Source organism: Rattus norvegicus, chromosome 11 (genome assembly GCF_036323735.1).
Source record: "Rattus norvegicus strain BN/NHsdMcwi chromosome 11, GRCr8, whole genome shotgun sequence".
NCBI lineage: Eukaryota > Metazoa > Chordata > Mammalia > Rodentia > Muridae > Rattus > Rattus norvegicus.
This window is the reverse complement of record NC_086029.1, coordinates 17,490,475-17,562,563: the sequence shown is the minus strand read 5'-3', so window position 1 is coordinate 17,562,563 and position 72,089 is coordinate 17,490,475. Positions and strand designations below refer to the sequence as shown.

Here is a 72,089-nt window from a genome sequence, read left to right as displayed (position 1 = left end):
CACTCCTACAAATCCTGCCTACATCATTTGGAGTATGTGTATGTCCAAGGCTCACACTGTATTTTAATTTTCTTGGATTCCTTTCTGCATGTGGAAGATTTGCCTATATTTTTTATCTTCCTCATAAGGTAGATATTTTTTCTTTTGCTATACTTACAATTCTTCAAATACTGTGCAATAGCCGTATTATTGTGTCTGAAATACTTTCACGTATTACTCTTGCATTAAGATACTAAAAATAACTTATAAATAAATACGTTAAAAAATAACTCTGCAAAGAGATGTGCAAAAGTTATGCAACATATTTTAATTAATCATAATAAAGTTGTAAAGACACTTCCTTACACTGGTTTCGGTTTGGACTTCAGGATCATAATCTTCATGAGGGACAGGTGCATCACTTGGCCAGTGTGAAGAAATGAGTTACTCGTAGGTGGCTAAAAGCATATAAAACAAAACTATTCTCTATCTATCTAAAGACTGTGGGACGCTGAGGATTTTGTACTCTGAAAAGATACCTTTATTTCAGCTGAGCTTACTCCGTCCAATATACTGACTAGCGAGCTAGCAGGATGAATAGGGGCTTGTTGTCTTCAGTGGTATTTTGTTGGCTTTACTCATAGTTGAATGTGTATAAATCCACAACCGGTGGCTCCAAATATCCAGGATTCCATTTAATAGAATTATTATATAGTACTTATCTTAATTTCAAAAAGCAAAGAATAGGATTTGTGCAGGAATCTGAAAGAGGACGATTTGTTTAATAAAGCAAATAATAAAAATAGTCAGTCCTGTTTACATCTCATACACATTTGCATGAAAATGTGTGATGGAACACTGGTGAGTTCATGTTTGGCCGCAGAAATGAATTGCTCTCAAGTTTCTTTCAGTTATATTTAAGTGAACAAAACACATGGACCATCCCTGAACTGTGTGGTAGATTGTACAAACATTTTTTAATTGTATTAGGGAAATTAGCATCCAAATTTTTTAATTAGTCTCCACGCTATGTAGGTGAGCCAATTGTATTATATAAGGTTGGACTGATCTAACTTAGTTAATTTTCAATCAACTTTCAGAAAAATAAAGTTACAAATTAAAACAGTTTGCCAACTTACATCATTTGGTATAATCTTCATAAGTTCATAATGCAAAATAACTTCCAGAACTAAGGACTTCATTGCTCAGGCAGTGTGAGCAAAGAAAGAACAGTAACATAACAGAGACCTTAACTTCCAGAAGAGTACAACGCTAAAGCCGTACATCTTAAACACTTTTATTTTCTAATTAGGAAGATAATAAATAAACAATTGGAAATAGATCTACCTGAAGACCTGTAGGATGATGTCATCGTGTAGGTGAAGGCAGGTACAAGATAGAACGAGGCCTGTCATTGGACAAGAAGGCAGGATGGGCAGGAGAAAAGTTTTAGGAGGAGGAGGAGACTGGAGTGGGGAAGGGAGATGGAGCAGAGAGAACATGGAGGCGGATGTTAAGATTCTTCTCTGCACATTTACAGGTTATTATAAATGTTCTTCAGGGATGGATGTGTACAGGGCTTTGTGTGTCTACGTGGGCAATTATATCTTATCAATTGGATCCGAGGTTATTATGCTGTGTGTTCTTTCATGTGGCGATTTAATTGAATTCAAGACAGTGTGTGGTGGCTGGAGTCATGCGTATGTCTGACATGGTGGCGACCCGCCCTGGGAACCGGATGGGCAGAGAGACTGTCGCCAGGCTCAGAGAGAAGCCATCAGCAGTGTGATATGGGATGGAGCAGAGTGGGTGAGCCGCTTCGCTGAGATGAAGATAGCTACCAGATATCTTGGGGCACTACGGTGCTGGACATAGTGTGTTATAAAAGACAACATTTTTTATAATTTTACAGCAACGAAGACCCAGTTATACCACTCTTGGGCATATACCCAAAAGATGCCCCCCATATCACAGGGGTACATGTTCCACTAGGTTCATAGCATCGTTATTTGTGATAGCCAGAAGCTGGAAACAACCCAGATGTCCCACAACAGAAGAATGGATACAGGAAGCGTGGTTCATTTAAACAGTGGAATACTACTCAGCTACTAAAAACAAGGACATCATGAGTTTTTCAGGCAAATGGATGGAACTAGAAAACACCATCGTAAGTGAGGTAACTCAAACCCAAAAGGAACTACATAGTATATACTCAGTAATAAGCAGATATTAGCCCAAAAAAGTACAGAATACCCAAGATACAATCCTCAGAACTGAAGAGGGTTAACAAGATTGAAGGGCTCAAGTAAGGATGTCTCAATTCCACTTGGGAGGGATAAGAAAGCAATCATGGGGAGAGAGGGCAGCAGAGGGAGGAAGGGACCTAGATGGAAGAGGGGACAGGGAGGGGCAAAGGGGAACATAGTCTGGTATTGGGCAGAAGGGGGAGGGGCAAGAGTGAAGCCCTGAGGGCCAGCAGAAAGAATGAAAACAGGCAATCTCTGAAGGTAGACGGTAGGGGTACCTTCTAGACTGTACCAGAGACCTGGGAGGTGAGAGATGCTTAGGACTCAAAGGGAGTGACTGTAGATGAAATGCCCAACAGTGGGGAGAGGGAACTTGTAGAGTCCACCTACAGTGAAGGGAATAGAACATCAAGTGGAGAGATGACATTGCCAACCCACAGTCAAAAACTCTGACGCAGAATTGTTCCTGTCTAGATGAACTGCAGGGATGAAAATGGAGAAGGGACTGAGGGACTGGAGGTTCAATGACTTGCCCAAGTTGGTATCCAGCTCATGGTGAAGCTCCAAGGTCTGACACTGTTGCAGATGTTGTGGTATGCTTGCAGAAGGGAGCCTGGCATGGTTGCCCTCCAAGAGGCCCAATGGGCAGTTAAAAGAGTCAGATGCAGATACTTACACCCACCCAAAAGACAGAGGCTGGGGACCCTGTGGTTGAATTGGGGAGCAGCTGGAGGAAACTGAGGAGGAGGGAGGCCCCGAAGGAAAATCAGCAGTCTCAAATGAACTGGACCCCCAGGATCACTCTGACACTGGGCCACCAACCAGGCACATATGCTAGCTGATATGAGGCCCCTGACACATATACAGCAGAGGACTATGGGGTCTGGCCTCATACCTAACCTTCAAGGGACTTGAGAACCCAGGGAGGGTGGCGGTCTGGTGGGGTAGGGGTGGGGCTGTGTGGGGACATCCTTTTGGAGAAGGAGGAAGGAATGGGACGAGGAACAGTCAGGGGTGGACCGGGAAGGGGACAAGAAAAGATGGAGTTTATTATATGTTAACCAATTACTGCTGAGCATTGGACTTTTCCTGGAGTATGTGGCTGATATTATCCAGTGTCACTCTCTTTGTTACAATGTATTTTCCTTTCCCAGCAGTTTTCAATTGCAAAAAGCTTCTTGGGTAAGAGTTGGAACTTTGGTCCTTTCTGTGATTTCATCCAGTTTGAGTTTGCATACATCTTTTGTATGTCATCACAGTCCCGATGATTTCACATGTGTATCGACCATGTGTCTGAAGGACGGTCTCTCTTTGGTTCAGTCACTATATCTGGCACTTTCAATATTTTTGCTTCCATTTTTTTCTTAGATCCTTGACCCTTGAGGAGTATGATTTGATATACATTTCCTAAAGACCTGCAAACAGATATTCCACAATATCCAGCTGTACCAACTTTGAATGTATATTGAGAAGTGGGGAAGATAGAGCATCCGTTTAATCCCAACATTTAGGAGACAGAGGCAGGCAGATCTCTGTGAGTTTGAAGCTATTCAGGTCAACATGGAGACTGTTCTATTATCCAGAAATTGGAAATAACCTGTATGTCCACAACTTGATGGGTAAATAATGAATATGTGATACATTTACATTGGGGAATATTATTCAATTGTTAAGAAAATGAAATAATCAAATTTTCAGATAAGTTGATGGAACTAGAAATAATTACCTTGAACTGGTGTCTCACACCCAGAAAGACATTTAATAGTTTCTCTTATATGTGGGTGGTAGCTTTTATGATTTATAGATACTTTTATTTCAATAAGAATATCCAGCCATAAAGCTGCAGTCTATAAAAGTGGTCTACCTGAAAGATGCTTTGGTATAATAGTGGTACAAATGTATGAGAGAAACGAAATAATTTTTATTGGATGTAAGACCTGTTCTATGAGATAGAACCCACACCTGACACTCATAAATAATCTGAAAGTAGATAGACTATGGGTGCTGGGAAAAGAAAAAACTACTATCAGTCGGCAAAATAACCATAACCATAAAATGATTCCTAATGATTTCTTGCTATACCCATGTATTAATATCTCCCTCAGCCATTATCAAAAGCTTCCTCTTGCCTTAGATGGTAGTCAAAACACACTAATGCACAATGGGAAACCTCATTTCACTCACTTTTAAATAGTATTTTTAAGTGTGGCCTAATATATTTATTTTGCATAAAGCTATATATTTATGTATCTTGCCAATTCCTATTTGATTTTCAGTCTTTGAGATATATATATATATATATATATATATATATGTATATATATATATGACTGTAAATCTTGTTTTTTTTCTTTTTAGATTTACACTTGAAATGCTTTAATAATAACCTGATTGTTGTTATGACAGACATTGTTTTAAAATGTGATGTTACATAATTTTTTTAATATTTGTAATATAAAAAGGGCATGGTAGAAGCTATACAGTTGAAACATTTAATAAAAGATGAAATGGTAATAAAGGAAGCTTCAAAATATAATGCTAGCAGGTCACTGCACATAGGAGTTGATCCTGATGGAACCTGTCCTCACTGGCACCTTTGTTCACAATGCTGATTAGCTGTCATAGATGGCAACTTGGAAGAACTCACATTATCATAAAACTCTCACAAACACACTCAAGTCTAAAGCCCGCCACAGCTATTTCCACAGCCAGATTATTTGAAAATAATATCTCCAGTTTAACGCTCTTTGGCACTGTGTATTTTGTACGAATCAAGTGCCTTAAATAGGAAAAGTGTGTCATTTTATTTTCAATATCCACATAGATGATTAAGTCCAGAGTTCTTTATGTAGTCCTATGTTTGAATATTTTCTGCCAGTCTTCAGAATCAAGTAAGAAATCGATTTAGAGTCTCACAGAGTTATCAAGTTCAAATTCACTGATAATTTTACAGTGGAGAACAACTCAGTGGATGGATTTGGAATAATGTGCATATTTAAAATTTGCAGTCATGTTCACACATGGAAATAATAGACTACATACAATTTTTTTAATAAGTAAGGTCTCTTCATGAGTAGACAATGATACTGATTGTGTTAGTAAGATTATGCAGGCATCAGCAGGACCTGGTAATTTTTAGGCAAAAATAGATAGATTATAATTCCAGTAAGAGGATTTTGTTATGATAAAAAATGGTTATTTAGTTTTTAAGCAGGCACATAGACAACATATTGGCTTGTGAGTGTCCATTTAGCACTCAACTGTAGTAAAGTTTTTGTTCATGTAAATTAAAAATAATATTTTAATGAACAAGAAAATAAGATGTAAACATGAATAAAAATCTCCTGTGATAAAATGTGTAAGAAAAAGATTTTGTAACCAACTAAAAAAGACAAGACAATGTCTTCTCTAATCTGAGGAAGACTATAAATTAAATATGAGGAAACTGTAGTAGTGCTTGTCTCACACTGCTTCTATGAAGTGACAAAATTCGCTTGGGAGCCAATAAGGACTAACAGAAGCAGCAGAAAACGGGGAATAGGTATTAGACAATTTATTAGACACGGTAATTATAACTAAAAGATTATAATAGTGTGACATTTATTTCAAAAATCATAATTTATATAAATAAATTTTCTGCTGCAATTAGCATGAAGGACTTATTTTAACTGTGCCTCACGTTTTGTGCATTTAGAAAAGTTCAATTTTCCTGTGACTACAGAGTTCCACAATTGCCACAGACATCTGAGTATTCTTTTAAAAACATCAGTAAATATGTAAACACAGATTTGAAATTGACACACATTACTAACGTGTTATTGTTTGAATTCTAACTCTTTTGTGAAAAATTGTAAAAATTAGTCCCTCATGCTGTGCACATGAAGATCAGTAAGTGGGATGATCAAGTAATCTGGTGGCCAAGCCTAGACAGTGTGACTATTAATCTGGTGGCCAAGCCGAGACAGTGTGACTATTAGGGAGGGTTTGAGGCCATTGGCAACCTTCCTTGTTACACTTGTTCTCTTACCTTACCTTACCTTACCTTACCTAGGTTTACACACACCCGTGGAAAAAAAATGATTCGAGAATGAGCTGAATAATCATGATTAAATTACAATTCACGTGCAAAATAATAACGATCTGGGACAAATGGACATATTTTAACTGTGTTTGTCAGACAAAATATGATACAAATCCAATAAGCTCTCAATTGAGTTAAATATAATAAATTTGAAGGAGTAGGAAGAAGAAGAGGAGGAGGAGGAAGAGGAAGAAGGGAGGACTCACTTGTTAAGGGACAGTTCCTGCCTTTGTCTTGTCCACATCATTTGGCTTCTGTCTGCTTGCCACTCCAACTCCAAGGGATCCTATTTTTTGGCCTCCGGGAGTTCTTCAGTAGAATTTAGACGATTAGTAGGAGGGAAGTTGTTTCCAAAGAATCACAAAGTTGTTTCCCTCCTTAGATGTGTTGACCCTATTCCATATAACTCTGTAGTCAGCCTTACCTAATGAACATTTCATGACTATAATACTCAACTATCTATAGCGGCCTCGATCACTGCCCAAGGCGCCAGAGTTCAATGCAGATCTGGAAATAATATGATTGCATGTTTATTACGTCTTCTCTCTTTTCAATATCTACCTAATAAACAATAGCTAAAATGTAATCAGGTTTGTGGTACATTTGTTGTTTGTAACAAGATAGTTTCAAGCAGTACATTTAGCTAGTTCTACTCGGCAATGCTGACCTATTCAACATCCTCCATGACTTTGTTTAAGTGTGGCACGACTCAGAGCTGAGAGGCGGCAGTGAGTTATGATTAATAGCAGGAACTCTTGAGGCTCAGCTGCTGATATTCAAATCCATTTTCCTACCCATATGAACTTAGACAACTTACTTAACATTTACCTCACCTCAATTTCCTTATCTGCAAAATGACTATGATGTGAATTATTTTATCACCTCCCCATACTAATATTTATAAGGTGACTTTTATGTTACAAATATTTTATTTATGAAACTACATTAAAGGGTAACATTATCTAAGCTCAGTGTTTAATGTGTGTTTTATGATAACTGTATACTGAAATGTTTTAGTAGGTTTTTCAGTTAATGAAAGTACACAGAAAACATGATACCGAGTTGTGACTGTTAAAATTTTAAATTATTTTCATATTAAGTTCTACCTAGTTGTGCAAATCTAGGCATATTTTTACATTAACATCAAAGGTAATTGTGGCTCTCTCTGGACAAATTACATACATTATGATGTTCAGATTATGATTGTAAATTGTTTTCTGCCCAAGAACAAGATTTAATTGAAATTTAGAAATGAAACAGAATGTCTTCATCACGAAGTGAGGAATAGACAGTGCGGCTTTCCAATGCAAGTCATGCAATTTGCTTACTGTACAATGGCAGTTTATTCCTTCTGCTTCTAAAATCTAACTTCACCATGTAGAAAATGAGTATAACAAAGTGCATAATTAGCAGAATTTTGATAGAATATTGCACGCTATTTTATGTAAATCAGGTGGATTTTGGCATATAGTAAGTATCCAAAAAGTGCAGCTTTTATCCTGTTCTTTCAGAAAAAGAGCTATTTTTAATGTGTAAACATTTGATGTTAGTTTTTTTCTGTTCATGGCATGGTGTAATGATATATTTGGCTCAGGTGTGTGATTCTGAAGGGCTGACTCAATGGCTTCATAACCTGATTCTTACTTAAAAAAAATAAGGTATAAAAATGCACAAAGAACATATATATTGCACTATAATTCAGAATTGTTTGGGCCCTTTTCTTTTTCCTTAATGGAAGTCAATGTCTTTAAAGAGATGATAGAAGGTCATGCTACAAAGTGAACGCAGTCAGGGACATTGGAAACTTGAACCCAGGACAACAGTTAACAGGGGCTTGGCAAATACTCTGCAGGGTTTGACAAAGTACACTACATTGTAGCATGTAACATTTGCCAAAGTTTTCCTTGTAAGTGGATTTATTGATTATTTTTATTTTTACAACATGTATGACCCTAATAGAGATGGATTTGACATTAATTATACTGTAAATTGCTTGAATCAATCAAGTCCTTATAGTTAATGAAAAAGTATAAGGAGAAAAATGTGTATTTTATTAATGTCTCTTAGGTGATATCCTGTAATTGTTTCTCATAAGATATTCCTAGAGTAAAAAATAAGAGCTAAAACACATTTAAGTATAGTCTTTATTTATGATAAAGATTACACAGCTAAACAAGTTGGTTCGAGGATTAGGCAACTTAGCAATATATACAATTTAGCATTTAACCCATGAGGTTCTAGACAGCTGGTAGGGCCGTTGAAAGGAAGGAAACCGCATGATGGAACTGCCGACTCAAGCTTGTGATGTCTGGAAACTCAGGAACAAGAGGGAAAGGCTTCCATGTTATAGGGAGTCATTCTCAGACGACAGAGCCTTCCTTCCACTCCGTGGGCAGAGGTAGGAAGGGTAGAATGACACCCAGTGTTCACTGTGCTTGGGGAGAGTCTTCTTCCTCGTGAGAAATAAGTTCAACAGCTGTGAGGAGCTGTCCGAGGAGCTGTCCTCACAGAGATGTGAGGAGCTGTCCGAGGAGCTGTCCTCACATATGTGAGGAGCTGTCCTCACAAACTCCATTACAAGATGGCACCGGCATCCGGCAGAACGCACCCAGTAAAAAGGGCAATACGCAGGCGCCTGGTAACTTCCCTACTCAAAGGGACACGTACGTTTTGGTACGTCATCTGGCATAATTGGCAGCGACCAGTCAGAGAGTGACACGTCCTAGGCGAGGATAGTTTCCTATATAAGGGACGGTTATTCCTCACTCGGCGTCTCCACACTGTAAGCTTATGCTCTCCCTCTCAAGACGCATTAAAGCTTTTCTGCAGTAGGATCCTGTGTGTGCCGCGTCGTTCCTGCTGGCGAGACGTAGCGCGGGACAAACAGCATCATTGCAAAGGCTCAGCCATTCCGTGAAATGGAGATCAATTTCATTGCTCATTCTGTTGACGAATCAAACCGAGAAGTTTAACAAACTAAGTGAAGTCGCGTGGGATATCATTTCCATGTTAATGTGACAAATTACCTTACAAAAGAAACTCAAAGAAAGGTTACTACAGTCTTAAAATCTGAAGGACTAAGGGAAGAAGCATGGCTGTAGTGGCATAAAGTGAAGTAGAGGTCACAATGGTCTGTGTAGACAGGACACTGGGCAGAGCTGTATGGCCTCAGTGCCTAGTTCCCTCTCCAACCTCAAGTCACTCTCTCCTCAAAGTAAAGACTGAATCTCAGTCATGTGAACCTAGCAGGATGCTGCTTCTGCAAATCACAAGACAACACAAGGATTGTAAATAGTTCCAGGAAAAAAATTCATGATGTTCATACTTCTCAACCAATCCTCTCTCATTCTGTAAATACACAATTTTTATGTAATTCCCAAATATTGAGATATATGCATATGTACAATATTAATGAAGTTATATTTCCTTATTGAAACTATTTAGACACACAAGTATGCCTCCATGCAGACACACAGTGCACATCCACATGGTATATTGTGTCTTTACTGCACTTTAAAAATACAAATCAGATTGCACATAATGCTTTTGTTCTTGCTTCTTTTGTTTTGGTGGTATAATGAACTTGTTCTTTGGGGATGAATTTGATAGAAAGTCTTTCATTTTCAGTTTGTTGTGCTTGCTTTACGTTCCAGCACAAATCTACTTGCAGAGCTGATGGTCAGCTCTCTGCCAAGAATTCTGGGTTAGACACTCCCAATTCTGACAAAGGTCCCAGTTGTATATATATCCTTAGAGTTTGTTCATCATCGTGATTGAAAACCTGGACAGAGCAACACACCAAGAGATAATTTTTAAAAAACATTATTTTGTTCAGTCTGTGTTGTGAACTAGAACAACTGCAGTCTGTCCAAGGGCACAGGTATAGATAGAAATAGTAAACAGGTGCATTCTGTGTTTTGTCTCATTGAGGATTTTGTAAAGGGAAAAGCCTAAAGTATATAAAAAAGTATGTAACCCAGACAACATAATATCAAAGGAGACTTTTGAATTATGTTAACAAGATATGAGAATAGATGCTCCCAGCTCAGAACACAAAAATATTAAATAAAATATGAACTTAAGACACGAAGTTGTTTTAAATTAATAAGCTGGAAGGAAAGAAAGGAAAACAACTGGAAGCCAAAAGCAAGGCAGTGGTCCTAGGGGATCAAGGAAGCCTGCTTAGCATTAAACCAGGCAGGGTCTTCCCAATCCTCCTGGCTTGTTGCCTGATGTTAGCAGGTCAAGCCCATACATGGGATCTAAGCCAATTCTTGAGTCTACAAGTGGCCAAAGATTAGCTCTCAATGTGACCTTACTCTTCCCAAATAACCACATACTCTTCTAACTCCTCACTCAACAAAATAAGCAGGATTCCATAAATCCTTTAGTTAGTAAAGATGGGAAATAGCAGAAAGGAATATGCTACTTAATATCTTAAGCTGGTTCTCTTGGCTTTAGTTGGAGTCTAAAAAACATGAAGTTTTCTACATTAATAATTATCCTGTGTACTTCATAAATACCATGTCAGGTATGGAGTACATGAAATAGATTCACAGAGTTTTTCCTATGGCAGAATTTTAGGGAAAAAAATCAGTGATAGACAATTATTATGTAAAATAATAAATTAAATTACAAAAATATTCAATGCATACAGTCTTTTTAAAAAATTGGCTTGAGTGTAAATAACTGGCTTTGTTTAATAGAAATGCTGTGAGTATATTGTCCCACATTATACAGTTAATTAAAAAATATCTCAAGGAAATTTGGAAATAATACATTTATTCATATTGCTTGCATGGGTTGAAACTTTTAACTAGAATCAAAGCCTATGTGATTTCATTAGTTTGGGGGATAGTAATGTATTGAGCACTGTGACTCTCGAATAATAAAGCAGTTCACTCTGGTTTGCATTTTGAGGTGATGATTTATGCATGTCCTTGTGCTAGATGGTGCTAAGCATTGCTCCTTCATTAGTGGTTCCCACAGAAAGTTATGTTTATATTCAAAAATTCTGCCCTAGGATGAATCATATTGTGTGAGAAATAATTACAGGGCAAAAGTGGAGAGCTCCTGCTTAAAATGCATTAGAAATTGTCTTCTTGGTGTGCCTCTCTGCTTCCACAGTGTGATTCTGTCTAATCATCCCTGGGGATCTTCTGGTCTCTCTGCCTACTAAGCAGATAATATTTTTAACATCAAAAATATTTATTTTCAACTTGATAGTTGTCTTGAGTCAGACTATGTAAGTAGCATATTTCCTAACAAAATTATTTACCTTTTCAAGGTTTCCTAAGTCTGACTTGATAATCTGTGGAAATGACTTGGGACCAAAACTACCCCATAGCCTGTAAACATGGTTGGAAATCGTAGAGCTAATTTTTAGGGTCTCACCAATGTCGACATTATGACCTCAATAGATAATTTTTCACAGGCACTTTGTAATCCTCAATATAATAATTGCAACAGCAAAATTACAATTTTTAAGGTAAATTGATAAGGTCAGGATATCAGATGTGTATAAAGCACAATTATACTTTTATAAGTAAGTAATTTATAGCTAATTTACAACTTACCTATCTATAAGTTGAATGCACATCATAGTTCTCTTGGGTTTACTTGCTTAATTTATGATAACTTCTCTTTCACGTTCCAATAAAATTTAAAGATGCTGTGTTGGTGTTTTACTGCTGTGAAAAGACACCATGACCATGGCAAGTCTTATAAAGGACAACATTTAACTAGGGGTGGTTTACAGGTTCAGACGATCAGTCCAGTATCATAAGGGCAACATCCAAGCAGGCATGGTGCAGGAGGAGCTGAGAGTTCTACATCTTTATCTGAAGGCTGCTAACAGAATACTGCTTCCAGACTGCTTCCTGGCTGCTTCCAGTGTGAGGGTCATATAGCCCATACTCACAGTGCCACACTTACTCCAACAGGGCTACAACTCCAAATAGTACCAGTCCCTGGGCCAAGCATATTCAAACCATTACAGACGTCACTGTTTTTCTCTTACTCTATCAGTTAATATTTTGGAAGTTTATTCATTTTAATACTTTGGCACTAGACAGAGGACCTGGAAGAAATCTTAAAAATGAAAGGCAAATAGTTTGCTTAACTTATGTTTTCAAAAAGAATAGTGTTCGCAATAAGCTGATTGTGAACACAGGAAATATTTGAAATACTGTGGGTGCTCCACAGTGTTGTCTTTTTATGTATAAGAGGATGGTTATGTGTGAAAGATTAGGTTAGTAATTAGACTTGCTAAGTAGAATTATTAAGACACATTCAGAAGTCACCATGCAGCATATATACAACTAAAACCTTATAACATAAGGACAAAGAGGGATATTGTATATTTCTTCAATAAATACACAATTTCTGTTTTATTAATTGATTTATTTACTTTACACTGTGATCATAGCTTCCCCTCCTTTCTCTCCTCCCAGTCCCTCCTTCTCACCTCACTTTGGTCCATACCATCCTCTGTCCAGCTTATTTCTTGAGTCCATTTGCTTAGAAAATCTTTTTCCAGCCCTTTACTCTGAAGTAGTATCTACCTTTGTTGCTGGGGTTTATTTCTTGTATGCAGCAGTATGGTGGATCCTGTTTTCATATCCACTGTTAGCCTCTCTCTATTTATTGGAGAATTAAGTCTATTGATGTTGAGAGATATTAATGAACAATGATCATTAAATTAATTCCTGCAATTTAGATGTTGGTCATGTTGGTGTGTGTGTGTGTGTGTGTGTGTGTGTGTGTGTGTGTGTGTATGTGTGTGTGTGTGTGTGTGTGTGTGTGTGTGTGTGTGTGTGTGTGTGTGTGGTGTTTCCCTTCTGGTTTTGGTGGTATGGAATTTTTTGTTTTCTGTGTTTTCTTGGGTGTAGTTGACTTCCATGGGTTGAAATTTTTCTTAGAGTATCTTTTTTGGAGTTGGATTTGTGGATAAAGTGCTTTTTAAAATTTGACTTTGTCATACATAGAATATCTCATTTTTCCATGTATGGTGATTGAACAATTTTCTGGGTATAATAGTTAGGGCTGGCATCTATGGTTTCTCAGAGACTGCAAGACAGCTGCCCAGTCCATCCTGGCTTACTGAGAAGTCAGCTGTGTCTCTGAGAAATCTGACTTTGTATGCTTCTTGTCCCTTTCCTCCTGAAGCTCTTAATATTCTCTCTGTGTTCTGTATGTTTAGATTTTTGATTTTTATGTGGCAGAAGAATTTTCTTTCTGGTCCAATCAATTTGGTGTTCTATAAACTTCTTGTGTTTTTCTTTTATAGGCATCTATTTCTTTTAGGTTGGGGAAATTTTCTTCTTTGAGTTTGTTGGAAATATTTTCTGGACCTTTGAACTGGTAATCTTCTCCTTCTACTACTGCTATTATTCTTCAGTTTGACCTTTTCATAGGGTACCAGATTTCCTGGATGTTTTCAGAAAACTTTTTAGATTTAGCATTGCCTTTAGTCAATGTATCAATTTCTTCTAACTTATCTTCTGTGCCTGAGACTGTCTCTTCCATCACTTGTATTCTGTTGGTGATGCACGTGCCTGAAGTTCCTGTTCTCTTTCCTAGGGTTTTCATCTCCAGAATTCTTCCAGCTGATGTTTTCCTTTATTGCTTCTAGTTCCATTTTCAAGTCTTAATAAGTTGCATTCATTCTCTTCACCTGTTTAATTAACTTCCCTGTATTTCTTTAAAGGATTTCTTTATTTCCTCTTTAAGGGCCTCTACTCAACCATCTCCTTGAAATTGGATTTAAGGTTGTGTGTGTGTGTGTGTGTGTGTGTGTGTGTGTGTGTGTGTGTGTTTCAGCTAACACATACTTTTTTAATTCAGAGAAACATCACTTTTCAAATACAAATAACACTCTACAGCAATAGCTCAGGGTTCAGGTCCAAGGCCCACTTGTGACTCACAAGTCTCTGGAACTCCAGTTCTGGGACTTGAGACTTTAATGAGAGGAACATGGTATATGTTTGAGTGAGTCACCTAATCTACAATGTAAATATTCTGCTGGTGCCTAAGTTGTTGGCTTGTTAAGATTATCCATCAGAAAAATTTCAGTGGCAAAACTGTAGAAGTAAACACACAGGTTAGAGTCCATGATTCAAAAAGATCCCAGGTGTTCAGAAGGAAGGATCATTACTTGGACAACTATTGAGGAAAAAGACTTTTTAAACGTCAGCTACATTGTTGCTGCCAAGTTGCTAAAAATCATTTATTAAGTGTTCTGAGGAGCTTGGGATTCGGGTATCAAACCGGAAGGGATTCCACAGATAGCATAAGGGCCTGTCCTCTATGAGCATGGAAATTTTTATCTTATAACCAAGTTAATATTGATATTAACTCTTATACTCTTTCCCAAGAACGAAGAGTAAACACACTGTGTGCTGTTACATTATGCTTAGGTTCCCAAAGCATTAATAGCATGCAGTCAGAATGAGGTTTCAAAGGATTTTGGAGGACTGCTTCTGCCTTTGTTGTGTATGTTGCAATTACACACATAATGGTTCTTAGATGTAGATGGTAGAGCCTTTCTTGACTTAAGCAGAGAGTAAGATTTCAGTGTGAGTAGATCAAACAATTTCAGTTAGGATATGGGTAAAATATCAGCCTAATTTATGTCACAGAATAGGAGCCAGGTTTTAACACTAGATTTTGGGATATATGTCTTCTGTAAACACTATAGCATGCTCCTAGAGAAACATTGAATGTGTTCCACAGCCACAACTGACTGTTGTCACTCATTCTCAACTGGATTTATCTTGTCAATAACCCCCTTTCTGTTTTACCTTAACAGCAAGCCTCTAGAGTGTCTCTTACATAAAACCTGGGTTATGCACCTGGATTTTATTGGTGCACAAGAAAACTGGAAAGCAATTACATCGCATTGACACTTTCAAAAGATGAGATCACTGCTGCACCTCTCTGAACATATTTAAAGTAGAATGGATGCTGCTTCTGAGTCAGACGCTGCTGGGGGAGGTTATTCTTACCATGTGAAACATTCACAAAGCTAAAAGACATTCAGGCCATTACATCAATATGCAAACTTTATTCATGTTTCAGAATCCATTCCGAGAGGAATTCTAAATAGAGATTGAATGGTTTTAGATTAATTTATGGTGTTCTTTCCTCAGCCGGAAGATAAAGTAACTGTTCTCCGTAAGTTGATCTACTCTGTCAATTCAGGACATTTTTCTACAAATGCATTCAATGAGAAATATTAGAAGTGATTGATAAAGATATTTTATGATGAAAACAGACCACGGAGGGTAGGGATATGATTTCTTTGGGTACTTTTGAGAGAGCCAGTGATCTACCTTCTAATTTTGTCCTTTAGAATCTTCAAATTTTTGCTGACCACAGAAAATTAGCTATGAGAAACAATTACTGAAGGTCCTCCAAGTGGTGAAGACCACACCAAAGATGTAAACTAACAATTTAGGTGGGGACTATAGTTTGTAACTTTTTAAAATTTAGCCAAGTTTTGTTGTTGTTTGTTTTTTTGTTTTGTTTTCAGAATCCTAGTGTGTGTAAAACTGAGTAATCACAATGTATCAAAAAATGGGGTGGGCAAGGCGCAGTGGGGGCTGCGCTTTGTGTGCAGCAGTGAGCTGTGGTCTGCTGGGTGCAGGATGCCGAGGGCGGCGGCATGGAGGTGCTGAGCAGGGTAGGCGAACCAGGCTTCACTGATCAGTAGTACATCATCAGCAGAGGCTCCACAAGGGCAAGCTAGAGTACCTGGTCGAGTGGCACAGCCGGTCCTCCAAACACAACTCTGGGAGCCAGAGGAGGACATCTTGGACCCGAGGCTGCTCCTGGCCTTCCAGAAGAAGGAACAGGAGAAAGTGATACATAGTAGGAAGAGAGAAGAGAGACCCATGGGCAGGCCAAGGAAGCACACAGTCCTGTCCTCCTGCAACTGGAGCTCCAAGCTCAAGGAACCAGATACACTCTCCAAACCCAAATCCTCTTCCTCCACATCGTCCTCCTCTTCCTCAGCTGAAGAAGATGACAGTGACCTGGACTCCAAGAGGGCCCCGGGGCCATGAAACCCACCCAGTGCTTCAGAAAAAAAGCCCAGATCCTGGTAGCCAAGTCAGAACTGAGGGATCCCATTCGAAAAAAGCAGGGGCGCAAGGCTCTACCCCGGGAACAGAAGACAGTTCGGAGACCTGTAAGCCTGGTCAAGGTGCTAAAGACCACGAGGAAGGATCTGGGGACCTCAGCCACCAAGTTACCCCCTCTGCTCAGTGCTCCTGTAGCATGCCTGGCTGCTCTGAAAGCCCACACCAAAGAGGCCTGTGGTGGTGCCAGCACTATGGACAGTCTGATGAAAGGAACGGCCGGGAGCCACAACTGAGGTGGCATCAGCTGGCAGAGCTGTATCATACTCTACATGAACCGTATGAGCCAGTTAGGCTCAGGCTGCCAGCCGACTGGCACTCAAGGCCTAGGCTACCAACAAGTGCAGCCTCGGGAAAGACTTGAAAGTGTGTTCGCAGAAAGGGGAGCTAAGAGTAAGCCCCGCAGGAAGCAAGGTACCAAAGGCCCGTGGCAGTGGAGCTGCAGAGCAGCAGAGAGGGAAAAATTCAGCGAGTCCAGGTTCCCAGCTGGCACCCACTCAGGAGTTGAGCCTTCAGGTCCTTGACTTACAGAGCATCAAGAACTGTGTGTCTGGTATGGGCCTGCTCGCTCACCATGCCACAGCCACCCAGGCTATTTCTTCTACCAACCAGGCACAGGGAAAGGTCCTGGAAGCGGCCCCATAGGAGTTAACATGACCAACACCCCATAGACACCAACAAAGGGGAAAAACTGACTTGCAAGACAACAGCTCTGCCCGCCCTTTCGGTCAAGAGGGACACCTGTAAAAGCATTGCTGTCTCTGGTCTGCAGGAGGGCCACATAGTCCTGGGAGAAGGCCAAAAGCCACCTGCACTGTGGAATATGAGCACAAGAGAAAATAGTTCTGACTCAGACCCCGACTCATCATCCTTGTTTCCTAGTGCTGGGCAGAGCCTGTCAGTAGCTATCCAGACCAACAAGGACTGGAAACCCACCCGCAGTCTCACTGAGAACATCTTTGTCATGGATGTCACAGACAACCTCATCACTGTCACCGTGAAGGAGTCTCCCATCAGTGTGGGCTTCTTCAACGTGAGGCATTACTGAGACCATTGACCAAGTCAGACTTGCCTTCCAGTCTCTGGTTTTGTTTTGATGCCTGACAAGGGGGCTGGGGGGCGGGGAGGGCAGCTCTACTCTGTCCTGAGACTTAGGGCTGGAAGATGGCTTCCTGGTGATTCTACTTCTCTGGACCTCCACTGCAATCTGTCCTGTCATCTCAGGAAAGTCTGGCGTCCACTGACTTGAAAGCTGCCTGCTTGGACAAAGCATCCTTTCTTGGAGTCCCTCCTTGACCTAGTGAGATCTTCCCCCTCCCTGACCAAATCCCCAGCCCAATGAGGAGAGGGGTGGGGCTGGCAGGACCTTCCCCCAAGTCCACCAGTGGCAGGGCCTTTCTGGTGAGGGAGGTGCTCTGTGATTTGCAAGTAAGGCTCTGGCTTCATTTTTTTTTAAAAGGCTAACTAGTTGTGGAGTTGGGCTCAAGGACCTTGCAGAACTCTTCAGTCTCTACCCCTGGTGTGGTGTCCTCTCTAGCTGCAGTTGTAGTCCCAAAGCTCAGATAGGGTTTGGAGTTCCTGCACTAAAATGTACCTGGGTGCTACTGAACTTGGGAACAGAAGGAGTCATGTTATTTTTCCCTCCTTCCTGCAAGCAGGCCTGAGCCCCAGTTAGAAGTAAACCTGTTCCCCCCTGGATCCAGACCCATCTCCCTGATTTGGCCCACTAAATTGCATTCTAGTTCTGTGGTCTGACACTCCTGGGCTTGGGGAAGGAGTAGGGTTAGAAATCCAGAGCAGGCTGAAATAGGAGCTGGGAATCCTCAGAAAGCAATTTTCCCCACTACTAGGAGTTTTATTAGTAGGGCCCCATAAGTCACCATGGTAGCTCCAGTGTGGGAATACAGGTGTTCCATGGGACCTTTCTAGACTGGACATCTCTAGACTACTGTGTAAGCATATCCTGTAGTCAATCCTGGTGCAGAGACCGGTCCGGTGAGTGAACCATTCTTGGGTCCCGTTTTCCCTGACAGTCCTCTCACATGTTTGGGAGCTTGTGTTTCCTTCCTCTGTCGCTGAGAAGCAATATCCCTATGCCATCTGTGTGGTGGGGTAGTTTGGCAGCCCACCTGGCATAGGGCCCTAATTCCTTCCTTGTCTTCTGAGATCCTCTCTAGATGACTTCTCCCCTGTTCCCCATCCCAGGTAGCTGTCTTGAATCTACCTTGTCAGATTGCTGGCCAATGTCAGGATTTTTCTGTCCTGGAATCTCACTATGGGGCATGACAATCTGGTCAGTGGGTCTGTGATGCCAAAAAGTGGGGGTGGTATGAAACCCTTGTTTCTACTTCTGCCATTGACTGATCAGCCAGTGGGTGTGGGCTCTTCACTCCAGCTACCTTGAAGGGAAGCATTTCCCCTTTTAAAACCTGCTAAGCAGTGACCTGAGGTGTCTGGGACCTGCCACGCTTTCAGGGTGCACCCCACCCCTGCCCCCAATAGCTTACTCTGCACACCAAGTAAGATGGTCTTTGTGTAACCAAGCTGACCTCAGCATTGTGCGTTTTGGGGAAGACCCATATCCATAGCTCCCAATAGATGCCTTGATGTGCCAGGGGCCCATGTTACTGTCAGCAGGAGCTACCACTGGGAATTCAAGGGCAGGAAGTGAGTAGCAAGGGGCAAAGAGTTCCCTACTGGGCCATTAGCTTCCTTCCCTGTCCTCAGCCAGGGTCCTTTGCTGCCTCATCCAAGGTTTGCAGCTTCCATGCCAGACACTGCCTTATGGGCACCTTCATGTGTATTGGGGGTCCCATGAGATATTGGAGAAGTGATGGTGTTTATGCCTTTTTATTTTTACCGGTTACATAAGTCCCAAACTTGAAATCTATAAATCCTTTCCTCTCAGCCACTTTGCCTTCTCGTGTGTTTTTCCTGGTGCTGTGACCCCATCGGTCAAAGCATATATGTGTAGGACAACAGCAGGAAAGCCCCCTGGAGTGCCACCATTCGCTCTGAGTCAAGTTCTTGTGTTTACCAATAGTAAAGTACTTGGTTTAAAAATATGAAAGAACAGAAGTGGAAAAGGGGGACTGGAAACAAGAGAATAGGTGAGTTTTAGAAGTGTGAATATAAAACAAGAGACAAATAGTCTACATTTTCAATCAGAGAGACTCCATTTTATTAGGAAGCCCATTTCCTTACCACATTTCCTATTGAAACACAGAAATCAATTCCAGCTCTGTGAATCTACTTGTGGGTCACTATTAACATCCTACTGGTGGACGTTCCTTTCTGTTTTCCAGCCTGGTATCTTAATCATTTTTGACCACTTTCTTCCTGGAGACTTTCTTCCTATTTATAACGGCCTGACGTCTCATCCATCTCCCATGTGCTGCACACATTTTACGCACTAGATTATTTTTCAACTCCATCATTTGCTTAGTCGGTAGTCACTTTAAGTTTCTCCTCCCTGTTGTATCTTACCTACATTTCATCTGTGGGGTAGTTGATGCATTTGACCACGTACAGTAATATACACTGTGAATTCCCGAAGTCATGTACCTGATGGCTAAGTACTAACATTGTTTGTGTGCACGTACATGCTCTATTACAGCTATGACTGGTATACTATGCAAATAACCTCCTTAGCGTTTGTTACATCTGGGTTAATGTTTGGTTCAAGGAGAGATATTTTTCAAACAGCTGGTTAAATGAACATACACTTATTTTGATTATGAGATTGAGTGATAAAGATTAAATATGTACTAATTACAAGTTTACTCTCTTGTGACAGAAAAGAATGTAAGAGAGTACACTCCTGGGCATATTTTAAAGTTTTAACCTTTTTATTCTGACTATTCTTAAGTACATGAAGTATAGAAAGGCACATCCATTTATAACACATGTTATGTGGTTCCTGTAATACTTACACTGAATACATATTTACAGAATAGTTATGAACAGTAGGACCAAGTGTTTCTGGCTAAATGCACCAACTATTTTCTTCCAGGAAATCTTAGGCACTCAATAAACTTCACTGAACAAAATATAAGGAACTTCTAACAAATATATTACTCATAAGTTGTAGATAGGTAACTAAAGATGGTTAACAGAAATTCCTAATTTTAAACATACCTTTGCCAGGAAAAAATATGCAGAGGAAAAACAAGTGTAGTTACTGAAACCACAGAGTCCTGGCTCTGAGAAGAGAACTTTTCTATGAGATGCCATTGAGAGTGTTGGCACATATGCAAATAAATACATGCACCTCTTCCCAACACACAGTCTGTCATACAATAACAATTATAATTTTTCAATCTTCTATGCTAAATAGTAGAATATTTATGAAGAATAACTGTGTATAGCACAGATAGGTAGTTAAAATATAATATAAGGTGTCACTTTATGTCCAAGTTCCCTGCCGAAGCAACCAGCAGAGGAAGTCCTGAGGATATTGACAGAGACCACACCTGCAAGTCAAAAAATCCATAAAAATGCTGATGAGTATAATGAATATACCATATAAAAGGGGATTGATTGGATCAGTGTACATGCTACATGCCAAGGAGTTCTACAATGTCTGTCTGCATTCAGGAAAGGCTGTGACTCCAGTTGCTGCTTGGTCCCCAAGCCAGGAAACCTCAGCTGCCCCAGTAGAGCACTGAAGGTGTGGAGGACTTCTGAAGAACTAACTGTTTTGGTTCACTTTGGATCCCAAAGAAGCTGAGTTCCAGTGCTAGCAGAGATTGGTGGCAGCAGCAATAACAGAGTGGATGTACTCACTGGCAAGAGTGAAGTTGGGCAAGCCAGAAGCATACCTTCTCCCTAGTACCACATCATAGAAGACACTGCTCATTCTAAAGGAGGGTCTGCTTCAGGCAATACACAGCCAGGGGCACATCTCTTAGCCGATTCTAGATGTCATCAGGTTGATAAACAAGACAAACCAGTACCTTAATAATAATCTACGAAATTAAACTCCTTTTCAAATACTAAGTGGGAGTAAGGTTACTTGAAGACTGTGTATTAAAAACATACTAGGAAACCAGTCATAAGCAGAGGAGCACGGCCTTGTTTGTGGTGGGAATCAATGATGCCATGTTTACCTGAAGGCCTCACAATCATTCTCCCATGTCAGTGTTTTTAAGATGCAAGATTGTTGTTACTATTTTCATGAGTTTAAATTAAACTCACAGAGATCGTCACTAACCTGAGATTGCACAGCCTAGAAGTGGTGATGTAAATTGGCTGGGTTCTTTTTAACTGAAGACTCCCAGCACTGCTGCACAGAATAACCAGATTTTATATTAAATAAGAAATCAGTGGGGATGTGAAACATGTGATTTAAAAGCAACAAAATATTGTTCATTTATCAGGTTTTCTCTGAAGTTGCTGAGTTGCTGGTTAAAAATTCAAACCTAGTAAGAATTCTAAGATATTGTTAGTAGAAATATAAATTTGTAAAACAATTTTCAAACACAAATAGGCTGATTCTCTCAACCTGTAACACAATATTTCCATATGATTTAGCTATCTTACTCACACATATTTAGCCAAATGATCTCTAAAACATATGTCCATGCAGATATATAAGCAAATGTCTACAAAACTTCAGTTATTCTATCTGAGTTTATAAACAAGGAACATGATCTCTAATATATTAGAGAATAAACAACCTATTCTACTGGAATTATATTCAATGGGGTGGACTTTATCCACAAAAATATTAAGTTCTTAAACCACGTAAGAGGTCAATAGTAAATTCACGTTGTTATGCAAAAGATTTTTGTTACACAAAAATGCCAATCACACATCAAATATGTATCAGTGAAATGAAGACAAGAAAGCATTATGCAGATGGAAACAGAGTAGTGTTTTCCAGGAGTTCAAGAGCAAGGAGCACAAAGGAATAATTGGATTAGTAGGGGGAGTATTTACAGGGGCAAAACTGATTTATTAATATTTTAATGTCAAATACACATCATCATGTCCACCAAAATAATGAATCTTAAACTACACAAGTTGAAACAAAAGTAATTGCTTAGAATTCTCAGTAGAGAATTTAGAATTTAATAAAGATGGTAAAACTGCAGTTCCAAATAATGTTGGTGATGTAAAGTGGCTATAGAAGGATCTCTTAGAGAAGGTCTCTAAGGGTCAGGGAGGTAGTTATCCTCAAATTCACATATATATAAAGCTCTCACCTCTCATTAAAGGAACTTATCTTTGCAACAGAGCCCATTAGAGAAAACTACAACTGGTTTAAAATGTAACCACAGAACTGCAGAGAAAAACTGATTGTGGGTTACCCAGCTCAAAAAAATATCACTACAAAACTCCTGCCTCAGAGGCTTCAGGAACATTCCCGAAAAGGGGGTAGAAGGATTGCTAGAGCTAAAGAACCAGGAGATTGTCTGTAAGATTGTGTCTCCTAGAAAGGACAGGTAAACTTCAACAGTATGGCTACCTAAAGAAGACCCAAACAAGTTAAAACACAAACAGACCTGATAATGTGGAACAGAAGTACCTTACATGGACCAATCCATAGTCCAAATGGTCAGTCTTGAAACCATAAACATCTAAAAAACACTGAATGGACTCAAGATGCTTGTATTGTGTGTGTGTGTGTGTGTGTGTGTGTGTGTGTGTGTGTGTGTGTATTTGAGGGGAGCAAGAGAAGGAGGAGTTAGAAGGAAAGAAGATAGGAAAATGGTGTTATCATATTTTAGCTTAAAAATAATAAAAATAAATAATAAAAAATAAAGAAGAAATACTTCCAAATTTTATATAAAATGAGGTCAGTGGGCTTTCTATAGGGTCGCCATCCTCACCTTCTTCCAGCCTTTCCCTAATTCAACCATAGGATCCCAGACTTTAGTCCATTGGTATCTGCTTTTGTTTTAGTCAGGTGCTGGTGGGCCTCTCAGAGGGCAGCCATGCTAGGCTCTTTTCTGTAAGCTCACCACAGCATCAGTAATAGTATCAGTCCTTGAAACCTCCCCTTGAGATAGATCCCAACTTGGGCCTGTCACTGGAGCTCCTTTTCCTCAGGCTCTTCTCCATGATTGTCCCTGCAGTTCTTTTAGACAGGAACAATTCTAGGTCAGAGTTTTTAACTGTGGGATAGCAACCCCATCTCTTCCCTTGATGCCCTGTCTTTCTACTGAAAGCATATTCCATGAGTTCCCTCTGCCCATGGTTGGGAATTTTATCTAAGTTCCCTCCCTTTGATTCCTGAGACTCTCTCACCTCCCAGGTCTCAGATACATTTTAAACCCCTCCCTCTCCCTGAGATTGCATATTTCCATTCATTCTACTGGCCCTCAGGGCTTTTCTCTTGTCTCTTCACCCATACCTGATCATGCTCTCCTTTTCCCCTCCCTATCTCCTACCCCACTCAGGTCCCTTCCTCCTCCACCCTGTGATTGCTTTCTTCTCCCTCCCAAGTGGGATTGAAGCATTGCCATTTTGGCCCTTCTGCTTGTTAAGCTTGAGTTCAGTGTATTGTATCCTAGATGTTTTGTACATTTTTGGCTAATATCCACTTATTAGTCAGTACATACCATGCATGTCCTTTTGGATCTGAGTTACCTCCCTCAGGATGACATTTTCTAGTTCCATCCATTTGCCTACAAAATTCATGATGGTCTCATTCTTAATAGCTGAATTGTATTTCATTGTGTAAATGAGACACATTTTCTGTATCCATTCTTTTGTTATGGGACACCTGGGCTGTTTCCAGCTTCTGGCTAACACAGATAAGGCCACTATGAACATAATGGAGCACATGACCCTGTGGTATGGTGGGGCATCTTTTGGGTACATGCCCAAGAATGGTTGTTATTGCTGGGTCTTCAGATAGATCTATTTCCAATCTTCAGAGGAATCTCGAGATTGATTTCCAGAGTGGTTGTATCAGTATGCAATCTGACCAGCAATAGAGGAGTGTTCTTTTTCCTGCTGATCCTTGCCAACATGTATTATCACCTGAGGTTTTGATCTTAGCCATTCTGATTGCTGTAAGGTTGCTGTAATCTCAGGATCATTGTGATTTTCATTTGTCTGATCACTAAGGACTTTGAACATCTCTGAAAGTGCTTCTCAACCATTCAAGATTCCTCTGTTGTGAATTCTCTGTTTAGCTTTATACCCCATTTTTTATTGATTGGGTTGTTTGGTTTTTTAGAGGCTTCTTTACACTGAGCCACCAACCAGGCACAATAGAGGAACTGGTCTGAGACCCCCAATTTCAGCATTTGACTGTCTGGTCTGGCCTCAGGGGGAGAAGATGTGCCACCCTTGAAAGACTTGAGGCCCCGGGAAACAGGGAGACCTAGTGGCAGAGGGGGTGGGGGGTATCCTTTTGGAGACATGGAATGAGGAACTGTGGGAGGACAGACAGAGGGGGGGCTAATGACTGGACTATAAAAAAAGAAATATCATAAAAACGCTATTCAAGTAAATAAAATATATTAATATGCATGCATTATATTAGCATGTCTGACATTCCACAGGTCTTTTTATAAGCTTTAGTTCATTAAACAGAAGACCATATTTCTTTAATAAAAAAGTCTTTTGTTTCTTGAAAGACCAGGTAGAATAGATATAATTATAAAAATAAAATGAGGCCAATGCAGTAATCAAGTTCATAAAAAAGTGAAAATGGAAGGGAAAATGACACATTCCAGTTGAGTCAGACAGACTGCTCAGCTGGGTCCTAGGTGATGCTGATGAATATGCAGTATTGTTGATGGTTTTATGGCTTCTGAGCATTACACATAGAAATGAGGAAACCTGGACATTTTATACATGTACATTTACATATACTCAGAGAAATAATGTATATTATACATATATAATGCAATGACTTATTAAAATGACTGGACTACCTTTTTCTATAACAGCAATGAAAACCAAACTTCAAAACAGTTTTTCAATAGAAGCCTGTCAGTGAGTCACAGCATATTTGCAGTGTGTGAACACATGGTTTTGTTTGTGCTATTAATTTTCTTATTTTATATATATATATATATATATATATATATATCATAAAAGAAAATATAGATTGCATAGTAGAATCTATTCTGCCTACATATTAATTTTGATATTATAGATATACACATACACTTGCATTCATAATAATTTTGGCATGTTCGATGCATTAAAAATACACATAGTATGAATATACATGATAGTATTAATTACCGCATAAAACAGTAAAGGGTTCCATGGGCTTGTTATATTCATCTTTCCAAAGATTACTGTGCTTCCACACCTCAAAAAGAAAGCTAGACTCTACCATTAGTAAGCAGTATTACGGTCTTAGCAATTGCACACTTTTTAAGAAACTGTAATTTTGTGAACGGAGAAACAAATTGTATATCTAACATTAAATATTTACTAGCAGATAAACAGCCTTCTGTTTCATTAGTAGTGCAAGGAAAAAACACTCCATTAAACAAACCTATTGGCCACTTTGCTCCTGCCACCTACCCTTAATCCACAGTATTGTGAGCATCTATCTGTGTGACACAGAATCACTTGCACTCCTCTGAGCCACACACTTGGAGTTTTAATACTGACCATTTCCTTCACATAGCACATTTGTTGCCTCCTAAGTAATTTAGATAGAGAACACTTTGACTCAAAGGCTCTATTAAGTTTTACCGTGCCTTTCATTCAATAAGCTAGGACAGAAAGAGATTCAATAACACTAACAAAACTGGCTGCTTATACTTTGTAAAGTCACTGTTTATTGCGTTTGGGAAATTTCATTTAAAATCTTTAAAAAATTGTTTTTATTGCTGTTATAGAAATATGTGTGTGGTACAACTTATGTGGTTAAAGGTCTGTGGCTCTAGGTAGATAGGTACTGTGTTTTCTAATGCCCCTAAGCTAATGCAAAAGTTTCCAAGCTCTAGGAGTATTAGCCATTATTATTTTTTTAAAAAGAAAATTGCACTTTATTTTCCAATATAAAAAATAACTTTATTTTTTCAGAAAACAGCATACTGTGTAATTAAGTTCAAATGTTAGAAGACAAGGGTAAGGAAGAGTCTACACTCTTCATATTTTGGAAATAAGACTGTTTTTTTTAAGAATCTGCCAGTGGAATTTAAGCTTTCTCCATCTCTTTTCAGTCTTCTCTTGCCCACCTCATGCAGAAACACCAGTGTTATACATAGGAAATGTCCCTTCAAGTTTTTAGCTAGGGCAATCTAGAGACTCAAAACGACATAGAACAATACTATTGTTCTTCGGTTTCCTACCATCACTTGAAGGTAAGACCCTATTGTTGAATATACATACTGAAGACCTAGGGCTTGGAAGAATTAAGCTACAATTGACCTGTCAGCCTCCTCCTTAAGAAATTGAACTTGAAAGTTTTGTTGAAATGATTATTAGCCATTATTTTATCACAAAAAATGTGGGAGACAGCCAATGTGATGCTTGTTAAACTGTGAAGATTCTCATCAGATGTGATCACAGAACTCAGAGGGAAGGATGTCCCAAAATAATCCTGTGTCAGGAGAAAAGTTTGTTGTTACTTTGAAAACAACAAAAACACAAACAAAACAAAAAATTGCTTAATGAGTAACCCTTCAACAAGTAATTCTGACACCAGGTTGACTCAGTATTTATTTTGCAGAATAGTTGGACGAGATGAATATTATTACAGAAAATGGGCCAGATGGCATATTTGAAGCCCAGTGGAATAAACCAGATGGAATGCTGCTATTTTGTCCATTTATCTATGAATAGAAAATAGGTAGGAGGATGATCCTGAAGTCTTTTGATTATAATGATCTTCCAAAGGTTTCCTGGTGTTTCTGTGCTTGGTATATAGGCTTGATATAGATATATTTAGATTAAAATACTAAAAGTGACATAGAGAGCATCTAAAGACAGGGTAATGTACGAAAGGCAGGTGACTCCAATTTTAATAGACTTTCAAATTCAGAAAAACTGAAATGGAACACGAAAATTTAAAAAAAATTGTAAGGGAAAAGAAACCAGGTTGTTAAAATATTAGCTAACTATTTTCAATCATAATATAGAGTGGGCTTCTCATTAGAGCGTTAGTATGACTATTTTTTCATTTCAGAGATATAAAAACACAAACCAAGTTAGATAAAGGGCCATTGTGTAACAGTGCAAAGTTCAACACGAAAGGGAACATTTCATGTGTACTATGATTTCTTCATTGGGATGATTTACACTCGTGTGACTTTGTATTTACATCTGAGTCAAGTGAACAGATAGGTTGGGCAGTGAAAGCATAGGTTAATAACTTTTTAACTGTGGAAAAATGAGGTATATGAAATTATTTTGTTTTTGTTTTACTTTAACTCAGAAACAAACAAATTAACATAACCAACGTCTAGTTAGTCTACTTGCTACAGCAAATTTCCATAGTCTCATAGTCTATTGTCTAGAACAACAGTGCTTCTCCAGCATTCTGAAGGTCAAGTGTTAGCAATCAGACAGCTTCATTCAGTTTTGGTCAGGTCCTCTTGTCTTAGAATTTCTATTGCTGTGGAAAGACACCAGGACCATGGCAATAAAAAATGAACAAACAAAATACATTTAATTTTGGCTGGCTTACAATTTTAGAGGTCTACTCCATTATCATCACAGCAAGAAGCATGACATGGCAGCATGCAGGCAGACATGATGGTGCAGAAGGAGCTGGGAGTTCTACATCTTGATCCACATGCAACAGAAATGGTAGGTTTAACTTGAACTTCTGAGACCTCAAAGCTTACCCAATAGTGATTTGCACTTCCAAGATCAAAGCCATGCTTCTTAATAGTGCCACTCCCTGTGGACCTACAGGGGTCATTTTATTCAAACCATCACAGACACTAATCTCATGACTGGAACCCCACATTCATGACTTCATATGATCTATTCCCTGATCCAAGGGACAATGCTCCATTTTGACTGCACGGAGAATTATGGCTTCAAGGTATTTGGAACATAGCAGTGAACTGGAACTCCCATACTGCAGAAGTTCCCTCAACTCAGTATAAATCATGCTCTGGGAGACTCTATTACATTTTATTCCATTCTAGTTACCTTTTAAATGCTGATTATGAGCCATTAAATTGATTTTATGTCTTGTTAATAGTTTACAAACACAAAAGCACTGGCGTAGAGTTTGATAAATTCAAATAATTGTGCAGAAATGTTCATCGTAATCCTAAATAACTCCTCTCCTCTTTTTGACATGTCTGATTACTGAACAGCCAGGAGCTGCCAAGATAAAACATTCTCCCTCAGTGAAGTTGGTAATAGTTGGATGTCAAATATACAATTATAGTTTATTCTGCTGTTTCTTGTTCTTCTAAGATAAACTTTTGCTTAAATAGTAGCACATGCTATAAAACAGAAAAATCAGTTTGCATCTGAAATGTACAGAATCACTTGCAACAAGAAATGATGTTTTCTTGAGTTAAACCAGCAGGATGTGATGTCCTGTAAGATCTAGCAAAAGAAAGGAGAGTAGATTTTAGACACCAGAGTAGATTTGTTTCACCAGAGTCCAATATTAAGAGAAGATCAAAGAATGGGAACTCCATAGCAAGAAGTGCTTTGGATAATTGAACTTTTACTGAACATTGAGCTTGGGTGTCCCAGATGTCAATGCTATATTTCTAAAGCAACTTCCAAACATTTTCTATAAAGTTGAGATAATACTTATTAAACTCTAGAAGACAATAGTCAATTGCTATAAACTATTATAACTTTCCCACATGATGTAGTACATTTTCTTGGGTTTTTCACAGGCTTGCTCTGAATTCATGGTATTTTGGGATAGAGTGTTTTAAAGTACTTTCTGAATGTTTCTGGGAAAAGTATGTGAGTGTGAGTGTGTGTCTGTTTCTATGTATGTGTGTGTGTGTGTGTGTGTGTATGTGTGTGTTTGTGTACATAAATGTGACATGAATCTCTTATGCACATTTTGACTGACCATAGTTAAAGATAACCAATAAGAAATAATTAATAGCATAGGTCCTGAAAGTTAAAGAATTTAAAGAAATGCAATTGTCCATTAAAAAGGCTAATTGTGGTTGTTTTATGACTTCTGCTTACTATTTATATCCAATTACCTTGTATTGAAAAATGGATGGTGTGGATTACTAAGGATGTGATAAATGCCCTTTATTATAAATTTTATTTGATCACCACTGTAAATTTTACTCAGGATTATATAGTTTCACAGTTCAATGCTCATTTCTAATCTGCTCATAATTTTTATACCACTTGTAAATTGTTCTAGACTTTGTAATTAAGGAGTTACTTCATATCAAATGCAAGTCTAGGTGCCCCCAAAATGCTAGACCTAAATGATCCAAAATCCCATTTGGTGAAGTCATTAAACACTCTCAGATCTAAGTGTTTCTGAATGAACACTGAATAGGTAGGATGCACCATTCTAGGAGAAAAGACAAAGAAATACTGGAAGAATTGTATTAAATTTTTCCTTTGTCAACTTCACATGTCAAAGCAGGAGGTGGGTTTAGTAAGAAACCAGAATGAATTTGAAGACTAAACAGGTATACATTAAAAAAAATCAACTGGGGAGCATGTGGACGCCTATGAGGAGGTCAGGCTCAGGGCTGGACAGTCAGGAGAGAGGGGACTCTAAAGGAGATAATGTTTCCAGAACCTCACTGATCCCGGCCCACAGCTCCCTTCTCCTAAACCCCATGGGAGAGAGAACTCACCGAACAGAGAGTTGGGCACTCCTGAGACTGCAAGGCAGGAGAAACCTCCAGTATTGCTCACCACCACCCACATCACTGGTCCAAGAGGAAACTGTATAGGGTGTCTGGAAACAGGAATAAGGGCACTCAACACTGCAGTCCAGACACCTCCTGGATCTCAAGGGACCCTGTCAAAGAGCTCCCTGCACCCAAATCACGTGGGAGGGAGAGCTAGAACTTCAGAGGGGCAGACACACTTGGGAAGCCAGAGTCTGCCCACATTTCTGACTCCAGAGGAAAACGCCTAGCACCATCTGGGCCCCCTGTGCACAGGATCCCGAGCAAAGGCAGGGCAGTCACTTCTGGTTGCTGCCCTCACAGAGAGCTGAAACCTGGTTCTGAGAAGCAACTCCAGGCCTGAGACCAGAGGTAAGACCAAATTTTCTGCTCCAAGTGACCTGCGTGGTGGACTCAGGACACATGCCCACAGGTGTTCACCTGAAGACCAGTAGACAGGAACAACTACACGCCTGAAAGCAGAACACTCTGTTACCATAACTGGCTGAAAGAGAACAGGAAAACAGGTCTACAGCACTCCTGAAACACAGGCCTATAAGACAGTCTAACCACTGTCAGAAATAGCTGAACAAGGTAATACCAGAGACAACGTGATGGCAAGAGGCAAGCTCAGGAACCCAAGCAACAGAAACCAAGACTACATATCATCATCGGAGCCCAATTCTCCCACCAAAGCAAACACTGAATATCAAAACACACCAGAAAAGCAAGATCTAGATTTAAAATCATATTTGATCATGATAATGGAAGACTTCAAGAAAGACATAAAGAACTCTGTTATAGAAATGTAGAAAAACACAAATAAACAAGCAGAAGCCTATAGAGAGGAAATGCAAAAATTCCTGAAAGAATTACAGGAAAACACAATCAAACAGGTGAAGGAATTAAAAATGGAAATAGAAGCAATAAAGAAAGCACAAAGGGAAACAACCCTGGATGTAGAAAACCAAAGGAAGAGACAAGGAGCCATAGATACAAGCATCACCAACAGAATACAAGAGATAGAAGACAGACTCTCAGGAGCAGAAAATTCCGTAAAAATCATTGACACAACTGTCAAAGTTAATGTAAAATGGAAAACGATACTGGCCCAAAACACACAGGAAATCCAAATAGATTGGACCAGAAAAGAAACTCCTCCCATCACATAATAGTCAAAACACCAAGTGCACAAAACAAAGAAAGAATATTAAAAGCAGTACGGGGAAAGGTCAAGTAACATATAAAGTCAGACCTATCAAAATTACACCAGATTTCTTACCAGAGACTATAAAAGTCAGAAGATCCTGGACAGATGTCATACAGACCAGAAGAGAACACAAATGCCAGCCCAAGTTATTGTATCCTGCAAAACTCTCAATTAACATAGATGGAGAAACAAATATATTCGATGGCAAAACCAAATTTACACAATATCTTTCTACAAATCCAGTCCTACAAATGATAATAAAGTGAAATCCCAACATAAGGAGGCAAGCTACACCCTAGGAAAAGCAAGAACCTAATCATTTTGCAACAAAACAAAGAGAAGACAAGCACAAAAATAATCTCACATCCAACCACAAATATAACCGGAAGCAACAAACACTATTCCGTAATATCTTTCAACATCAATTGACTCAATTCCCCAATAAAAAGGCACAGATTAACAAATTGGATACACAACGAGGACTCAACATTTTGCTGCCTACAGGAAACACACCCCAGAGACATAGACAGACACTACCTCAGGGTAGAAGGCTGGAAAAGAGCTTTCCAGGTAAATGGTCTGGAAAAGCAAGTTGGAGTAGCCATTTTAATATCGAATAAAATTGATTTTCAACAAAAATCATCAAAAAGATAAGAAAGGACACTGCACATTCATCAAAGGAAAAATCCACCAAGATGAACACTCAAACCTAAATATCTATGCTCCCAATACAAGGGCACCTACATACATAAAAGAAACCTTACTAAAGCTCAAAGCACACATTGCACCTCACACAATAATAGTAGGAGATTTCAACAGCCCAGTCTCATCAATGGACAGATCATGGAAACAGAAATCAAACAAAGACAGACAAACTAAGAGAAGTCATGAACCAAATGGTTTTAAGAGATATTTATAGAACATTCTATCCTAAAACAAAAGGATATACCTTCTTCTCATCACCTCATGGTACTTTCTCCAAAATTCACCATATAAGCGGTCATAAAGCAGGCCGCAACAGTTACAGAAAGATAGAAATAATCCCAGGAGTCCTATCAGACCACCATGGGCTAAAGCTGGTCTTCAATAACAGTAAGGAAAGTACATGGAAGTTGAACAATGCTCTACTCAACGATAACCAGGTCAAGGAAGAAACAAAGAAAGAAACTAGAGACTTCTTAGAATTTAATGAAAATGAAGGTACAACATACCCAAACTTATGGGACACAATGAAAGTTGTACTAAGAGGAAAACTCATACCTCTGAGTGCCTGCAGAAAGAAACAGGAGAGAGCATATATCAGCAGCTTGACAGCACACCTAAAAGCTCTAGAACAAAAAGAAGCAAACACACCCAGGAGAAGTAGAAGGCAGGAAATAATCAAACTCAGAGCTGAAATCAACCAAGTAGAAACAAAAAGGACCATAGAAAGAATCAACAGAACCAAAAGCTGGTTATTTGAGAAAATCAAAAAGATAGATAAACCCGTAGCCAGCCTATCTAGAGGACACAGAGAGTGTGTCCAAATTAACAAAATCAGAAATGAAAAGGGAGACATAACAACAGAGCCAGAGGAAATTCAAAAAATCATCAGATCCTACTACAAAAGCCTATATTCAATAAGACTTGAAAATCTGCAGGAAATGGACAATTTCCTAGACAGATACGAAGTACATAAGTTAAATCAGGAACAAATAAACCATTTAAATGACCCCATAACTCCTAAAGAAATAGAAGCAGTCATTAAAAGTTTTCCAACCAAAAAGTGCCCAGGTCCAGATGGGTTCATTGCAGAATTCTATCAAACCTTCATAGAAGACAGCATACCAATACTATCAAAACTATTCCACGAAATTGAAACAGATGGAGAGCTACTGAATTCCTTCTATGAAGCCAGAATTATTCTTATATCTAAACCACACAAAGACCCAACAAAGAAAGAGAACTTCAGACCAATTTCCCTTATGAATATCAACGCAAAGATACTTAATAAAATTCTTGCAAACGAAATCCGAGAGCACATCAAAACAACCTTCCACCAGAATCAAGTAGGCTTCATTCCAGGGATGCAGGGATGGTTTAATACATGGAAAACCACCAACATAATCCACTACATAAACAAATTGAAAGATAAAAAACACATGATCATTTCATTAGATGCTGAGAAAGCATTTGACAAAATTCAACACCCCTTCATGATAAAAGTCCTGGAAAGAACAGGAATTCAAGGTCCATACATAAACATAGTAAAAGCCATAGACAGCAAACCAGTAGCTAATTTTAACATAAATGGAGAGAAACTTGACGCAATCCCACTAAAATCAGGGACTAGACAAGGCTGCCCACTTTCTCCCTACTTATTCAATATAGTTCTCGAAGTCCAAGCCAGAGCAATCAGACAACAAAAGGATATCAAAGGGATATAGATTGGAAAGGAAAAAGTAAAAATTTCACTATTTCAGACGATATGATTGTACACTTAAGTGATCCCAAAAGTTCCACCAGAGAACTACTAAACCTGATAAACACCTTCAGCAAAGTGGCTGGGTATAAAATTAACTCAAACAAATCAGTAGCCTTCCTCTACACAAAAGAGAAACAGAGAAAGAAATTAGGGAAATGACACCCTTCATAATAGTCCAAAATAATATAAAACACCTCAGGGTGACTTTAACCAAGCAAGTTAAAGATCTATATGATAAGAATTTCAAGCCTCTGAAGAAAGAAATTGAAGATCTCAGAAGATGGAAAGATCTCCATGCTCATGGATTAGCAGAATTAATATAGTAAAAATGACCATTTTTCCAAAATCGATCTACAGATTCAATGCAATCCCCATCAAAATTCCAACCTAATTCTTCATAGAACTAGATAGAAAAATTTGCAAATTCATCTGGAATAACAAAAAACCCAGGATACCTAAAACTATTTTCAGCAACAACAAGACTTCCGGGGGAATCACTATCCCTGAACTCAAGCAGTATTATAGAGCAATAGTGATAAAAACTGCATGGTATTGGTACAGAGACAGACAGATAGACCAGTGGAATAGAATTGAAGACCCAGAAATGAACCCACACATCTATGGTCACTTTGATTCTTGACAAAGGAGCCGAAACCATCCAATGGAAAAAAGATAGCATTTTCAGCAAATGGTGCTGGTTCAACTGTAGGTCAGCATGTAGAAGAATGCAGATCGATCCATGCTTATCACCCTGTAAAAAGCTTATGTCCAAGTGGATCATGGACCTCCACTTCAACCCAGATACACTGAAACTAATAGAAGAAAAAGTGGAGAAGAATCTCGAACACATGGGCACTTAGGAAAATTTCCTGAAAAAAAAAACACCAATGGCTTATGCTCTAAGATCAAGAATCCACAAATGGGATCTCATAAAACCACAAACCTTCTGTAAGGCAAAGGACACTGTTGTTAGGACAAAATGGCAACTGACAGATTGGAAAAAGATCTTTACCAATCCTACAAACTGATAGAGGGCTTATATCCAAAATATACAAAGAACTCATGATGTTAGACAGCAGGGAGACAAATAGCTCTATTAAAAATGGGGTTCTGGGGTTGGGGATTTAGCTCAGTGGTAGAGCGCTTACCTAGCAAGTGCAAGGCCCTGGGTTCTGTCCTCAGCTCTGAAAAAAAAGAAAAAAGAAAAAAATGGGGTTCTGAGGTAAACAAAGAATTCACAGCTGAGGAATGCCAAATGGCTGAGAAACACCTAAAGAAATGTTCAACATCTTTAGTCATAAGGGAAATGCAAATCAAAACAATCCTGAGATTCCACCTCACACCAGTGAGAATGGCTAAGATCAAAAACTCAGGTGACAGCAGATGCTGGAGAGGATGTGGAGAAAGAGGAACACTCCTCCATTTTTGGTAGGATTGCAAACTGGTACAACCATTCTGGAAATCAGTCTGGAGGTTCCTCAGAAAATTGGACATTGAACTACCTGAGAACCCAGCTATACCTCTCTTGGGCATATACCCAAAAGATGCCCCAACATATAACTAAGACACATGCTCCACTATGTTCATAGCAGCCTTATTTATAATAGTCTGAACCTGGAAAGAATCCAGATGCCCTTCAACAGAGGAATGGATACATAAAATGTGGTACATCAACACAATGGCATACTTCTCAGCTATCAAAAACAATGACTTTATGAAGTTCATAGGCAAATGGATGGAACTGGAAAAATATCATCCTGAGTGAGGTAACCCAATCACAGAAAAACACACATGGTATGCACTCATTGATAAGTGGATATTAACCCAAATTCTCGAATTACCCTAGGTGCACAGAACACATGAAACTCAAGAAAGATGACCAAAATGCGAATGCTTCACTCTTTCTTTAAAAGGGGAACAAGGACACCCTTGGGAGGGAATAGGGAATCATAGTTCAGAATAGAGACTGAAGGAACACCCATTCACAGCCTGCCCCACATGTGTCCCCTATATATGCAGCCACCAAACTTGATAAAATGGATGAAGCAAAGAAGTGCAAGCTGACAGGCACTGGATGTAGATGTCTCCAGAGAGAGACAGCCAGAATATGGCAAATACATAGGCAAATGCCAGCAGCAAACCATTCAACTAACACTGCGACCTCGTTGAAGGAATCAGAGAAAGGACTGAAAGAGCTTGAAGGGGCTGGATACCCCATATAAACAACAATGACAACCAGAGCTTCCAGGGACTAAGCCACTACCCAAAGACTATACATAGTTTGACCTCGGGCTCCAACTGCGTAGGTAGCAATGAATAGCTTAGTTAGAGCACCAGTGGGTGGAGAAGCTCTTTGTCCTGCCAAGGCTGAACCCCCAGTGAATGTGTTTGTTGGGGGGAGCGTGGTAATCAGGGAAGGATGGAGAGGGGAACACCCATATAAGCGGGGAGAGGGAAGGGTTAGGGGGATATTAGCCCGGAAACCGGGAAAGGGAATAACATTTGAAATGTTAATAAGAAATACCTGTTAGTAAAGATAGAGGGAAAAAAATCAACTGAAAATGTTTCTTTAATTTGTTACCATTTTGTTCCTACAAATTCGAATTCAGATTTTCACACAACCAAACAAACAGAATCTATGAGATGTGTTAATGGGTTCTATTCGTGTTTGCTATAATTTTGTCTGATGACCATTGCTTTCATTCATATGCTTTTGTTGTAGGAAACTAATAGGTTATTCAGTATACCAAGTTTGCTCTAAATTTTCAAACAGCATATAACTTTCTCTACCTCAGTTCTATATAGTTTTTTTCACTGAATGATGTACATATCTATAGTGCAAACTATAAATTGTAATCAATTTTTCAAACTCTTAATAGTTCAATAGGAAGATGTATAAACACTGTAAGACCAAAGAATACATAGAATGCAGTGTTTCTTGAAAACATTATCTTGAATCAATTGGAAGCAAAGCAGAGCATTTTGTCTTTTAAATTTTTTAGATGGAAATGTAAAAATGAAGTTCGCACCTTCTATTATTTCTTTAAATGAGAAGAAAATGTTACAACTGTACCATTCCTTTTAAATGTCACCAGTATAAACTACTTCATTTACTTAGGGTCAGTATCGAATTATAATCTCTGCTTTCATGCCTCATAGCTCAGAAAATGCTTCACCGTGATGTCAATACAGGTTAATTGTGTGCTTATTTGGTGACACTCTTAAAGTATTTGATATTCAAAGGTTAGGAGCATTTTACTTTTCAAAATATCTCTCCTGGAAGTCCATCATATTTTTAATTAGGTTAGACTTGCTATATTTTAAAAGTATATTAACAATTTTTATTCAACTGTTTGTAAACACTTATAACAACAGTTATAATCTCTCATTTTTTTTAAGTATACCATTACTATTTGTGTTCCTATGATACTTCTTTTAATTATGGTGGTTTTTCTTAGTTTTAGTTTCAGAAAACTTGAAACGTGCTTGACTCTATTTCACTGGTTTCCATGACAATGATATAATTTTCCCTTCTGTCTTCTTAAATGTGATTTAAAACAGACAGACAGCATTTTGTATAGTAGATATACTTAGCGTTATATAATTACAAATTCTGCATTCATGCATTCAATCTATAGCAGATTAAATATTTTTAGAACATTTCTGTACAGGTATAAACTATTTTCTTGGAGTCATTTCCTAAAGAACAGGCGCTATTTACACAGAAATCACATGGCATTTGCATAAGACAACCATCTAGAGATAGCTTTACTTCTGGATACAAAAGAATTAAATAGCTTCAGGCATATATTGTGCCGAACAGTAGGACTCGATATTTCTGGAGTCAATCCCTTCAAGATAATGAAGGACTTTTAATATTAAAAGTATAAATAATAATAAGAAAGTTATTGGAAATTATAAGGCTAATTACCCAAATTAATCTGATCAGGAAAGTCTGAACTTTAGGCTGAGGTCCAATAGACTATGTCTAATATTAATTTTATATATAAAGAAAATATCAAGAAATCTGAATATGTATAAGGGAGCTATGGACATACCTCACTGCACACAGACATGATCTTGCCTGTGAACATGGCCTGTAAGCACCTAAGAATACAATAGAAGATATCAAGGAGGAATTTTAAACATGGAAAACAAGTTCTTCAAATAGGAGGAGCTGATAAGAGAGAACAGAAACAAATGCTGCTTTAGGGTTGTAACAGAGATGACATTTTGGAAGGACAGCTTGCTTTGTTATTTTCCACTTACCAAGTATATTAATTAGAGTTAGTATACTGTGATGACACAGCATTTTGAAGGAAAGATTTATTTGTCTTAAATATCCTGAGGAACAGTCCATTGAGGAAAACCAAGGCAAGAACTCAAACAGGCAAGGACTCTGGAATGCAGGCCCATGGAGGATCCGTGTTCACTCGCTTGCTCCCCATTGCTTGCTCTACCTGCTTTCTTATGAAACAGAGGAACAACAGCCAAGGATCACAAGCTACAATGTGTTGGGAATTTTTCATCATTCACTGTGCAAGAAAATGCCACCCGGCCTTGTGTAAGCCCCAACTGATATAATTATTTTCTTGATTGAGGTTCCCTCCTCTCCAATGACTCTAGCTTCTGTCGAGTTGGTATAAAATGAGCCAGCAATAGAGAGACTTTATTTCTGTCTCTGGCATTGGTTCTCCCTAAGGACTAACATGGCAGCCATTCTCAGTAATGGACTGTAGTACATCACATTCCCACTGGCAGTCGATGCTGAAGAAGAAGACATATTTGCAGAAATACAAAGGAAGGATCACTTTGTGGGATATTTACAGACATTTAATGCATGCTTAAGTTGCTAGATATTCCCAAGTTTATTGAGTCAGGACTGAAACAATATAAAAATGGAAACATCACAGCTCACCTGATCTCTGCAGAGCATGTACTGCTATGCTCATCTAGCTTGGTTCTTCAGCCCATGATTACCATAGAAGGAACACATTACCCATTGAAGTGTTGAAACTCTACCTAAAACTGCCTAAATCCTCATTAGTATTCTGCAGGTTGAAAGAGACATTACTATAATGTGGGTACTCTCTGAGTGCTTCCACCAAGGCCTCAAAGCTTAGAATTTAATGTTCCTTGGAAAATATTAAGAGGGTAGAAACAATTGGCTATAGTGTTCTGAATTGGGAATTTGTGAAGTGGGTAGGAGTATATAAGATATAAAGCTAATTGAACTCCACTGACCTCCTAAAAGAGGGAGAAATACTAGAAAACAGAAGAAACACACACAGACTAGCACATACAGACACACACACATGCATGCACACACGCATGCACACACACATGCACAAACACATACACACACACACACACACAGGCTCTCAGTCTCTCCACCCACAATGCTTTGCACCACCTCAGAGATTTGCAAAATAAAGATCATCAGCAGACGCATCCCCTCAATCTTATGCTTCTTGCAAAACAAGCGAAAAGAAACACCTTTTCAAACGTTAGTCATTTATTCTCTGGTTCTCATTTTAGCAATAGAAAGAGAACTCCACTTCCAGTGCTAATTCCTGTAAACTTATTGGCTTTGATAAAGCTATAAAGTTATTTGAGGAAGTAAAAAATAAAATTAGGTTTAGAAATAAGAAATCATCTTTTTGGTAAACACTTGATCAAATAACTCAGCCTTAAATACCTAAAATATTGCAGATGTTGAAATCAATTAATATCTTTAGAGTCAACCATTTTCATTTCTAATAATATGCATATGTCATACTCAGTAAAAGTTGCCTCCTGTAATATTTTCACTTAATTTATATTCTAAGCAGTTGATAATTTGGTTGCTATTATTAATAGTGAACCATGAATCTAGTGAATGTAGCACATAATTTAAACATAACTAATGTAAACTTGATGTGATTTATCTTCCTTTCATTACTCTGTCTTATTTATTATTTACAGCAATTATACAGGTAGTTATTACTTTAAACAACATATTCTTAGGTATTTTCCTATTTTTTACACAGAGTTATTTTTAAGATTATTTGATAAAGGTTTATAGTTTTTCTTTCAGTTCTGCTCCCAGTTCACTGTCTTAACTAAAACAAAAAAAAATGAGATGATTTGCTTAAAATTATCAAAGCTTGCTTGTCAGTTTGCTGAATAAGCTAGCAGAAATAGTACCAGAAACTATTCATGCTGCTTGTTTGTTTGCTTTATCAATGTGTTGTTCTGCATCTCAGAACAGCTTTGAACTCTTCACCTCTCCAGCCTGTACCACTATAACACTAGAATCGCAAGTGGGCAATATTACAGTTCCCTTACCACAGACCTTGGGTTATTCAGTCATACATCATAAAAGTCTAAATTGAATAAGCCAGTAGTACTAAGCAGTTTTCTAGAATATAGGTTTTTAAAAAACTTGAATAATGTATTGGGATGTATCATTTTAAATAAAACTAATTTTAAAATGTATTAAACTCCCTGGAAGCTCTGGTTGCTTGGAACTAGATTGTTGGGGGGAGGGTGGCAATGGGGGGAGGATGGGGAGGGGAACACCCATAAAGAAGGGAATGGGGAGGGATTAGGGGAATGTTTGCCCGGAAACCGGGAAAGGGAATAACACTCGAAATGTATATAAGAAATACTCAAGTTAATAATTTAAAAAAATGTATTAAACTCTACCTCTTTGTAACAAAATAGTTTGTATTAAAATGTTTTATATCAAAATAATGCCATTGTACAAATATTTTTCATGGTTCTTCCTCATTTTGCTATGGCAACATTAATAATGTATACATCCTATTAGCTTTTTATTTTATTAAATTAAAAGAAAAACAGATTATTTTCACAGTTCTTAGGCAATTACATTGGTTCTTTATACATATTTGCCCTATTATTTTAGGCAAGATGTTTATATTTAGGGAGGTATAAATAAGAGTAAAATATTTGAAAAGACTACATGAAAAACTACTATTTAGAAGTGTACACACGGGGTTGGGGATTTAGCTTAGTGGTAGAGTGCTTGCCTAGCGAGCGCAAGGCCCTGGATTCGGTCCCCAGCTCCAAAAAAAAAGAAAGAAAGAAAAAGAAGTGTACACACACACACACACACACACACCCCAAAACCTTAATTAGATGAGACCTACCTGAACAGGGGAACAGATAATTCTCTTACCAGAAGCCATAAAGAAACATACAAAAATCTCATTTAAGTTCTGGTCAGAGGATAGAGCCAAAACAACACATGCTTTTGCTGTTGCTCTCAGTTGCCTACTGGAACTTTATGGTTTAACATTGCTAAAGAAGTTATAGCCATTAGTCAGAGAGACACGTAGAAATCTAATTGGTACTGGAAAGAAGCACCCTCCCTGATGGCTAGTTTTCACAGGGCCCTACGGCTGCTGAAGGAAAAGGAAACAACATTAATCGTAACCTTTATATGAACCTGAAAACAACAATAATGGCTTATATGTGAAGTACTGGCATAATTGTTATGGAGCAAATCAATAATTTTTACTTGGAATTATTAAGAATATTAAATAGAAGTGAACTCACACCTAGAACTCTGAAGATCAGAAGCTCAAGGCAAGGAAGGTCATAGATCCGACATATTATTTTACTAAAGAGACAGTATCAATCTGCCTTCTATTTATTTATCTTGTGTACCTTATCAGGGCAGTATATAAGTTCAGACTCATAAATATGTATTCTTATAACCAGAGAAAACTGCAATGCATATCCCTCATAGGAAGTTTCTTCACACAACGTGTGGTACCTAACACCAGCTCACAGCTGGCCAGTGTACAGAGAAGATGAATAAGGAGCCCTAGCATAATGACAAGGCTGCATCAAATCCTTTCCCTATGAAATCTTGGGAAATAAATCAAAAGAAAATGAAGAAATGTTGTAAGAGAGAGAGGCGAGGATGATTTGCTAAATAAAAACATCTTCTGAACCTGTCAGTCATTGCCATGAAATCACAGAAGCAGTGGTTGTGGGTACAATATTGCTACAAGATCAACACAGTCAACATTTCATTGTGAAAAGCAATGAGAGTCAGGGACCCCACACACAGGTGGAGGCTGCTGTCAGTAGTTCATGGCCAATTATGGCAGAAGAGATGGTAGTCAATGATATACTGCCTTTGCTTTCAGTAGACGACTTCCAGAACCTCTGAACATAGGAAAATTAGTCACTTAAGAAAGTAATCTGGAGATGGGGGAGCTGTAAGAATAATATTATAGGGATATGGGGGATGTATAATAGATATGATCTAAGGACATAGTCATGCAGGTAATTATCGAAGACTTCTTTTTTAAAAAGAAGTATATAATCAAGTTAATGGAACCTTAACGAATGTTCTTTCCAAAAAGTGATTCACAGAAACTTTAACATTTAAATATGTTTATCCTAATAACTCTTTCACATACTGCATAATATTTGTTACACAGAAAATTTTGGTTTCTTGAGAAGTCTGGCGAGAGTTTCTGAAGATGAATATATCAGATTACTCCAAAGATCAAAGATTCTAAAAACCATCATAATCTCTTTGATAGAACCTTGGAGTGATCCCATTAACATATATATTCCTCAACAATGCCTATCTACTAAACTCAGATCTAAATACTTCTGGCCAACAGAAGTATTTGTTCAGAAATTGGTTGACCTTGGTGATTCATGCATGCCATATTCACTGAAAATATTTAAAAGTCATTGACTCCTTTGAGAAGAGTATAAATCCTCAAATATATATTATGAAGTTTCATTTTCATCAGGCAGAAAATTCTACTGAAACATTGTATTTTCTAGATAAGTACATGTATTTTTCATAGTTGACTACTAGGAAAGGCTATTTCATCAAGTATTCTATTTTTTCTAAATGTTGATAATGATATTAGAATTTAGGCAGATAAAAGCAAATTACCAGAGCATATATCTGCTTTAGGAACTATTTAATTTGCTAGCAAGGCAGAGCATAAGTAACTCCATAAGAAATATAGCATCCCTATCCATTTAAGTATAGTTAATTATAAATATGTACATAGAATAAAGTTGTTGGAGAACTCAAGAATTTAAACTGATTAGAATTGATTTCAATGTATTAAGCAGCTGTTTTGAGTGGTAATGTTATTGGGATTAGGAGTTAGTATTGTCTATGTGAAATCAGCAAGGGTTAAAATATTTCTTATAAAAATTATTGTTACAGATCTCTGTTTCCTGAGAAGTTCACAGAAACAATTTTATGTTGGGAGTTATCTTGCCAGAGTCTGAACGTTATCAAAAATACATGAGGAGCTTTATGCTGAGTGACATGACACATCAGGACCTATTAGTGGCTTTCAGAGTGATTTAGGATTAGGAAGGATATTGTAAAACAAGAAGTTATACAAGTAGTCATTAGTCAAACATAGCTCTAGTGTGATGGAAATCAGACAGCAGGAAGCACTGGACATTTTAACTACATTTATAAATGGAAACCAAAATATTGATAGGGAATAAACTAGCATAAATCATTGCAGAAGAATATTTCATAACACTGTAAGTAGTTTCCTCTGAAGACATGCTGCAGGAAATTTTATTTGCCGCATATTTCAATTCATTTTATCTCATAATAGAAATCATTCTCTTATACATGTTTGGCATCCTTTTTGAAACTGCCATATTCAGTTTTAGAAGCTCAACATCTCACTTAAGAGCACCATCCTCCTAAAATGAGTTCTTCATACTTCTTGGAGACATAAAATCCTTTAGTCAAACACTAGGATTATTTAGATTAATGAAATGGGACTAATATACTTCTAAGAATCCTGGACCTCAATAGTCAAGATATATTCAAGTTGTCCAATATGTAAATATTTATTTGAGAATTATAGTATTAATTATAGAAAAAGGTTAGAGTGATAGTCAAATGATACAGGATTACATGACAGGTAATGTTTTATTAGATAAAACATTGCGATAAAACATACTGTTACCACTTTCTGCCTGGGCTTGCCTTATAAATGTCTAAGCCTATGGTTTTCAGCTTGCAAGTTCTCAAAAAAATATGGTCACAATATAAATGTTACATGCTCTGTTTCTCTACTTACCTACTTAGACAAATTTTTGAAACATAAATCTCAAGACATGTCTTGGTTTTGGTCAGACAGCTTTCCCTTGGGCATATAAAAGGCTCTTTAAGTGCCTGTAATCTCAATCAACACCATATCAAGAAAACATTCTTACTTTAACAACCCATAATGCTTTTAAATTTGGAAACAGATTCTTGATTAGGCAGGACATACACTAAAATTGAAATGTTATATAGAAGATTATCATGATTCCTGCAAGAAAATAACAGGCAAATTTTTGAAGTGTTCCATATTTTTATTGGTATCTATCTACAAAATTCAGATTTATAAAAGGCACTGGAAGGGAAATTTCAATATAATAAGTTGTTAACCATACACAAGAAAACACAGGAAATAAATAATTCCAAACCAACAAACCAAAAGAGGGAAATACACACACACACACACACACACACACACACACACACACACACACACACACACACAAGCAAGATGGGTTAATTGCAAAATTCTACCAGATTTTCAATGAAGAGTTAGTGTCAATGAGTCGAAAATCATTCCACAAAAATAGAAGCTGTATTTACCTAACTTCTCAGTTCTTCTTCTGAAGCTACAGTTATCTTGATAGATAAAGCAAAAAATAAAAAAATAAAAAGGCTCAATAATGGAAGAATTACAGACCAACTTTCCTGCTAAACAAAGATGCAAACACTCTTGCAAACAGAATCAAAGAACACTCCAAACTGATCATTCATAATGATGAGGTAGGCTTCATCCCACAAATACAGGAGTCATTCAAAATACATAACACAGTATGCAAACAAATAAAACGACAAAAAGGCACGGTCATCTTATTAGATGCAGAAAAGTCCCTTCTCAAAATCTAACACCCCTCTGACCAAAGTCCTGGAGAAATTAGGAATGCAATGGACATAATAAAGACAGTTTACAGCAAACCCATAGCCAAACTCTATTTAAGTAGAGCGTCATTCCATTAAAATTAGGAATAAGACAATGCTGTCCATTTCTCTATGCCTCTTCAGTATACTGCTTGGAGTCATAACTAGAATTAGATCACTGAGGGAGATCCAGGGAATGTATAAAGGAAAGGGTAGAAGTCAAAGTATCATTATTTGCAGATGATATGATAGTATACATAGTGACCCAAAAATTCCACCCAGGAACTGCTAAGGATGATTAAACACCTTCAGCAATGTATCTGGACACAAAATTATCTTTCAAAAATCAGTTGTCCCCCCCAAAATACTAATGGACTGAGAAAGAAAAATTAAGGAACAGCATCCTTCATAATAGTCTCAAATTATATAAAATATATTGGTTGTTCCTAACCAAAGAAGTGAAAGACTTATATGATTAAAACTTTAGGACATTAAGAAATAAAATTGAAGATATCAAAAGAAGGATCACCCGTGCTCATGAGCCTGTAGTATTAATATAGTAAAATTGTCATCCTACCAAAACCAATCTACAGATTCAATGTAATCCCTAACAAAGTTCCAACACAATTATTCTAAACCTGTAGTAAAACAATTTTCAGTTTCATTACCAACACACAAACACACAAACACACACACATATACAAACACAAACACACAAGCACACAAACACATACAAAATAACAGCTAAAACAATCTTGAGTAATCAAATAACTGAGGTATTTATTTCAAGTGGTACTACAAAGCAATAGCAATAAAAAACAATGTGGTATTGGTACAAAACAGATAGGTTGTTCAATGGAATAGAAGTGAAAATCAGATGGAAATCACACACCTATCGAAACCTGATTCATTTGTTTTGTTTTATCTCATATTATTATTTAGATACCTGTTTGTTTTCTAAGGAAAGACAAAATGAGTACGGATCTGGATTGGAAGAAAGAGGGAAGAAATTCAGAGTAATTAAGAAAAAGGAAACATACTCAGAACAGATTGCATAAAAGTATTCTCAATAAAAGAAAAATAGAAAATGTATTATTAGAAAAATATATTGAGCAGCCCAAACTACATAGACCACAACACACACACACACACACACACACACACACACACACACACACACACACACCACCACCACCACCACCACCACCACCACACACATTTCTTCATTCTGAGTACTGTTTCCTTTTGTTCATCCCAAGATTATTCTCTTTTGCTAAGTCTCTAATCATTTTGCTGTGTGACTTTCATTATCTCCAAATACAATGCACAGAATAGCTCTTGTGTAAATGTAACTTTTATTGACATCAGTAATTGTAGTATCAGAGGCTTGTTGCTTAATAAGCTCATCCTTCTACTTCCTTTTGAGCCTTGGTTGGCTGATACAACTAGTTGTTCTGGCTCAAAACAAAGCAAAATAAACAAAAAACTTCTCTAAGCTGACTGAGTCAAACTTGGCTTCTGACTGAATTGCTCTGCTTGGACTCAAACTAACTGTCACAATCTGTACTAAACTTCTCACTACTTCTCATTCTCTGGTTCATTTTGTCATTACCTCTGTGTAGCATATTACTCTCGGCAACTTTTCTCTACCCGGTAAAACTGCCTCTGTTGACCTGCATTGTTCTTCATGAACTCAAGAACAGACTCTACTCCCCTGCACTGTACTCACTGCACTGACTGATCTGAACTCACCTGACTGAACTAAACTGACTCCTGAGTGCTGAGATTAATGATGTGTACCAGCACATCAGGAAACTCTTCTGTCCTGGAATTTGCTCTGTTCCAGGCTGGCCTTGAACTCAGTGATCTGCTTGCCCTGTTCTCCTGAGACTAAAGGCATGTTTGTATTCCAACCAGAGTAATCATTTTACTAGATTAAAATTCCTCCACATCCTTGAGATTCAAATTTCCTTCAATGGGAGAATACTCCACCATCATAAATGCTTATTAGTTTGAATAATATTACCAGGTAATTTTGCAATTCTTAAAGAAATCTCAATTTGAGATATTCATTACATCTGTAAAAGTCTCTTCATTCTGAATAGAAAAAGAAACTAGAGGCAAGAAAACTATTAGGAAGGAATTATAATATATCAGCAGAGATACACAATTATATTAGTATGAGTAGTGAAGAGCTATCATTTGATTTTGGATTTGCAAGAACTTTTTGATGGGAAGAAGACAAGAACAATTATCAACAAATATTTGGTCTCTGACATGCTGCACAATATTCAGTCAAGACCCTCAAGAGTGAGTGAATTCTAGAAACAAATCATGTTGTGTCTATTAGTTAAATAAGAAATGAGGTCACACTATGTAGACATGGCTGCTCTCAAACTCCTCCACACAAGCTATCCCTCCACCAGTGCATAGACATTAACTGAAACATTATAAATATATAAGTTCATCTCTCTAGAAAAATTAATTTTGGAGCTATTAAAATCTCAATAATTGTATAGAGAGTATAGTATTTAAATAACTTTTATGTTGTAAGGTGGGATACAAATTGGGAGTTTGTTTTGAAAGGATTTTAGTTCTGTTTAGTTTTGATAAAATAAAAATAAATATACATATGAACTGTAATGATCTATGAATTGATTCAGTCTCTCCAATATTACAAACAAAGATAATAATCTTACAATGGAAAACTACTAAGATAAAACTGAAGGGGGAAAATATTTCAAACTTAATTGAATGAAGTATTTCACGGGAGAGTGGATATAAAATGCTTTCCATAAAAGGACTAAATATGTTTCTGAGAAAAATGACTATTCAGTAGGACAATATAAAGAGGATTGAATTACTAGACAAGAGTGATTTTTAGTGTGAACCAAATGGATGCACAATAGAATATGATGTCAGGGGGTTCAAATTGACCGCAGGCTTTTCTGTAAATAGACCTGAGAAAATAAATGAATACAATAACTTAGTAAAGAAGTTTGATTTTTGGGGGGTTTGTTCATCAATCAGTAATAAGATGACTACCATCATATAAAACAATGTACAAAATCCATGCCGATACCCCATTGGGGAAATTTAAGTTTATAAATTCACCTTATGACAGCTGAAATTGCAATCCTTATACACTAGAGAATTTAGAAAAGGTGTGAAATTGAAGGAAATGCAACTGTAACACCCTTAGAATTTGTATCCTTTAGTAAACAATGAGTTTTCTCCTATGGAATGGAGTGATGACCTTAGGTATTTCAGTTGATTACAGGAAGCAAGGGAATAATACAGGATAGTATCTTGGTTTAAATGTCCGTTTTCATAGATTTTTTCATCAGTGATATACAAGAAGAAAAGTACTATAAAGGTTTTTTTTCAGTACTATACTAGGAAAAGAAAAATGTAGGCACCTTACCTAAGAACTAAGAAGAGGTTGTACACACTTGAAAACAGAAAAAGCAATATGAAAAAGTGAGTACCTGCTTATGTAAATGCATCAGGCTGTGGAATTTTCCAGTTAACAGTTGTCCTAGTAACTTAAATGTATGTTACTGTTACTTTTCATGTATGTTTATTGTGGAGCAAGTTGAGGTTTGAATTTAACATGTTTCACAAGAAGCAAGAGGCAAAACAACGGACATTGCGAGAATTTCTTTTCTTTTTTCTTATTCTTTTCTTTTTCTCTATTTTTCTTTCCTTTTTGTTCTTTCTTTTTTATTCTTCCTTCCATATTCCTTCCTTCCTTTCTATTTTCAGGACAGGGTTTCACTGTGTAACGCTGCTGTCCTGAAGCTCACTCCACAGACCAGGCTGGGATTGAACTAAGAGATCTGCCTGTCCTTGTCTCCTAAGTGCTAGCATTAAAGGCTATGCCACCATAACCTGGCATGTGGGTTTCTTAAGAAACAAATGCAATAAGAATACAAATGAGAACTAAGAACATTGATCTTCTGTATTGCTAAAAGTACATTCTAGAACATGGTGACAGGAAGGAGTGACTGAAGTGAGTTTGAGATAAAATAATAAAAACTAAAAAAAAATAATAAAAACTAATGCTCTTTGAAAGATCAGAGACCAAGAATTTCCTGAGATTATTTGAAATCCACTGAAATCATTTAGAAACTCTTCCAGAACTACAGGATACTAAGTACATCGGGGATGTGCTATACCTCAGTTTAGGTGCATTTTTAACTCAACAAGGAAGACTATCAGTTAGTGTCGTCTAAATACATGAGCTTCAGAAAAGTGTAGAATTAGGTTAAAACAATAACTAATGATCTGTCATGAAATGAGGGAACTGGAACTGACTTTGTAGACGAAGCTGCTCTCGAACTCACAGATATGCCTCTCTAGCCCATGCCAACAGGCTAGGGAGAGATTGGATCAGGGGGTGGGGGGAGAAATGATGGGACAAGATGTATTGTATGAGAGGATAAATAAAAATTTAAAAAAAAGAAAAGAAATTCCAGTTCATAAGCAAAACTTCAAGTGACATAAAGAAGCTACATTTGTGAGACACAAACATCAATGAAAATGCTAATCACATATGAATTGCCTTTAGAAAATGATAACACTTCACTTGGGCCCTCTAGCTTGTTGAGCTTTTTGAGATCTGTGGACTGACCGTATCTTGGGTATTCTGTACTTTTTTTCTTTCTTTTGTTTTTATAGGGAGAGAGGGGCAGTGGAGGGAAAGGGGATCAGGGTGGGGGGAGAGGGGAACATGATCTTATGATCTTGTATTGGGTGGGGGGAAAGGACTGAAGCCCTAAGGGCCAGCAGAAAGAATGGAAACAGGCAACCTTGGTAAGAAAGAGGTTGGGAGGACCCTCCAGAATGTACCAGAAACATGGGAAGTGAGAGACTCTCAGGACTCAAATGAGAGACCCTAGATGAAATGCCCTACAGTGCGGAGAGGGAATTTATTGATCCCACCTCCAGCAGAAAGACAGGCCATCAGGTGAGGGACGGAGTTGTTAACCTATAGCCAAAGCTCTGACCCATAATTCTTCATGTCTGAAAGAAATGCAGGGATAGAAATGGAGAAGAGCCTGAGGAAGAAGGTCCAGGGACAGGCCCAAAGTAGGATCCTGCTCAAGGGGAGGCCCCAAGACCTGACACCATTATTGAGGCTATGGAGTGCTCACAAAAAGGGACCTAACACGACTGTCCTCTAAAAGACCCAAAAAGCAGCTGAAAGAGTCAGATGCAGATATGTACACCCAGTGAATGAACAGAAGAGGTTGAAGTAGGGAAAAGCTGGAGGAAGCTAGGAGGAGGGGAACCCTGTAGGAGGACCAGCAGTCTCAACTAACCTGGACCTCTGAGATCTCAGACACAGGATCACCAACCAGGCAGCATACACCAGCTGAGAGGAGGGCCCCAACACATACACAGCAGAGGGCTCCCTGGTCTGGGTTCAGTCAGAGAAGATGCATCTAACCCTCAAGAGACTGACTGGAAGTCCGAGGACATTTAGAGCTCTAGTGAGGCAGGGGACCAGGGAGGCGGGCATCCTCGTGGGAACGGGGTGTTCAGGGAGGAGGTAGGACGTAGAACAGTCGGAGGGTGGACCGAGAGGGGAATAAAATCTGAAGTGTAAAATAAGTTAATAATAAAAAAAGAAAATGATAAGACAACACACATGGTAAGTACCACCCATGCTTTATACTTGTATTTGGTTGTTTGAATAGAACCAGCACCCTGTAGAGCGACAAAGGATGAAACATTCTGCCTTACGTAACACACGGGCCATCAGCAGTACACAGACTGAAAAACTGTATCAGTTTAGTGACAATAATTAAAACCTAGAAAAGTAAGGAACGTAAGCCATCTCCCTGGATTTAAAATCCATACCACTATTTAAAAAACACCTCAAGACAGAGAACATCTAAGATTGCACGCTTGAATAATAAAAATCCAGAAGAAAATGCAAGGGTATTTCTAACAATACAAGGGAGAATGTTGCTTGTTTGGGAGAAATAGAGACAGTGACTTGGAGACTGGGATGAAGACACAAGGGATTCAGAGATGGCAGGCTCGGGATTCTATGTTTGATACTGCAGAATATTTAATGGAGTTTGGGGACAGTGTGTATGTATAAGCATACAGATATTTATATATAAGCATCATAGGAACAAAAATATAAAAATTTTAAGCACCCATCATAGACATTCATAGTCATTTTATTAAAAGTATTTTCAGTGTTTTTTGTAATAGAGTATGGTACCACTTCTGAATAAACATGCAGCCTTTAGAAGTAACTACTTCAAAGGCTTAGTGATATTTACATGTGTTTAGTTGGAAGTTTATTTAGACATTCACATGCGTATATTATACGCACGTATAATGTATATATTTCCATGACCAATTACATAGTTGAGAAAATACAATTATGTTAGTTTGTAAGTTTAGGAAATTTTATACAGAAAGGCTTAAGAAAATATGTTATTTATAAGGGAAATGTGTGCCAGAGTATATTTCCAGGGTATATTTTATTCCATGTCTGAAATGAGAACTGTATAACTAAAGAACATTTCCAAGAATAAGATTAGAAAATCTGTGAGGTCTAGACATTTTGAGCAACTGTGGTTAAGAGAGTGGAACCACCTAACAGAGAAGACACTTGATTGACAGCCTTGAGGATGAGTCAACTTGTGAAGAGAAGAATAACAATAGTGCTTCAAGCAAACTTTCTATTTCTGCTTGGATTATTTGAGAAACTCAGGCAAAATTCAAGCCGCTGCTTTGACTGTGCACATCACTTCAGCAGTAGCAGAAGGCTATGCTGGGAAAATGAAGCACACTGATTTTAATAAGTGACAAGAACGCAGGGTATGTAGAAAGCTCTGGTGATGGGCATTGCTTTGCAGATGCCCTCATGACGATTCTCTATCACGAAAGCACAAAAATGTGAGATAATCAATTTTAACATTGGAGGGAAAAAAGATTCCTAGTCCCCTTAATATTTCTGTGAAATATTCATGTAAATAGCTACCAGAATGAGTTGGGAGCATATAGCATTAGACTGTAAATAACTCTCTTATTTCAGGAATTTCATTATCGCTCAGATTATAACATCAAAGTACAAATGCATTCAACTTCAGAGTATTAAAATATGAAGAGAAGGGACTGTAGTCCTTTAAGAGATGTTTGGATAATGTGAAAGAGGAATTTTTTGAATTAAAAAGAGTACAAGCAAGAGAGAGGGAAAGAGGCCTAATAACAAGGAGTTCTTTAATAGAATTGCAATTGGTTTTCCCAGAGCAGCAATTCTGAGGGAAGTAATGAACTGGAAAAATTCTGGGTTAAAATTGGCCTCTCCATGAACCAGAGTTTTCCGATTCATCCAGGAGAAATGCAAAGATATGGAAGTAGATTATACTCTTGACTCTAGCCCTAATATGTTTGGACCTAAATGGCAAACAAATTGCTGTTTATCTCTGGCAGTTGCTCCATTTTCTTCAGAATCCAGCTTGTAACTTCTATGGCTTCTGCTTCACACCACTTCCCTCTCCTATAACACTGACTTTTTTTTTCAATTGAAAACAGATTATTTTCTCATACCATATACGCTAATTTTTTTTTCTTTTCTCCACCACTCCTGGTTTCTCCCCACCTACCCTTGCTTCCAGACCCACATTCTTTCTTTTTAATTAGAAAAGAGCAGACTTCTAAGAGATAGCAACCAAACATGACAAGCTAAGATATGAGATGAGGCCAGGCCATTCATTTTGACATTGGACATGGGAACCCAAGAGGAGGAAGAGTCCCAGGAGCAGGGACAAGAGGCAGAAACCCATTCATTGTCACAGTGAGGGGTCTGATAAAAAACCACTAAGCTAATAGCTGTAATATCTAATGTACGGAGTGAACCTGGTGTAGTCCATGTAGGGTCTGTGCTTGTGGATTCCATTTCTGTGAGTGGATGTGCACCCTGCTTTGTTGGTTCCAAGGGCCTTGTTCTCCTGTTGTCTCCCATCCCCTCTGGCTCTTAACCCTCTTTCAGCCTCCTCTTCTGTGAGATTTCTTGAGCTCTGTGGGAAAGGGTTTGATGGAGATCTCCCATTCAGACTCTCTCTCCATATAAGGTCTGGCAATGGGTCCCTGCATCTGGTCCCATCTGCTGCCAGAGGAAGCCTCTTAGATGGTTACTGGATAAGGCACAGATCTATCAGTAGAACAAAATATCATCAAGAATCATTTTTCTAAAAAAACAAACTTTCCCCTTTAAAATTATTGCATTGTCTTTATACATCTGTGTGTTTTTCTATCCACAAGAGTCACAAATGCTGATCTATTTAAATGCTGATGCTTTATATATAAGCATCATAGGAACAAAAATATAAAAATTATTACATTTAAATATGGTTTCTTCATTGTAGATGGAATATCTTGGATGTTCTTCGATTGAGTATCTCTCTCTCTCTCTATTTTTATGCCAAAGTATAAATTTTATAAGCTATCTTTAATTATCTGGTCATTTAACTTCTCCATCATACAGCACAGATATTTCAATAGATAAACACTGATTTGTCCAGAATTCCTCCAGTTGGTGTCTTTGAGTTCATCCTAATTTAAACAGTTCCCTGAATGTTAGGTAATAAAACCCCAAAGTTGTGCTAATTAGTTAACAGGTGACAAAATATAAAGAGAAAATTGTATATGATGCTGTTGTAACTATAGCCTTCTTAAAAGCAGTATTCTTTGATCAATATATTCTATATAGAAATCCTTCTTAGGCTATTGTGTCATGAGAAATGCTATTATAAAAGAGTAACATGCCTTTATCAACATAAGATAATAACATGGTATGCTATTACTGTGGTTTCTGAAGCATCCTAGTGAAGACATACAGTAGCAGAAGAAAGCATGTTTTGCTCTGTTTACTTGAGTTATTATTCTCCATGTATTTTTATCATTACATTGTCCTTTTAAAAAGTGCATATTACTTGTTTTCAGGGAACAATGATTCTGAGGTTTATTATAAACACTATTTTAAAAATTTAAAGTAAAACTTTAAAGTAAAATAAAGGTGAACCATTTCATGCTCAGAAAGTATTATTTTGGGGATCTGAATGTATACACTTATATATTACATTTTACTATACCTCACATGTCTATTGGACATGCACATGTGTGTACGTGGGTGTGTGTTTATGAGGGGCAGGACTAACAGACTAACTCCATTTATGAACAATGTTTGTATTGCTAGTATTATATCGTTTGCTCAGGCCAGCTGGTTCAGAATTACTTGCAAACCTCATAGATCTTTAAGTGTAAGGAGCTTCCAGTTTCCTTCTATCGGTTGTGAGGTTGAGAAAACATAGCACTCATAATATATAGTGCTTTGTAAACTGGGAATCACATTTGAATGAAGAAATTAGAACAGGAAAGAGTATATATTGCTTTCTTTGGCTTTTCCTAAACCTCTGCCATGAGTCCTTAGACCTAGACATCTCTTACTGACTAGATGAACAGTCTCCTTTCTGTACAGCAGCGGCAGAACAGGATCCAGCACAATCCTCATCTCATCCTGGTAAAAATGTTGCTGCAAGAGGCCAATCCTGGTTTGTTTGTTTTTTCCCCCTACTGGGAAAATTCCCCATCAAAACTAAACACCACTGAGAAAAGTTATGTTTCCTACAGGTAATTGGGACACATTTTCAGTATTCTAAATTTAAATGGTACCGAGTAGGATGAGAAAATTCCACTGATCATTCTCTGGTTATGTATATAAAACTAGCTGAACATAAAACTAAACTCTTTCTTCAAGTTGTAACAGGTTTTCATAATAAAGGAAAACTGAAAGTTTTTTTTAATTGAAATCGGATACATTGTTTATCCAGCTTGTGTATAATTTAGTGTTTATGGAAGACATCAAAAGACATCGAAATGATGTTTCGGTGGGGTGGATTTGAGAGCTAAAAGAATATTGCTTCTAAATAGTTATGACAAGAGCTTAAGTTGAATCCATAGTTATTTAAGCTCCTCAGAGAGGCAGAACTCTCTCTCTCTCTCTCTCTCTCTCTCTCTCTCTCTCTCTCTCTCTCTCTCTCTCTCGTAGCTAATGTTAACAGAGAACGAGAACAGGGTTACTTTTAACCTTGGCACAATAACAATAGCAGAAAGAATTTGCATTAGATATATGAAAAAAATCAGCCGAGCATACACCATAGTTTTCAAGATCAAGTGTGAGTCGATAAGAAAATTTATCATCCCCGGGTCTCCGATTCAAGGGGAACATGTACTTGTGTGCTGATTCTTTCCTGCAGACGCTCACTTAGTAGTCATGAGAATAATTGTTGTAGGAAGGAAAGTTAGGAGACACCACTGCTCATCCCAACATTAGCCACATCTTAAATGCTAAAAGGGAAGTTAAGGTTGCCAGCTGCGCTTGCTATTCTAGAGGTAAGAAGGCATCCTATAAAGCAAATGTGATGTTTTTAGAAGTAATAATAATAATTATTAATTATTGCTATTCTAACAAACTGTGATGTGGGAATACTCTAAGAGCAATCAATAACAAAAGGAATCCAGTTCTAACATGGTAATATTGTGGGGAATGATGGAGCAGCATTGTAGAAGCTAATGACACACAAAAGACTGTAATAAGGCATAAACTGACAGCCTAGGGAACATGGAATCTTTCTTATAAATTCACAACTTACTATGAATTAAGAACAATACATTGTAAAGAGTCTTGTTTATTTATTTGTTTGTTTGTTTTACTAATTCACTTTATATTCTACTCACTGCCCCCTCCCAGCCACCCCTTCCCACAATCTTTCCCCACCCTCCTTCCCCTTCCCTTTCTCCTCTGAGCAAGTTGGGGCCTTCTGGGTATCCTCACACGCTGGCACTAGTCTCTGCAAAGCTAGGTGCTTTCTCTCCCTCTGAGGCCAGGCAGCCCAGCTAGAGGATTATACCCATGGACAAGTAACAGCTTTTGTGATAATCCCTGCTCCAGTTGTTTGGGACCCACATGAAGACCAAGTTGCATATCTGCTACATATGTGCATGGGAATCTAGGTGAGTTCCTGTATGTTCTGTGGTTGGTGGTTCAGACTCTGAGAGTCCCAAGGTCCAAGTTACTTGACTCTGTTGGTCTTCCTGTGGAGTTCCTATCTCCTTCAATCAGTCCTCAATCCTTCTTCCTCTTCTTCTGTAAGAGTCGCCAAGCTCCATCCATTGTTTGGCTGTGGGTCAGGTCATTGTGAGTCAGCTGCTGGCGGAGCCTCTCAGAGGATAACATGCTCCTGACTGCCAAAGTCTTTGAACTCGGCTTATTTTTTAGACTTAAAAATCACACAGAGAGAATTTCAGACACAAATGTCTCCCTTGGTTAAGCATTTACAAAGCATTTAAGGAAGTGATTTAAAAAAAACTGTCATGCAACACCTTTGAATAACGAGCTAAGAAAGAAGCGCTCCCCAACCTGCTTCTGTGTAGCCGGTATAAAACTGATCTAAAGCTTAGATGAAAATATTACCATATAACAAAATGTCAGGCTATATTGCTGATAAATATAAAATATTATCAAAACCAATCCAGCAATACATAAAAAGGTAGTACATCATGGCCTAGTTAGTTTTATACGAGATTATAAAGTTAGCACAGCACATTGGTGTAAACTGCTCTACATTTTTAAAGAAATCATGACAGTAGATGCAGAAAACATCTTTTGACAAACCTTAATACTGATTCATGAAAGAAACTAAATTAGGAATCTATAAAACCCTATAGCCCATGTTTTCTCTAGTGATATGTTAATAAACAAGCCTGCACCTCAATTCTGGGGACTAAGAAGGCGTCCTGTCAACACTTGGTTCAAGCTTTACACCGGCACACCAAAAACAGGATAAAACAGTATAGCATTGACTAGCCAGGCATGACAGTGTTGACCTTCACCACAAGAGTTCAACAAGCAAGAATCTCTAAGTTAACGTTATGTCACATGGATGAATCAAACTGTACAACATTCTCCCCTTCATGGAGTCCACGGTAATGACAAGTGAACCAGCTCTTAGTTCCTCCCTTGACTGCAGGATCACCAAGTATTTACAAAGGACATTGTAGTAAAATGGGAATGAAAACAACATAAAAATGACAGGTTAGAGCTTCATAATCTCAGCTCAATTTGCAGTTTCTAAAATAGTACAAGATGAGAATTCAAAAATAATCCTTTCTATATAAAAAATATTGGAATACACAACAGAATTTTGATGATTCTAATGGTTTTGTTAATATAAATTATCTCCAATAAAGTAGGCGGTTATATAGAAATACATGACTGAGAATTACATCTATTTACTAGACAATAGCATAACGATTCCTACTGATGCTTTAATGGGATATAAATGGAGAGAGAGAGAGAGAGAGAGAGAGAGAGAGAGAGAGAGAGAGAGAGAGTACTTTAACAGCACTGATTCTCATTCAAAAGCAGAAAAAGAAAACATACACAAGAAACTGCCAACAAACTCCAATTGCAGTGCCTTTAAATAAAGTTTTCAGTATAATCTGAGATACAAAAGTTCTTGCTAATGAAATGTAAAAGTGAAAACTTCTTAGTATTATAGATGAGCTTTCTAATCTGATTAGGCTCATTCATTTATTGTCCCCTGAGCAATTAGCTATTGAGAGCAAACTATCCCCAGTACTGTAAGCATTTCATAGTGAAAACTAGAAATACAACAGTGCACACACCATGGCTTGTTTCTAACCTCTGCCTAAATCTAAAGAAGACAACTGAAAATTAATTACACTTACACCTTATACTGACTTACAGATGTATGAACAGATGTTGTAGTGCACACAGCATAGAGTTATGTCTTCACTTGAAAAGACACTCAAATATGTGACCTTTCTCACTAGCTCGCTTTCATGTGAGACATGCTTAGAGAAAACTAGCGGTTTGCTATATGCACTGAGACAAACATTCCAGGTGTACAGAAAGACATCACTGTCTGTGGGAATGATGTATAGCTCACTTGGGAAGAACCATGAGCATTGAAATTGTATGCTTTACAGTCTAGAAAGCTAGTAAAAGAATAAATCGTAGGACAGACATGCAACTTGAGAGCAAAGGTGATGAAAAAGGACAAAAGGCTTTAAAGCAGTGAGTGGTTTTCACCCTTCCGATTGCTGTGTCCATTTAATACAGTTCCTCATGTTGCGATGACCCTCCCACCAACCATAAAATTATTTTCATTGTTACTTCAGAACCTTAACTTTGCTACTGTTATGAATGAAAATTTCTGTGTTTTACTATGGTCTTTTTAACTCCTCTGAATCATTGGATCCTCAATGAGTTATTCCCCACTACTTGTTGAAAACTCCTACCTTAGAGCTTAGGTTAAAGTTAGAGTTACTCTCCGGTACATACACAGAAGGGGATCTGTTTGTTTGTTTAAACCAGAGTGTTGCATGACATGTTTTATTGTTGGGAAGCTTCATTTGTGTGTGCAAGCTTGTGTTATAGATTTGACTTGAGGGACCTTGTGTGTGGGTCCCCGTTCAAGCAGCTGAAGAGCTATTTCGAGGGAGAGAAGATGACCTAGACGGTACAGAGATATCAGTTTCATCTCAAATGCATTCATATACAGTCATTATGCAGGAGAATGGTGATGGTTCTAAAAACCTCTAAGCTGCACTTTATTTGTAGAGCTCGCAATCTGAGAAGACAATGGATTAATGTCATAAAAGTCTACCTAACTCTTATCTCCTTGCAAGAATCATTATAAATCATCTGTGTGTGTGGAGGAGAGGACAGTAAAGGCTCTCGTTCAAGACCTCCATGATGCCCCTCTAGCCAGATGGTCAGCCACATTTCTCAAGCTTCCCTTTTCCTGTGGATGTTTGCACTCAGATACTTCTTATCAATTTATTCTTAACTTTGAGATTTTTTTTATTAACTTGAGTATTTCTTATTTACATTTCGAGTGTTATTCCCTTTCCCAGTTTCCGGGCCAACATCCCCCAACCCCTCCCCCTCCCCTTCTTTATGGGTGTTCCCCTCCCCATCCTCCCCCCATTGACGCCCTCCCCCCAACAATCACGTTCACTGGGGGTTCAGTCTTAGCAGGACCCAGAGCTTCCCCTTCCACTGGTGATCTTACTAGGATATTCAATGCTACGTATGAGGTCAGAGTCCAGGGTCAGTCCATGTATAGTCTTTAAGTAGTGGCTTTAGTCCCTGGAAACTCTGGTTGCTTGGCATTGTTGTTCATATGGGGTCTCGATCCCCTTCAAGCTCTTCCAGTTCTTTCTCTGATTCCTTCAATGGGGGTCCTGTTCTCAGTTCAGTGCTTTGCTGTTGGCATTTGCCCCTGTATTTGCTGTATTCTGGCTGTGTCTCTCAGGAGCGAGCTACATCCGGCTCCTGTCGGTCTGCACTTCTTTGCATCATCCATCTTGTCTAATTGGGTGGCTGTATATGTATGGGCCACATGTGGGGCAGGCTCTGAATGGGTGTTCCTTCTGCCTCTGTTTTAATCTTTGCCTCTCTATTCCCTGCCAAGGGTATTCTTGTTCCCCTTTTAAAGAAGGAGTGAAGCATTCACATTTTGATCATCCGTCTTGAGTTTCATGTGTTCTAGGCATCTAGGGCAATTCAAGCATTTGGGCTAATAGCCACTTATCAATGAGTGCATACCATGTGTGTTTTTCTGTGATTGGGTTAGCTCACTCAGGATGATGTTTTCCAGTTCCAACCATTTGCCTACGAATTTCATAAAGTCATTGTTTTTGATAGCTGAGTAATATTCCACTGTGTAGATGTACCACATTTTCTGTATCCATTCCTCTGTTGAAGGGCATCTGGGTTCTTTCCAGCTTCTGGCTATTATAAATAAGGCTGCTATGAACATAGTGGAGCACATGACTTTTTTATATGTTGGGGCATCTTTTGGGTATACAATAAAAATAATATCTATTCCTCATCATCCACTGAACCAATTCAACCATATCTTTCCAGTGTAACCCTCTTCATTCTTCTTCTTTTAACCAAGTACAATAAATACTCAGCATATACATATGAGTGTGGCCCAGCCATTATAGCATGGGAAACATAACAGTGCCTATACCTTCAATAAAAATAATTATACTTCCTCCAAAAAATCAACCATGTCCAGAGGTTTTCAGTATAGGATAGCACCTGGAGATCATCTGCTCCATCTCTGGTGAATAGTTGACTCCTGTGTAGGAAGTACAGTTCCTGTGAGTTGTTGAGTCCAGTAGCCATGTCATATCTAGAATAGAGCATTTCACAGCATTCCTCTTTATCCTCTGGCTCCTAGTGCTTTCTGCCTCTTCTCTTGCGGCATTCTCTGAGCCTTCATACTGGGAGCTTTATTACAAATATCTTATTTGGGGTTGAGCCTCCAGTCTCCCTTTCTCAGCATTTTGAGTATTTATGAATCTATACATTGCAACTTCCTTCTGGAAAGGAAGCATCCCTGAAGAAAGGTTGAGACTGAGTTAGGTCTATGTATGGAAACGCAAAAATATTTAGAAGGCAATTTTGCAGAATGACTATTTAGCAATATAAAAATAACAGGTTCTACCCTAGGGCCTATGACTTCTACAGTCATTTGTCAGTACTAAAGTAACAGGCATGAAATTCCATCCTGTGGGTCAGGCCTCAAATTCAGCCAGAAGCCACTACAGGGATAGCTGTTGTAATACTGACACAATAGTTTTGGGATAGTGTTGATTTTCAAGATACTTCATTCAGAGGGTTGCTTAAGGAAATCTGTATAGCATCTACAATCTTCCAACAATATTTCTGTCTTTCTCCTTAAGATTTCTCCTTTTACTTTTCCCTATTACATCCAAATACTCATCCTTTGTTGCAAGAGTCATTAAAACTCTGTGTTTGCTTTTCAGTGTTTGCCTACAAATGACTTAATGGAATGCTAGTAGAAATACTGGAATCGCTTCATTTTATGCTGAATAACCTTAAGAGATAAAACTCCTTAACAAGGTCAGCCTTCCCTCACATCCTCTTTTGGTTAGATAATGCTGGAAGTGACATAATAAGGAGTTTATAATTTTCCTTAGTAAGAACTATAATATACTTCTGCAAGAACAAAAGGAATCATGTATGAATTTGAGTGGGGACCTGATATATGCTCTAATGATTTTAATAACATGGAAAAAGAAAGGAAATCTAACTTCCGGATAAACACTAACACTAGATGGTTTAATTCTCTATTTTCTATATTCTTTTCAAACAGTACATATGAATTATATTATGAAGTCATTTATTTTTTGAAAAAACTAATATTTGCCAAAATAATGTTTGTAAAGGGACAATCATATTTGAAAACAAGCAAACCAAACCCATTTGAACAAAGAGAAAATAATCTGATTTATATTTGCATGTCTAGGACAAAATACTATATTCAAAATTTTAAATAGTCCCTCCTCTGTTCCTTTTAAATGCAAGTGAATTTCTAACTTGTCTTGGACTGTGGACTACTATTTTCCAAAGGATCGCTTTTAAGACAAGAAAATCTGTTTATCTGCTTCGAGGATGTGATTCCTAGGGGTATGTACAGCCCTCAAGGTGTAGGTGTGAAGGCTGTGGGAGAAAGAGGCACATTCTCCCACCAGGGTTTGATGACAGGCTGCTGAAACCTCCTGCCAGAGAGAATTGGTCCTTTTGTGCAGGCTGGAGTCAACCCTTAGCCTCTGCATACATATCAGCTCAGTGAGGAGTGGAAAGGAGCTTGCTAATCCATGTCTTAGTGTCTCACTACTGAATGCATTCTCGACCACGGAAGATGCTATTCACGCAATCCCAATAGTTGCAGTGCTGACAAGGTCTGATTCATGGAATAATCTCATATCTTCCCAATCTCAGTGTTAGCATAATAGAGCTACTTTGAAAGCAAAATGAAATCTACATATTCTTCATGATAGAGGGGGAAAAGGAAGGTTCTAATGAAATCTTACTTTGACTAGCAGTCCTCTAGCAATTTTGTGATGTAGACAAGACCATTAGTCTTGCCTCAGAGAAGTTCAGCTTCTACAAGTACACAAGCAAGAGAACCAGGAAACAAAGGCATTTATGGCCTGAATTCAATCCCTGGGACCCATGAAGAAAAGGACAGAGTTCATTCCTAAGAACTGCCTCTGACCTTTGCATTCCACATGGCATAAGTTATCTTAATGCATTAGACATGAGCTCACAACAATAAAAAAAATTCTCAGATTTATTTTATGTTATATGCTTGAGTGTTTTGGCTCTTTGTGTATATGCACACCACATAGGCTCCTGATACCCACAGAGGTGAGAATCGGGTGGCAGATCCCCTGAAACTGGAGTTACAGAAAGTTATGACCTCCAAATCCCTGCTAGAACAATGGATGTTTTTATCCCCTGAGCCAACTCTCCAAACCAAAAATACAAACAAGCAAAAACAAACAAAACCCAGTTTTCTTTAAGAGCATATACCTTGAAAGTGTGACAATGATCTAAAAGTAGTAATCTAATAATTATTAGTTGTGTGTACAAAGCCACCATGCATGCGTACAACCAGTCTTGCTTCCTTTTCCCATTGATGTGATAAAAATATCACGACAAAAGCAACCCAAGAGAGAAATGAACTATGAGGTTCACGGATTCGATTCACATCCCACCATTGTAGGGGAGCGCACCGTGGAGAGAATGTGAAGCAGTAAATCCACATTACACCTACAGAGACAAATGAATTGATGCGTGCTTGCTAGCGTCCAGCTTATTCTGCGCATGTGTACAGTCCAGGATCCAGGTGAGGAAATTGTTCCTCCCACAAAGAAGAGCACAGGACCTGAGCTCTTCATGTAGTCACCATGTCAGGTAGCTCACAAGCAACTCTAACTCCAATTTCAAGGGACCTGCTACCCACTCTGCACTCCACAGACAACATCATTTACAAGCACATTAGCCCACCACACATGTACATACATATAACACTAACCTAAACCCTACGAATAAATGTTTAAAAAATAACTATGTAGTTTATGATTGCTAAGAACTTTAAAAATGAACACATGATTTTAAAGTAGGGAATCCCACTTACTTCACTTATACATGCTATAATTTTTATAATTTTATAATTTTTCAGCATCAATTAACCTTAATCTCCCAGTAGGTTTTGCTCCTAGGCTTTGAATTGGCAGTCACTTTTAACCATCAAACAGCCATGGGATGCAATCGGACATAAAATGTCTTCTTCTCTCCTATTTGCCTGCTTTTACCCTTCTGTGATATGAAATGCTGTGTCTTAGAAGGAATGAGGTCTATTAAGGCAACCAACAGAAAGCCCATCCCACTCAGATGCATAAGTGTTCTTTTTCTTGGCCAGGTCTATACCACTTTTTTCTGCTCTTATGTCTTTATATCAGTAAGATTGCTTGAGACATTGAAGATGTGGTTTGGTCCAATCTGAAGAAAACACCAGAAATGTGCTGAGTGCGTGACAGGAGATACACACATGTCTGCTTGTGTATAGCAAATAAGTACAGTATTCTACTAACTCAATTTCTTCTTTGTTCATGAAGACCAGCTAGGGAACGTTTATCCCATTCTCAGTCCATGCTAGATTCATGTTGTATTTCTTTGGTCCATAATGATATGAGGTTTCTTAACACAAAACAACAAAAATAGTTCTCATTTTACATCACAATTGTAAAGCCAACTTACAATGCTGAGTATTCAAATTAAAAAGCTTTGTAACACACGAGAGAGAAATAACATGAAAATGAATATATGGGTGGCAGCCTTACTTTTCTTTTTTTTTTTTTTTGATAAGGGTTTTTCTATTAAAAACATAGAACAAGAGGTTTGAGCAATGGCCTTTGTATTGGCTGAGGAGCACAATAGCCTGTCACAGGCAAACATACAAGTAACCTTAACCTATTCCTACAAATAAATATTTTAAAAAATAACTATGTAGTACATAGTTGCTTAGAACTTTAAAAATGAACACATGATTAAAAACCAGGAAAGCCCTCTTACTCACTCATGCATGCTATAATTTGTAGACTCCCTTGGGAGAGATGGGAGATGGTAAGGCTGAGAAGTCTTTCTTGTACCCAGATGACTTGATATCTAAGCCACAGCCTTTTGCTATTGCTAACAGAGACATTAGAATCCTACAGGTCTCATAATGTAAAGAAATGGCTGCCAAGACCTGATGTGCAACTGTGTTTCAGGAAACAAAAAGTGTTGCTTATTCAGAGTCCCTAGAGATTTTATGAAGTTGCAGATTGACTCAGTAGACTTAGGATGGATACTGTTACCCTTCAGTAATAAGAGACTCCAGGGAAAAGCCAGTGAGTCTGGTTAGTGGACTCTCTCTCCTGTGCCCACTAACTTAACTAGTTCATTACTGCACATGCTGCAGTAAAGGGATATTACCAGGGTTTGCCTGGAAGAGCACTGTCTCCACAGTATCCTTACTAGCATTGGCTGGGGCTGGAGTTAAGTACAAGTGAACCAATTATACTGCCAATTTTGGCACAGCATTTGTGAAACTGAAACTGTGGTAGTTAGACCTGTGTTAATATTAGGACATTAAGAGCTGTCACATAAGGTCTTTAATAAAGTATACAATTATTCTTTCACAAAACAAGAATCTCTACTGTATTTTAAGTAACCAATAAGACTGTGTGTATATTGATAGATTTTAAAACTTTAGGCAGTGTTTTTTCATTTGAATAGATAATATTAATACTGAGGATATGTTAATACACATGCCTTCTAAAGTTGTGGGCTTACATTTTCCCTTTTAATTCTTTTACTGAGCAAGTTAAATAGATGTACTAACAACAGTAAAGAGAACAGTAACATTATTAGTATGATCAAAACTTTATAAATTTGGAGCGTGATTAAAACTGTTCACATCCTATAAATAAAAGATTTTAATTTTATTGTCTTCCAGGAAATCAATACATTGTGAATTATAAATTATTGTTTTTAATCGATTTTAAAATTTAAAATAATTAGACCATTTAGGCTGCTTATTTAATTTTTGCAATTTAAAAGATTGGTATAATTGTTATATAAGTCTGTGTTTTTCGTATTTTCCAATTTTGATTACTGAAAGTGGATAAGGGCTCCCTCTACTGGTTAAACTATGTTGGTGATGAGAATGTGAAAAATTTAGATGAGTCAAATGAAAAAGATTGAAAATGTAATTTTTTAAAATTTGCACTGATCTGATAACAAAAGAATTGGTTATGTAATGCTACGTTGATCCAGCGATTTATGTGAAATTAATTGCTTCCTCATGTATATATGTTAGCAATTAACTAGAGCAATAAACTGGTAAGATAGTAAAGACTGATAATTAAAAGCATTTATTCAGTCACAATGTTGTGTATCCTTCTGTAATTATAAGTTCTTCATAAGCTAAATTATCCATAGACTATAGCTTTTCTTTTCCTGAAATTACACTGTTGTCTACATGAGCTTTGACTCTGAAAAGCTTATACTGGTTCTTGTATATTATGTTTCATACACTTTCCAGATGAAAAAAAATGCAAATCCAATTCTTCAGTTATGCTCGTTGACTTTTTAAAATTTACATCGTTGAATTATTTTCCTTTTATATTCAAGTTTCCCATATCCAGTGTCCTATTACAGCACTAACACTGTTGAAGACGTAAAGTGCACTATGGAGTTTAAAAACTACTACACTGCCTTCCTTTCCTTATTTATTCTTTGTGCCTTTGTTTATACTTTTCTCTCTTGAAAGATTCAGGGGGCTGTAGAGATGGTTCAGCTGTTTAGAGTGTTACTGGTCTTCTGGAGGTCCTGAGTTGAATTCCCAGCAACCAAATGGTGGCTCACAACCATCTGTAATGGGATCCGATGCACTCTTCTTATGTACTTGAAGACAGCAACAGTGCACTCACATACATGAGTAAATCTTTTAAAAAATGAAAGATTTAATTTTATAGTAAATTAGTATCCACTTTCATTATTTGAGAAATCAACGTCTTGGTAGGTCCTAAGCTTTTTTTTTCAAGTTCTTCTACGTCAGAAAGGAAAACTTTCGATGGAGTCTTTGCTCTTCTTACCATGATTGCTCTGGAGTCTGTTTTTTGAATGTCCAATCGGAACTCACTCGTCTACAGCATCTCAACCATGTCTTAAAAGGTTAATATGACCACCATTTGCTAACCTGATGGACTTCACCATCTTTCGTAAATGATATTTCTTACTCAAACTCAGATTGGAAATTCTGTCATCTTTGTGGAACTAGTAAGTTTCTTTTTGAGCTTTATTAATATTCAATCTACTTTTTCCTATTTTCAATTCAGCAGCAACTAAACTCCCCAAGAGTAACAAGTAATTACAATTTAATAAGTAATACAAATTAAAGGATTCCACAAACAAGACTTTCCAAACTTTTAGATTCAGGGTTTTCCTATTTGCCTCCAGCCATTTAAAGTGATTACAGGTGAAAATGTCATTTTGAAAACCAAATGGACACATCTTGGACGCCAGAGGAAAACACCAAACGCCATCTGGAACCCTGGTGCACTGAAGCTCCCGGAAACGGCAGCGCAGATCTTCCTGGTTGCTGTCACCGCAGAGAGCTAGTGGGCAGCACCCAGCGAGCAAACGTGAGCGTCGGGACCACAGGTAAGACCAACTTTTCTGCTGCAAGAGACCTGCCTGGTGAACTCAGGACACACAGAGGCAGAATTCCTCTAGGACCGGGCACCTCCTGTGTTTACTGGGAGTCCCACACCCACGGATCCCGGCCCGCAGCAGCTCTCTGCCTACAGACCCCGTGGGAGAGAGACCCCACCGCCTGGTCAGGTGGGCACTCCTGAGGCTGCAGAGCAGAAGAGACCACCAACACTGCCCACCCCTGCACATATCCCTGGCCCAAAGGGAAACTGTATAAGGCCTCTGGGTTCCCGTGGGGGAGGGCCCAGGAGAGGCAGGACCCCTGCGCCTGAGACACCGCCTGAACCTGAAGGAAACAGACCAGATAAACAGTTCTCTGCACCCAAATCCCGTGGGAGGGAGAGCTAAACCTTCAGAGAGGCAGACACGCCTGGGAAACCAAAAGAGACTGCACTCTGCACACGCATTTCGGATGCCAGAGGAAAACACCAAACGCCATCTGGAACCCTGGTGCACTGAAGCTCCCGGAAACAGCGGCGCAGATCTTCCTGGTTGCTGTCACCACAGAGAGCTTGTGGGCAGCACCCAGCGAGCGAACTTGAGCCTCGGGACAACAGGTAAGACCAACTTTTCTGCTGCAAGTGACCTGCCTGGTGAACTCAAGACACAGGTCCACAGGAACAGCTGAAGACCTGTAGAGAGGAAAAACTACACGCCCAAAAGCAGAACACTCTGTCCCCATAACAGGCTGAAAGAAAACAGGAAAACAGGTCTACAGCACTCCTGACACACAGGCTTATAGGACAGTCTAGCCACTGTCAGAAATAGCAGAACAAAGTAACACTAGAGATAATCTGATGGCGAGAGGCAAGCGCAGGAACCCAAGCAACAGAAACCAAGACTACATGGCACCATCGGAGCCCAATTCTCCCAACAAAACAAACACGGAATATCCAAACACACCAGAAAAGCAAGATCTAGTTTCAAAATCATATTTGATCATGATGCTGGAGGACTTCAAGAAAGACGTGAAGAACTCCCTTAGAGAACAAGTGGAAGCCTACAGAGAGGAATCGCAAAAATGCCTGAAAGAATTCCAGGAAAACATAAATAAACAAGTAGAAGCCTACAGAGAGGAGACACAAAAATCCCTGAAAGAATTCCAGGAAAACATAAATAAACAAGTAGAAGCCCATAGAGAGGAGACACAAAAATCCCAGAAAGAATTCCAGGAAAACACAATCAAACAGTTGAAGGAATTAAAAATGGAAATAGAAGCAATCAAGAAAGAACACATGGAAACAACCCTGGATATAGAAAACCAAAAGAAGAGACAAGGAGCTGTAGGTACAAGCTTCACCAACAGAATACAAGAGATGGAAGAGAGAATCTCAGGAGCAGAAGATTCCATAGAAATCATTGCCTCAACTGTCAAAGATAATGTAAAGGGGAAAAAGCTACTGGTCCAAAACATACAGGAAATCCAGGACTCAATGAGAAGATCAAACCTAAGGATAATAGGTATAGAAGAGAGTGAAGACTCCCAGCTCAAAGGACCAGTAAATATCTTCAACAAAATCATAGAAGAAAACTTCCCTAAACTAAAAAAGGAGATACCCATAGGCATACAAGAAGCCTACAGAACTCCAAATAGATTGGACCAGAAAAGAAACACCTCCCGTCACATAATAGTCAAAACACCAAACGCACAAAATAAAGAAAGAATATTAAAAGCAGTAAGGGAAAAAGTTCAAGTAACATTTAAAGGCAGACCTATCAGAATCACACCAGACTTTTCCCCAGAAAGTATGAAGGCAGGAAGATCTGGGACTGATGTCATACAGACCCTAAGAGAACACAAAAGCCAGCCCAGGTTACTGTATCCTGCAAAACTCTCAATTAACATAGATGGAGAAACCAAGATATTCCATGACAAAAACAAATTTACACAATATCTTTCTACAAATCCAGCACTACAAAGGATAATAAATGGTAAAGCCCAACATAAGGAGGCAAGCTATACCCTAGAAGAAGCAAGAAACTAATCGTCTTGGCAACAAAACAAAGAGAAGAAAAGCACACAAACATAACCTCACATCCAAATATGAATATAACAGGAAGCAATAATCACTATTCCTTAATATCTCTCAACATCAATGGCATCAACTCCCCAATAAAAACACATAGATTAACAAACTGGATACACAACGAGGACCCTGCATTCTGCTGCCTACAGGAAACACACCTCAGAGACAAAGACAGACACTACCTCAGAGTGAAAGGCTGGAAAACAATTTTCCAAGCAAATGGTCGGAAGAAGCAAGCTGAAGTAGCCATTCTAATATCAAATAAAATCAATTTTCAACTAAAAGTCATCAAAAAAGATAAGGAAGGACACTTCAAATTCATCAAAGGAAAAATCCACCAAGATGAACTATCAATCCTAAATATCTATGCCCCAAATACAAGGGCACCTACATACATAAAAGAAACCTTACTAAAGCTCAAAGCACACATTGCACCTCACACAATAATAGTAGGAGATTTCAACACCCCACTCTCATCAATGGACAGATCATGGAAACAGAAATTAAACAGAGACGTAGACAGACTAAGAGAAGTCATGAGCCAAATGGACTTAAGAGATATTTATAGAACATTCTATCCTAAAGCAAAAGGATATACCTTTTTCTCAGCTCCTCATGGTACTTTCTCCAAAATTGACCATATAATTGGTCAAAAAACGGGCCTCAACAGGTACAGAAAGATAGAAATAATCCCATGCGTGCTATCAGACCACCACGGCCTAAAACTGGTCTTCAATAAAAATAAGGGAAGAATGCCCACATACACGTGGAAATTGAACAATGCTCTACTCAATGATAACCTGGTCAAGGAAGAAATAAAGAAAGAAATTAAAAACTTTTTAGAATTTAATGAAAATGAAGGTACAACATACCCAAACTTATGGGACACAATGAAAGCTGTGCTAAGAGGAAAACTCATAGCACTGAGTGCCTGCACAAAGAAACAGGAAAGAGCATATGTCAGCAGCTTGACAGCACACCTAAAAGCTCTAGAACAAAAAGAAGCAAATACACCCAGGAGGAGTAGAAGGCAGGAAATACTCGAACTCAGAGCTGAAATCAAGCAAGTAGAAACAAAAAGGACCATAGAAAGTGTCAACAGAACCAAAAGTTGGTTCTTTGAGAAAATCAACAAGATAGATAAACCCTTAGCCAGACTAACGAGAGGACACAGAGAGTGTGTCCAAATTAACAAAATCAGAAATGAAAAGGGAGACATAACAACAGAGCCAGAGAAAATTCAAAAAATCATCAGATCTTACTATAAAAGCCTATATTCAACAAAACTTGAAAATCTGCAGGAAGTGGACAATTTTCTAGACAGATACCAGGTACCGAAGTTAAATCAGGAACAAATAAACCAGTTAAACAGCCCCGTAACTCCTAAGGAAATAGAAGCAGTCATTAAAGGTCTCCCAACCAAAAAGAGCCCAAGTCCAGAAGGGTTTAGTGCAGAATTCTATCAAACCTTCATAGAAGACCTCATACCAATATTATCCAAAATATTCCACAAAATTCAAACAGATGGATCACTATCGAATTCCTTCTATGAAGCCACAATTACTCTTATACCTAAAACACAAAGTCCCAACAAAGAAAGAGAATTTCAGACCAATTTCCCTTATGAATATCGACGCAAAAATACTCAATAAAATTCTGGCAAACCGAATCCAAGAGCACATCAAAACAATCATCCACCATGATCAAGTAGGCTTCATCCCAGGCATGCAGGGATGGTTTAATATATGGAAAACCATCAACGTGATCCATTATATAAACAAACTGAAAGAACAAAACCACATGATCATTTCATTAGATGCTGAGAAAGCATTTGACAAAATTCAACACCCCTTCATGATAAAAGTCCTGGAAAGAATAGGAATTCAAGGCCCATACCTATACATAGTAAAAGCCATATACAGCAAACCAGTTGCTAACATTAAACTAGATGGAGAGAAACTTGAAGCAATCCCACTAAAATCAGGGACTAGACAAGGCTGCCCACTCTCCACCTACTTATTCAACATAGTTCTTGAAGTTCTAGCCAGAGCAATCAGACAACAAAAGGATGTCAAGGGGATACAGATCGGAAAAGAAGAAGTCAAAATATCACTATTTGCAGATGATATGATAGTATATTTAAGTGATCCCAAAAGTTCCACCAGAGAACTACTAAAGCTGATAAACAACTTCAGCAAAGTGGCTGGGTATAAAATTAACTCAAATAAATCAGTAGCCTTCCTCTACACAAAAGAGAAACAAGCCGAGAAAGAAATTAGGGAAACGACACCTTTCATAATAGGCCCAAATAATATAAAGTACCTCGGTGTGACTTTAACCAAGCAAGTAAAATATCTGTACAATAAGAACATCAAGACACTGAAGAAAGAAATTGAAGAAGACCTCAGAAGATGGAAAGATCTCCCATGCTCATGGACTGGCAGGATTAATATAGTAAAAATGGCCATTTTACCAAAAGCGATCTACAGATTCAATGCAATCCCCATCAAAATACCAATCCAATTCTTCCAAGAGTTAGACAGAACAATTTAGAAATTCATCTGGAAAACAAAAAACCCAGGATAGCTAAAACTATCCTCAACAATAAAAGGACTTCAGGGGGAATCACTATCCCTGAACTCAAGCAATATTACAGAGCAATAGTGATAAAAACTGCATGGTTTTGGTACAGAAACAGACAGATAGACCAGTGGAATAGAATTGAAGACCCAGAAATGAACCCACACACCTATGGTCACTTGATTTTTGACTAAGGAGCCAAAACCATCCAATGGAAAAAAGATAGCATTTTCTGCAGATGGTGCTGGTTCAACTGGAGGGCAACATGTAGAAGAATGCAGATCGATCCATGCTTATCACCCTGTACAAAGCTTAAGTCCAAGTGGATCAAGGACCTCCACATCAAACCAGACACACTCAAACTAATAGAAGAAAAACTAGGGAAGCATCTGGAACACATGGGCACTGGAAAAAATTTCCTGAACAAAACACCAATGGCTTATGCTCTAAGATCAAGAATCGACAAATGGGATCTCATAAAACTGCAAAGCTTCTGTAAGGCAAAGGACACTGTGATTAGGACAAAACGGCAACCAACAGATTGGGAAAAGATCTTTACCAATCCTACAACAGATAGAGGCCTTATATCCAAAATATACAAAGAACTCAAGAAGTTAGACCACAGGGAGACAAATAACCCTATTAAAAATGGGATTCAGAGCTAAACAAAGAATTCACAACTGAGGAATGACGAATGGCTGAGAAACACCTAAAGAAATGTTCAACATCTTTAGTCATAAGGGAAATGCAAATCAAAACAACCCTGAGATTTCACCTCACACCAGTGAGAATGGCTAAGATCAAAAACTCAGGTGACAGCAGATGCTGGCGAGGATGTGGAGAAAGAGGAACACTCCTCCATTGTTGGTGGGATTGCAGACTGGTTCAACCATTCTGGAAATCAGTCTGGAGGTTCCTCAGA

At 38.2% G+C, this 72,089-nt stretch overlaps 1 non-coding gene and 1 pseudogene across 1 annotated transcript; both read left to right on the top strand.

Moving 5' to 3' along the window:
* Positions 1 to 15,970: 15,970 nt before the first annotated feature.
* On the top strand, positions 15,971 to 17,493 carry Cbx2-ps1 (chromobox 2, pseudogene 1; annotated as a pseudogene).
* A 26,663-nt stretch (positions 17,494 to 44,156) lies between these two features.
* Positions 44,157 to 44,261, top strand: LOC120095711 (U6 spliceosomal RNA). The gene has a single exon (XR_005491510.1). It is a non-coding gene; the product is annotated as a U6 spliceosomal RNA (small nuclear RNA).
* The last annotated feature ends 27,828 nt before the right edge of the window (positions 44,262 to 72,089 follow it).